Below are 72,089 nucleotides of genomic sequence, written 5' to 3' on the forward strand. Positions count from 1 at the left end.
TTCAGTATATCTGCTTCATCCCATCTTACTATTGAGCCTTCTGCTTGTGCCATTTGTGACAATACTGTGGCATTAGAACCTTTTCTAACATCATATCTGTGCTCTTTTATCCTTACCCCTAGATTTCTAGTAGTAACCCCAACATAATCTTTACTTATTCCTAACATCTGATTCTCGTATGGAATCCTATAAACGCTAGACCTATCTTCTTTCTTAATTAACCCTTTATCATTTAAAAGCAAATCGTTTAATTGCTAGATTTATTGACAAGATCAATGATAATGAAGATGGCCTAAGCTTAAAACTAGAGCAAAAAAGCTCGGTTATGATAAATTTTTTGGACATTAAGGTTATGTTTAGAGAGGGACGTATATCTACCGGGGTATTTATTAAACCAACTCATAGCCCACTTTATATTCCGGCTGGCTCTAACGATCCCTATAAATATAAATTAGCAGCGTTTAGAGCGTTAGTTAGGAGGGCTTTTTTATACTGCGAAAGTGTTATAGACAGGGATGCAGAAATAGAAAGAATCACGCAGGTAGCAGAAGCATTGGGCTACAAGAGGAATGTTTTAAAGGGGATTATCAATAAATTAGAAGTTAGTACCGATGCAGTACCTGGTCGTGGGCGTGGTCCATCTACATACACGAAATTTACGTACAACAAGCGCTTAGGAAGCATTATGAAAGAAATCGCACATATAAAGGATACAAAGATAATCTTAAAAAGAGCTCCGAATCTGTACAGAATTCTCAGAAATGATAAAGAGTTAATTAAGAAAGAAGATAGGTCCGGCGTTTATAGGATTCCATACGAGAATCAGATGTTAGGAATAAGTAAAGATTATGTTGGGGTTACTACTAGAAATCTAGGGGTAAGGATAAAAGAGCACAGATATGATGTTAGAAAAGGTTCTAATGCCACAGTATTGTCACAAATGGCACAAGCAGAAGGCTCAATAGTAAGATGGGATGAAGCAGATATACTGAAGCAAATACACTCCCCGACCTTGGCAAGAACGGCCGAAAAATTAGAAATCTATAAAAGCAAGCTTAAAGGGAATTGCATCAACGCAAGAGATGCCGAGGGGCTTCCTTCCGCATGGAAGTTTGCAGTTATAAACTTCAAATAAGAACGGTAGCTTTATTAATATGTATAGTTAAATGAAAAACTCTGTACAGCTTATTAAGCAGTGTTAATATTTAGTGTTATTAATTTGTTTATTAAGGCAGAGGTATTAATATTTTGTATACACTATTTGTTTGTTATATATTATTATTTTATTGTTAATTTTAGCAGCATTTTTACTAATTTGTTGATATTTAGAAACGTTATTGTGCTGTTAGTTACATATTGGTTAGCCGTTATATTTTTTGTATTTTGAACTTGTTGTTCTATTTTTTGCAATGTTCTAATTTTACCTGATGATGATCCATTGATTGGATTGAAAACGTTTGTGTTAAGAATAAATATCTCTCAGCGAGTGATCAGGTGCTTGTTTAGTTTTTGTATTATCTTCTGCTGAGCACGCTGTAAGTTGTTCAATTACTTACTGTACTATTTTTATATACAATTTTTCCATGAATGTAAATAAAAGATAACAGATTGATCCATAAATTGAGTTGGAAATCTTTGGGCTTGATAAAAATTGAACACAACATTCACATTATTTCTAGTTATGTTGCTGACATATATTTATAACTTATGTCATATAGAAAATAATTCACAATATAAATAAATATATTTCTACACAATAAATAAAAACACAAGATGCTAAAAATTTGCATAGAATAGACCAGCATTTCCCAAACTTTCCTACAACAGTATACTTTTCAAATCCTGAAATTTTAATGGAATACATTTCTGTGTCTATACTGTCTACTCGAACAAAGAGAGGAGCTATCAGAAACTACACCAGTATAATAAGTCCTATTAATAAACAAGGTCCAAGTAGACAGTATATACACATATGCACTACAAGGACGTAGAGGTAAAAAGTATTTAATGGAACACCTTGGCTATTTTGTAGGGTTTACATTGTAAATATAAATAATAAATAAAATTAATAAGTAAATCTAAGCATTAAGAAGAAAAACATTTATTCTCAAGTGCTAAAACAAAAAACGGAAAAATAGTAAAATAAACTAGCACGTATGTATGTATATGTATGTATGTATGTATGTATGTATGTATGTATGTATATATATATATATATATACACTAGTTTATTTTACCCAAAAAACATCAAAGCCACTAAGAATGTAATTGTAGTACATATATATTTTATGTACTATAAGAGTGCCATTAAATGATTTCTGGACAAATTTAACAGAAGAGTACCCTAGCATGTCAAAATTAGCTATTCTTGTTTTACATCCTTTTACAATAACATTATTTATGCAAAACAGGATTATCAAAGTATGGGAACAGATGTGACATTACACCAGATATGAGAATTCAACTTTCTAACTAATATTGTGCCTGATAACAAAATAACAAAAGAATTTGTAATTCACAGATGCAAAAAAAAGCATCAAAGTCATTTAAAAATGATATTCTACCATATATATATATATATAGTATATATAGGGGCACAATATTAGAAAGAAATCATTTAATGGCAATTCTTTGTATTTTTGTTTTAAATCAAAATCATTAATTATTGGGTTGTTTGGAAAGTAATTTCATTTTATCCACAGAAAAATAAATGCAATATTCTTATAATAAATAAATATTTTATTGAATTATATATTGACCATTTTGGCCAAATACCTGTTGTCATTGTTTCTGGTAGTAGCATGATTTCACATTCATAAAAATTTTGATCGTTGTTTACAAAAAACTGATCCAAGTGATTTTTGACATTGTCATTTCAAGTAAATGTCTTACAGTTAAAAAAAATTTGTATAGACCGGAACAAGTAATAATCTGAGTGTGCCCGATCTGGCAAATATGGTTGGTGTGATAACACATCCCATTTAAGCTATAACAGTTGTAAATCAACAGTTGTAAATCTAAGCTATAACAGTTGTAAATCAACACATCTAAGCTATAAAGTTACCAAACTTGTGTGAAATTTGGCATTATCATGGTAAAACACTACACTTTGTTTGTTGATCAATTCTGGCCTTTTCTGTTTGATGATATTACTCAATTTGTTTACTCGATGGCAGTACACTTTCGAATCAATTGTTAAATTGTCTGGTAAAAGCTCAAAAAAAAAAAAATTCTTTAAAATCCCACCATAGAGAGCATCTCTCGTTAATAACATGTGGAACCCATATATCGAGCTTTGAAACAAAACCAATTCATTTTAAGTAATAATTAACGGTTCAATTTAACAGATTTAATCTCTTAGTGATTTCACGTGTTGTTATATGGCAGATTGCTTCAATCAGTACCTTTTTTTGTTTTCATTGGCTTCAAATGGCCATCCAGAATGTATATCTTCGATATTAAAATTGCCAGAACGCAATTTTTTAAACCAGTTTTGGCACTGTCTTTCTCTCAACACATCATCTCCAAACATGTACCACAAGTTTTTTCTTGTTTGAACAGCATTTTGGTTTTTTAGTTATAAAGAAGCAAAATGTCAAAAATGATGCTTTCGATTTTCCAAATTTAATGGGTCACCGAAAAGAAAAAAAAAACAATTGTACAGAATCAAACAAAATTTTTTACAAATAAGCCTTAAAATGTCAGCTGTCAAATTATATAATAAAAATGTGGTTTAAAATCAAATTGGCTGATAAAAATACATCTAATTCCTCTAGTAATAAAAAAAACAAAATTACTTTCTGAACAACCCAATAAATCAATTAGATTTTCATAATCACTTGTGCTGAATCTTGAGTATTCCCCAATATTTTAAATTAGATAGAATAGAGCTGTTGAAGGAAAACAAGTTAAACATATTCTTTGAATGTTTGTTCTTATATTTCATATTATATAAAAATAAATTCCTTTTATGATTCGAGACATTTCACATCCTGTATATTTTTATCATTATAAAATAATCAGCTAGCTAATTAACTACAAATTATTCATCACCACCACTTTTTAATAAGGAAATTTCAAATATTTTTATTTCAATTAACAAACTTTACATTAAAAAAAAATAAAAATTTGGAAATTATTTAAATGTTTTTTTACATTGAATTCTGTTGTGGGATATTATAATTTTAATCAAGTAACTTTTCTTATAGCTAAGCAGTTTCAATTTAATCAAAAAATAATATAATTAGCAATATCAAACAAACAAAAGTTTTGACTAATTACAAGCTTTAGCCAGGAGGCCATCCCATTTGTCGACCTCCAAGAACATGCATATGAAGATGGTAAACAGACTGACAACCTTCTGGACCATCATTAATAACTAGACGAAAACCTTTATTAAGGTTTTGCTCCTTTGCCACTTTCTTAGCAACCAGCATCATGTGACCTAACAACTGAAATGAAACATGTAACATTGATAAAGTCTGTCAAAATAAATAATAAGGCATCTTTAATTACAATTATAATCCATAATTCAAAATATACATCCTTAAATTTATTTTCAATTTTTTTACATAAAATTACACTAAATTTAAATCAAGATATTTTTATTGAAATACTTAAATACCTTAATTATTATTTAGAATTGTTTTTATGTTCAAAACTGTATATATTTTTTTCTTTATTAACACAATGAATATAGTTAAAATTTATAACATATCTTAATAATCTGCATAATCAAATCATAATCAGTTTCTTCAGAGAAAATGTTGCATTGGCATAAAACATAAATCTAAAAATTTTCTAACTGCATAAAAACAGAGTTACAGAGCAAGAAACAAAGAAGTATAAATATTTGGCATACAGTAGAATCTCATATTAAGAGATCACAGAACACATCTGTAACTCAGAACAATAGATTTTTTTTTCTAGTCTCGACTACTGTAAACATTGCATTTTTTCAACATTTAATTAATATCCAGATGTTTCCAGGTAGTGAATTTAAAAAATATATTGCACACGGAGCAAAATATATGCATAATCATCATGGTTCACATTGGAAACTTAACTTTGCAGACATGCATCAGTGCCCTCCTGTAGTGCATTGATTAGCATTGAAAAGATACTTTCAGTTGTACTTAATGGGCAGAAAACAAACAAGACAGATGAGAATTTTCAACAAATCATGAAAGTCAAGTGAAGTGCTAATGAGCAATATATACTGTACTTTGCCTCTTTGTGCTATACAGTTTCCATCAGCTTTGTCTTACACATATATGGCATACTATACAATCTTGTAACATATGTGTTTCTACAGAATAGAGATATCACAAGACTTAATAATTTCAAGCACATGTATTTCTTATATGTAAGGGATTAAAAAAACAAATTTTTTTTGAACAACAGGTATTTTCATGGGTGTAAGGAAAATCCATTGTTCATAATGGAACAAATTCTCAGAACAACAGATGATTTGATTTTCAGCAGCCTGAACAATCCATCAAAATGACATTGTACTGTAAATATCAATCAAAAATGTTTAAAGTGTTAGTCTTTAGTACTACTGATTGATATGCACATATAATACCATATTTTGAAGTTTTATAATGATAAATGTTTTCTGATCTCCTATATACCATAAAACACTATCATAAACATATCCATCAATGAATCATATTTCTCTTCTTTGCTTATTCTTCTATTTCTTCATGAATTTGACTAATACAAAAATGTAATTCAATTTGCAATTTTCTGCTGTTAAGACAAGCTTTACATTATATAACATTAATATTTTTCTTAAATTTAATTGTTTCATTATTTATGAAACAATTGTTTAAGACTGTTAATGTTATATGCAAATTTATGATCAATAGTCAATTATTTATACTAGAAAGTCTATCATTACTGAAGTAAAATCAGTTATAAAATGATCCAAGACCAATCTTTGACCAATGATTAATCTTTCTTATTGATCCATGTGTCATCTTTACTTACAGTATTTGTATTCTAAATGTAAGAAATGTATTCATTCCATATGCTCATTCTAAAGCTCTCTACAGGAAATTATAGGAGCAGAAGTCATACACCTAACAAGATTCAATCTATTGCTATATAACTTGAGCATTATTTTGTTGCTAAACATTACCTTCTATTATAGTTATCAATGTTCTAATGAAAAACCTTATATCATCACCTAATTAAAAGCTTATTTTAAAATTTTTATGGCAGAATTTTTAGACATTACAAATATATATAGGATGTTATGAAAAGTCGTGTAACAGCAAATATTTAGTATTCAAATGAAGTGAAGGCTCCTAAAAACATCATTTGCTTTAATTTAAATTAACACAAAATAATTTATAAAACATTAGTTAAAAATTGGTTTAAAATTAAGGTTCAGAACATTCAATTGTTAATAACTTTAAGTATTTAAATCTCAATTATTAATACAAAAATTTTAATTTCTCAATTTGTTAAAAATTACCTGTTCGTCTTCCTCTTCACATTTTGATAATTGTGGTATAGCTTTTTTAGGAATCACTAAAAAATGAACGGGTGCTTGCGCATTAATATCATGAAAGGCCACACACTGAAATGTACAATTAAAATAATTAAAAAGAAGGTATAATTTTAAAAACCAAATAAGTAAATATGTAAACTAATAATTTTACTTAAATTAAAGTATACTTTGTAAAGAAATTGTAGACCAGAGCATAAAAGTCTCATTATTCCATCCATATAAAAATTCTTATTTAATAAATAATTGAAGCGTGCAATGCCATAAGGTTGTAAATGCCATTTTTCTCAAAATACGTTTTATTGAAGAAATGAATTTTAAATGCAATGTTTTTTCCTACAAAAAAATATTGTGGCGATAGTGGCACTCTAAGTGGCTATATTTTGAAGATGAATTTATGTGCAAGCCACGTGACTTTTGGCGCGTAAAATGTTACGGTTTACATTTACATCATTTTGTTATTCCAATTTGTAACACAGTGAGTTTTTTATGCAGAACCGGATAACTGAATCCCAGTTTATTAATAGTTAACCTGTATCATCGTATTATTTGATATTTAAAATGATATTCGGACTTCCATTAATCTTTCAAATTTGAAGTGTTTAAATACATTTTAACTTTTATTACACTAAATTAATACCTTATTGTCTATATTTTCCTTTATTTATCATAATTATATTACAATTGATAAAGATTACAGCCCAGTTCAAGTACCAAAACTGTGGGCCCAACATTGTTGAAGCCAGGAAGCAGTCACTAATAGATTATTGCCAGTTTTTAATGTTAAAATTGATATTGAATTTGTAAATTGTGTTTAATAATTTAAATGTAAGTTTTTGGTATTCAAAACTGTTTTTCAGCTGTAGAAACATTAATTTTATGATTGCTATTGTTTTTGGCATTTACAACTTTATGCACTTGCACAATTTTGGCATTTACAACGTTATGGCGCTAACTCTGTTTTTAAACTTTTTTGTTTCCTTACCATCATACTTAGGTGTTTGAAATTAAACCCAATGTTTTATTCCAAAGTGTAAATTGTTAAAATAATTTTTATAGCATTTGATTAAAGTTTGTTCATTACAAAAAGTGTTTTTTCTCTCTCCTGAAAAGTTTGTTTTTTGGCATTTACAACATTATGGCATTGCATGCTTCACTTATGTACTCATTCATAAAACAGAAAAAAATATATATAAATTATATTTGATGATCAAAGACAAAAAACTTTTTATTTGTAAATAAATTATAAGACAACTTTGTTTATTGTCACCTTTCCTTAAAATGTATTGTCCAAAGTATGCAAAGTGACAGATCTGCATGTTTTACAAAAAAAATAGTTAGCAAACCCAATGAGAATCAGTATAATAAACCTGATTCATTGATTCTAGTTAACTATTTTTATGTAAAATTAGTAATACAAGCAAAAAAGTCTTTAATACATAGATCTACATGTGTTTGTAATATTTTGAGTAAACATAAGACACTATACACTACATTATAATCATACCTCATGGAACAGAATTGTAAGAAGTCAAAATAAGGAAAACTTTCTATTTGTTTGGAAGACATTTATTTTTCATAGCACTCTATCAAAACATAAAACAAAGAGTATAAGAGCTGACCTCAAGCTTTTAACAAAGAAGCCATTAATTAACTGTCTAAACTTTTGGATTCTGAGAAAGCAAAATTTAATGTTACACTTTATCTTTTATTTGGAACAAATTACATATTTGAATTAATTTCAGTTCCATTTAATGCCTGTGTGTGTCATGGGCCTCCTTAAATTATCAGAATTTTTAGTGTCACAGCCAAACAAAAGAATTGAGAACTGGGATTTAAACCATTCATTGGAATGTTGATAACAGGTTTCAGTGGACAAGGCTTATGGAACTAGATATAAGCAATAAACAAAACATTGTAATAAGTGAAAACTGTACAAAACATTTCATACACTACGGCTATACAAACAAACAACTCTACTAAACCCAATACCTTGTAATACAAAAACCAATTCTGCTGCCCAGACCTCTGGTCCAAGTAGCATAATTGGCAACACATCCGCACAGTAAGCAGGAATTGCAAGTTCAAGTCCCACTCCAAGCCGATTCTTTTCTTCCAGTAGTTCTAAATTATTTAAATTATTTAATTAAAAATTATAATTATTAAATTTATTAAGAGATGGTGCTAATGTTTCCCTCTAGTGTCAAATTATTTGGTATTTGATTAATATTATAGCTGTTATTAGCCCAATAACATATGGTAGTAGTGGACGGATTTGATTTTACTGCTATGATTTTATATCATAATTGTAAAATCAAATCAAGTCAATTGTGTGAAGCTTGAAAAAGTAAGTGTATATATATATATAAGTTTCATTGGATAACATAAGTAATTCAATAGCAAGTTATAGAGTAGAGAAATTCTTGAAATAAAATAACTAACAATAGAAAAAAAACATAATAATTTATTCTCAACATAAAAGTCGAAAATAAAATAAAGCTAACAAGCAATTATTTATTGTGACATCATCACAATGTAGGCTGCAATTTTTAATCATATTTTAAATTTATTTCATTTAAAATATATGCTCTCCACCTCAAATTAGTACTGGTTTGCCCCTGTACATCATACTTTTCCTTTAACAATAAAGTCTTGCCAGTCATATATCTAAACCTCTCAAGAAAAAATTTTTGAATTGAAACATGACTTTTAATTTGCATCAGAAGTTCATATATATAGTTAATCAGGGCCACCTGCCCCTAAGGTTTCCATATCTAGTCTTGAATTTTATTTATCTAACACTGTTCTTGAGATTAAGGAAAGACAGATGAAGTGAAAATTTATAGGTCTATAATTTTTTAAAATTGCAGCCCAACAACACAAAGTGATGTTATAACAGCAACTAAAAGCCACTACAGTGGATTGATGCACTCTAGGGAAATTTTCTCAGGCCACTCAGGTGGTTTTTCACGTGTTAAAGTTACCCAAGCATCTCTCCATAAAGTTATATTATCAATCATATCTTCCAAAACCTAAGGTACTGTTGTTAACAGTGAAGATAAATGAAGTTAAAAAAATGAGTTCGTCTCTCAAGAAGCACATCCCAACTTTATTAGAGCATCAAGACTTCTCAAAAACAGGATTCAAAAATGCATAATATATAACCATCAAGATTACTAAACTGGCAACTTTCACAAACACAAACAGAGGAAACTTTGAATCAGCATCTCAAAACACAAAGGTATTATTTTTAGCTGATGCTATCTTAATGAAAGTGAAGCCATATAATCAATCAACTACAAAAGAAACATTTAGGATTACTTATTTTGTTAAATTTAAAATATTCAGATTTATTATTATGTTAATAAACCTTAAAGGTACTTATGGGTTAAGAGGATGCCAGTCGGAAATTGTGATCAAACTTGTGTTTTTTGAATGAAATTATCTAAATAACAATACACTAGTAAATTTAACTCTAAAAACAAGAAAAATTACTGTTTAAGTTGTAAAAATGAAAAAACAGCAAGAAGGATGATTATTGATATCGCTTCTCTGATTCCAGCAAACAGAAAAAACTGAGGATGCACGTTCTAACCAAACCTAACCTATTCTAATAATTTGGTTGCTAATAATTATGGTAATTTATTAGAATAGGTTAGGTTAGAACGTGCATCCCACTGTTTCCTTGCTGGAATTAGACGAGCCGCTATCTTGGATACCTAAGGTAACATTAACCAAATAAAAACTTCATTATTTGGAAAAATCGCAATTTCCGACTGGCGTTCTCTTAACCCATAAGTACCACATTAAATTTTACAAGTTTTGAGAATGTTTCGATTTTCAAATCAAACGTGTTCGAATTTCCTATTTCATTTTTCATAACCAAAAACCTTTCAAGCAAATTATGTTCTATTCAAGAATTGCCTGAAGAAGAGCGACGAATGTATTTGCAATTTAAACTTCTTGCATTAACTTTTCATTATCGCATCTCGGGTATCATCGAAAATGCGCCTTGCAAACTTTGTTACCGGTTTATTCAATTCTCCATTCAATTTATGAGAAGACAAAAGGAAAAATTACTTATTCATAAAACCTTTACCTTTTCATCCTCATAAATGAAATTACACGGTATTTCTTTCCGCAATATCTTTCCGAAGATAGTATCTCCGGACGGCACGGCTTGCTGCGCCTTGCTCACTTCCGACGCCATGTTCTTATTCCGCACGAGTAATTGCACTCTCGGTCTCAGCAAACTACAATTATTATTACTACATTACTATTTTTATTTTCTTATTCTAACTAAATAATAATTTAACTAAGTATTTGAATAAGATTATATAATTTGTAGGATGGCTTTCCTTTAGTTGTAAAATAATTTTAAAACGATAACGAGAGTAACAGCTGATCGGATCGTGTAGAAGTTGAACAGTATTTTACAATAAAATTAATAAACGAATTAACAACTTATAATAATATCACAAATAAATTTATCAGATTACATTATTAGATTTAAAAATCTTTTATGTATTACCCTAAAAACATCCATTAAATAAAATTTAACATAAACAATACCTAAATATTCGAGTAAATGCCATTCTTTAGCTGCAGTTCATTTCCACTAAATTCACATAATAATTTTTTCAAGTTAAAAGCTAAAGTTACTTTATTAATTATTAACAAATTACAATTGAATGATTTTAGAAGCAAAATTTATCAATCTAAATGAACTATTTGTTATCACGTGATATTCGATAGATAAGTTATCAACGTGCTTATTTTAATGTGTTAAAAAATTGTATTCATTGAATGAAGTACAGTATTCAATTTGAATGAATACGACTGGATGGCTGAGGTCAATTTTGCCAACTAGGGCAGTGCCCAAAATTCCTTTATTCGCGTACAATTTCTCACGTCATAAAACGTTTCAATAACACCTGGAAAATGTCTTAATAATTATATTAATGAAGTAACCTTATAATTATGTAATAGATGATTTAGTTTTCTAATTACTAAATACAGTCGAAGAAATCCAGCAATGAGTTGCTTAACTTTCCAGACTAAAAAAAATCTAAACTTGTGTGTGGCGCCATCTGTTAATGTTTTATTTTTAAAAAGCTTTTTATATTATAGTATTAATTATAACAGAGCAAAAAGCTTAATTTTGACTGTTGAGGTAAGTTGCTAACAAATTGCAAATACTAATAATGAGTGAAATCTTCAATAAGTCCAACCCCACTCAAGATATGAGAAGTGACTATCTGTAAACACCAAAATTTGATAGCATCAATCCCCTTATACACAAACCTTGGTAATGGGTTTATGAGTTAATAAGGGAGATAAAATCTGTAAACAGACAACTTGGCACTCTATGCCTACGTCTCAGTTTATATGGAGTATCAGCCTTTCTAACTTTATTTCTCCAATAGAGCAATGGTGTTAATATCCAATAATTCAGCCAAATTTTACTACTTGTCCATACACGAGGAGCAAGGAATAATGCCTTCTGGGAGGTCTTTTAGGGGTAACTGACTCTTATTCAGGTGTTGCAGATATCGAGAAAACCTGGAAAAATCCATGTGGCCAGCCCATCCTGGTGAGGCACAAACCCACAACCAGTGGCGTAGCGTGGGTGTCAGCCGCCTGGGGCGAAGGAAAATTTCGCCGCCCCCTTATTTAGGTATTTTTACAAGATATTATTTATTGTGAAATTTTGCCAACCCCTATAAGTGACGCCCGGGGCAGGCCGCCCCTGCCGCCCCCACTATGCTACGCCACTGCCCACGACCCTATCCCAGTGTTCAGGTAATGGAACCGATTGGCGTACTGAACCACGGTGGCCATCTGTTCCGGTTTCAGCATGAACATTTATATACAATGCAATCTATTGAATGATCATATATTTTTCTTCTTTCTTCTGCTACACAAAAACAATCTCATCTCATTTTCATTTTTAGTCATCCAGAAATTCTTAGTTTTGTATCTTTTAATAAAATTTATAATTTTTCAATCTAAAAAATAATTTTGTTAACAATTATAGTTGATAAAAATAGACTATTATACATATACAGTAGTATACATATAACAGTTTTAATCTATTATATCAAAATAACTTTGGATGCTTTATTAATCAGCAATACAATTAATTGGGCTGCAATTTGAAAAAATTGTAGACGTATAAATTCCCAGTGTCATCTGTCTCTCCATCCAACTTTCCTTAATCTTGACAACAGAGTTAGATGGATGAAATCAGAGACCAGATATGGAAATCTTAGGGTCAAGGGCCCCGATTAACTATATATGAACTTTTGATGCAAACCAGAAGTCATGTTATTTCAATTCAAAAACTTTTTCCCTGAAAACAGTTAATAGATGTACAGCATGAGTCTATTGTTAAAGGAAAAGTATGATGTACAGGGACAAGCCAGTACTAATTTGAGTGGAGAGAATATATTTTAAATTAAATTAATTCTGTTTATTAAAATAATCTTGAAAAACTTCAGATTATAAATTTGAATTAATAAATACCATCTACGTATTGTAAATAAAATCATAAATTTGATTTAAAAATAAACTTCATTTACCAAAAAGTACCACCATTTATTTAATAAACATTAAGTCTACAGAATTATGCAGTCCTTTGAGCAATATAAAGTAAGTACAAATATCAGTTGATAATATTTGATCCCAATTTCAAATGGAAAGTATATATATGTATATACACACGCATGCACACACATTTCATAATTATATTACATATATTAAACATTAATAAATTCTACATATTTGAAAATGACTTTCATAAGAATTGTAATACAGTAAGTATAAAAATATTTTTAATATGTATTTAATATTATTCAAAACTTAATTTTAAAATATTATTTAATTCTCTAAATTAAATAATATTCCATTAAAAGATTATTATTATTGTTGTTTCAAAAATTTTGAATATTTCTTTGTAATAAGTTGAAAAATAAAAATGAATAAATTTATATTAAAATGTAAAAAAGATATTGTACATTTCTCTTTCAATGCACGATATACAGGAAGTGATATATTTTTTTTCTATTCATTTTAAAATTTTATAATGTTACATGTTATCTCTTACAATGTGTAAAAAATATATAACAATTATAATAATCAATTTTAATCTCTGAAATTAATATAACAACAATATCTGTTTACTGTTTAAATTTATGACAAAAATAATCATTATCCTGGCATAAAACATGTTTTAAATTGCATGTAACAATAATTCACCCTTAGTTCTTTCTACAAATGAAAGATTGAGCAAATAGTAGCGAGGTTGAGGCTGAAGTTTTAAACGCAAAAACGTGTACGTCGGACGTTCAGCACCACTTTCCTGTAGTCCTAGAAGTTTGACAATGGCATTTGAAATGTCGAGTATGATTCCACTGACTTTCCAAATGCCATTGTCAAACTTCTAGGCTTACAGGAAAGCAGCACTGAACGTCCGACGTACACGTTTTCGCATTTAAAACTTCAGCCTCAACCTCGCTAGTAATAAAAATGGATAATCCTATGGATAAGAATTTAATAAACAGATGACTATAAATAATTATGAAAATATTCATTATATATTAATACAAAGAACATAAATTTAATTTTAATAATCAACAAATTATTAATAAATATAATATTAAAAACTTTTAATGTTAAAAGATTAGTTTTTTTTTATTCATTTAAAAGTTTATAAAATGAGTATGAGCATTTTTATTTAACAATTTTTATATGTAAAACTGGATATTAGATATTTTTGGAAAAATTCCAGATATCTAAATTATTTGATGTGATAACAATAACATATATACAAGTTCCATATCATTTATGAAAAATATTTTTCATAAAATTTAGCTATAAATTTCTAAAAAAATCTCATTACTATTCTAGAGTTATTTTTAATAATTAAAAGCTATATATAGAAAATGACTACAATTACTTAACAAATTGATTAAAACATTTATACATTTTGTACTTTAGTGTTATAATTGGTTAATAAAATTGATCAATTTTTACCATTGAGCACAGGTCAATATTCAAATACAGTAAAATGTCTCTAAAATTCAATAAAACTTAGGCTCCAAGGAGCTGGAAAAACTTTGAGTTACAGATGATTCGAGTTAGAGAACAATAGTGTAAAAAATGCCGATTCTGAATAGATTTATATTTATATTTTTATCTCTCTTGCATTATATAAAGAATCTTATAGGTTTTTTTTTTGTTTAAACAACCCATGTAATGCCTTTCAGTAAAATGTTCAATGTAACTAATGGAATTGAACAGTTTTGCAAGTACTTCTTGTTGAGATAAAGCAAGAGGACCTCTTGCTTTGCACTGCAAATGGGTGTTGGACAGTAGATACAACTGTCCGAAAATTTCATGGAAATCCGATAATTAAGATCACTGTGGACAGAATAAATATTAAAATTCGAGTCAGAGGAATATAACATAAATCAGTGTTGAGAAACCATGAAAAACTTTGACTTGGTGAAAATTCCAGTTGGAGACATTAAATCTCTATGCTATTCCATTGAGATCTATCAAGTGCTTCATTTTCTTTGAGTTAAAGAAATATTTGAGTTACAGAGTTAAGAGAAGTTTTACTACATTTGATAAACTGTTAACATTCCTTTGAATCAGCAATCTTTATATTCAAATAATTTCAAGTTTTATAATAAAATGATGAACATAAAATAAAAATCATAACAAATACATATGAATTTGTTATTTAAAATTTAGATGATTTTACATAATTTGTACATTTAAACTTTGAAATATACATTTTGTACTGTACCATACATCCCATTATAATTAAATTGATTTTTTAATTATACAGCATATGCAGTTTTTCGTTTTGTAACTTTTTAATTTTTAATTATTATTTTTACAATGAAAAAATAATTTTATATAAAAGAAAAAAACTACAAATATGTTTCCTTTTATATAAAAAATATAAATTATTAATACAAAATAATTGAATTTTTGTTTTTTTTTTATAGATTTTTCTTTCATATTACTCATTTCAATTTATATATTGCATTATAATCAAGTAGCTAACTAGTTAAATACACTTTGGATATTGCTTGCTTTGAAATAGATATCAGCATTAGAAATAAACAAAATACATAGACTCTGCTTATTGTAATCACTTTAGGATTTTCCTATACTGATAACATTAAACAGTAAAAGTAAATAATGCTGATTAGTGGAAATTCTGATATTAAAAAGACATGTTAAAACAATTATAGAATGTCAACTTGAAAATTTATTAATTCTAATTATTATTATTAACTTCTGAAAGTTAATAATGTTTTGACAATGCTAATACTGATAACAATGAATAACTGATAAGAATATCTGTGATTACAATAAGGGGATTCTACTATATGTAATATTTTTACACTTATTTCTCAAAGTTTACCATTATATGATTTGTTTACAATAGCTTTTCAATATTTTATATTGTGGAAGACAACAGCACATTCTAAAAAAATATGGTTCAAAATCGTATTTTAAAAAAACCACTAATTTAGCATGCAAATATAATAAATTATTGTAAAGTTACAATCCTAAGGTTTAAATGTGAAAAAAAAAAATATATATATATATACATATATACAGTAGAGCATTGATTATCCGACTTAATTGGGGACTGGGGTTGGTCGGATAACTGAAAAGTATGAAAAAATACATTATTAGTGTAAAGGTCGCCTTTGGCGGCCTGAGTCGAAGAAACCGCCCGACTGAGATAATTGCTCCCACCTGGAGCCGGGGCCATAAACGGCCGGAAGGATCAAAGGTGTAGCGTCTCCACTTAAGGGTCAATGTGTTGGCCACGTGCCGGCCAGCTTGGGAAAATAAATGTAAATAAAGCACGGACGCAAATGTAAGCTACGTCGGCGGGAAATAGGGCGGACGTCTTTGAAGGCTCTAAGAAAGGGAAGGAACTGATTGGTCGCAGGAGGTAGTAGCAGAATCCCTTAAATTGGAAGGGTGGCAGAAAAACGAGGAGAAAGGGCGAGAGACCGGATACGTGGTGGTCTCTAACACTAGGTAGGCCTTTGAGGCGTATAGAGAGAGTGTTCTCCTCTTGGAAAGTCCTCTGGAAAAAGGTTGGTGTAGAGACGGACGGCCACGCGGTTAAGCCATCTCCGGAAAAGTGACTCGTGTTCCCCGGCCAGACAAGCCGACGTGCGGCATCACAGCTTCGGTACATTAGCGTACGTAATGTTATTGCATAGTGTACATCTTTGTAAATATTTGTAAATAAACTGTATATAACTAATTATTGAGTGTGGAGGTGTGACTTTCCACGGACCATCTAACGGACAATCTCGAGGCGTAAAGAACAACTCGGGACGGAACATTTGTAAAGATCACGTGACGAGTAAGAAGGATCTTCACTATTAGTATAGTGTATTAGGCCTGGTTTAAATACTAGCCTCCCTTTCATGGTCAAGCCAGTGCTGCCAGCTAAAACATGCAAAAATTTAACAAAAATAATAATAAAGTAGCCAAGACATAACCAAATATTGTAGCACCACATCACTAGCAGACATTTGAATTTGCTGACTAGAACACGGTTGGTTAACCGATAAGTCGGTTAATCGGGGGTCGGATAATCGATGCTCTACTGTATATATTTTCACAACAGATTTTGCTAATTTTCATTCAGCAAAATTTTGGAAAATTTTCATTTATTCATTCATTAAGCAATCTAACAAATTAAAGTTGTTTTATGAATGAACAAACACACAATATTTTTCAGTCAGCATGTTAATCAGTTTGTTAAAAATCTCCAAAACATTTTTTAAAGAAATACTTTCAACAACTATGTCATAATTACATATTTTTATGATTTAATTTGCAAATCACAGAATCTCAAAATTATAGTTTTCTGGCTTTGGAGTTATCCTAAACAAAGAATATTTTTAAGCATATTTCATTCAATTTAAGTTAAAGGAGGCATCAAAGATAATATAATTATTACTCCAAAAGAGAGAATTTCTATTTAATCCAAAGATTATGTTTGTAATTCAACTTAGATGCCAAATGTTGTTAAATAAATCCCATTTCTTTGTATTAATATATAGATGGGCATATTTCTTTTTAAGGCTGATAATTAATAAAACAATGAAAATATTAAAACAATTAAAAGCATTATTAAATTTTGGACTAGGATAATTTAAAATTATATTTCAATTATCAATATTATAGTTATTATAATCAATTTATCAACAATTTAAAAATTACTAGAAATATTATACTTAAATTTTATAGATCATTTTCCCACTATACATTTCTTATATTTATTATTAATAAATTTAATTAATTAATAATAATTGAATTTTTAAGAAATTTTTATTTTTGAATAATGCATATCATCTAAGGCCAAGTAATTTAGACTGAAAAAGACTGCATCTACAGTAGAGTCGTTATCCGAATCAATTGGAGACTGAGGTTGTTCGGAAAATTGATTTTTCGGATAACTGATTATGTACAAAAAAATACATTAATATAGTATATTAGTATATCCCTTGTTGAAATTATTCTCCGTTGCATGTTGCTTCGTGTTGAATTTTCGTCAATTTTAAGCCTAATGAAAATTTTTATAATAATAATTGAAGCTATTGTATCATTAAAAATTATTTCTTTATTTTGTACAAACAAAATAAATATATTGAAAAATATAAAAAACAAAAAAATTATACTTTAGAAGTTAATCTAGTATCAAAAATGTTCGATTCAGCATGACACAGTCCAAATGAGAAGCTTTCGGTTAACTGACATTTCAGTTGATCGGCATTCGGATAACGACACTCTACTGTATTTTTAACATAGCTATATCTAAATATTATTATAACAGAGTGCATTATGAAAAATTGAAAAGTGATTATTTTTTATGGCACAGAGTAGTAAACACAAATGATATAAATTACAAAATTATAATTAAAATTATGGGGGAAAAAAATAATAAAATTTTATAAAAGTTATAATAAACTCATTTAAATCAAAACCATACAACTCAAGCAATGTAATTTATTTTAAATGTTTTCAACCATACTTAAAAGTTTAAATGGATGCTGAGAACAGAACATATATCCTACTCTATTTACACCATCTGTTTAAACCTTCAAATATGGTTGAAAACATTTGAAATAAATTACATTTCTTGAGTTATATGATTCTGATTCAATTGATTTGTCTTATCCAATTTTGGTTATTTTATATAAACATTCATTTATAAAAATACAATTCAAATAGTTATTTGGCACATCAAACCAAGACACCAGATGTCTGGATAATGGCAGGAAAAAGCAAGACTTTCCACCTGGAAAATCTAGATTATTTATAAAAGCAAATTTACTAAATAGCATTAATATATTACATATTGAATTTAATAAAACTATCACAGACTAGATAGACAATTTTCAAAAATATAAAGGATCAACAGCAGAACAAATGTTCTTCATCTTTTTCATTATCCTTTTTACAAACAGAATTAATATGTAATCCAATAGATCTGTGGCTCAAATTGGAACTGAAACTTGAATTTTCAACGAAATCACATTTTTCATAATTATTAACCAATTCTTCAGCAATGTGTATAAAAGCATCTTCAATACCTTAAAATAAAATTTAATAAATTAGTTAATAATAAATTATGATTATTCTACTTATCTTATAATTTATTTCTTATGGCATAGAGTTTGTAATATTATGAAAAATAATATAAAGAACTTTAGAATTATCCTATACAATTAATAACTTACAAAAACTTTTCATAACAAGTCATCTTAAAAGACAATATGAGATTTTTAAATTGTTACATGAAGAATACCAGATATAATTTGAACTTCTAAAACACTTCAAAAATTCTAATACTATGTTGCATTTGTAAATTTATTAGTCTATCGTTACAAGGATGGGTTGAAAAATCAAGAGTGAAAAGAAAAAAAATCTTTTTTAAATGAAATCAAATTTTTATTTCTCCACATAATCCTATTTCTTAATTTAATAGATTTGGTCAACGATGCTAGAACTTCTCAATAATCTTCTTGAAGTGGCTTTTGTCTAGGCCCTCAAAATATGCATTTACTGAAGCCTTAATCTCTTCATCTGACAGAATCTCTTTCCAGCCAAAAACATTTTTTAGCTAGGAAAGAGATGAATGTTGGAGGGTGTTAAATCTATTGAATAAGATGGGTAGCCAAATTCTTCAAACTTTAACTCTTCCAATTTTTGAGTTGCAACACCACTGGTACTGGAAGTGGCATTGTTAAAATGTAACAGACATTTTTTCATGAATTATGATCAGCAAATAGTTCAGAAGGTCAGCAGAGTATTTTTTGAAAATTATTTTATTCTTTGGAAGATAGCCAATGAGTATTATTCCTTTTGCATCCCAAAAAATAGATGCCTTGATATTCCAGGATGATGGAATGACTATTGCTTTCTTTGGAGAGAGAACACACTAATGGTTACACTGTTTTGACTGCTCCTTGGTCACAGACATGTAATGGTGAACCCATTGTTATAACGTAACACAAAAATTCCACTGGATTTTTGATAAACTTGTCCAAACCAGCCTGAAAAACTGATATTGAATGTATTTGTTCTCAACAGACAGTAATTGCAGCACCTGTCTTACAGAGAGCTTTCACATATCCAGTTCCTCTACAAAAATGAGCAATTATTTATTGTGACATCATCACAATACTGACTGCAATTTCTAGTCATATTTTTAATTTATTTAATTTGAAATATAGTAGAGCATCAATTATCCAAAATAATTTGGGACTGGGGTTGTCCAGATAACTGATCATTTACAAAAAAATATATTAAACACAAAACTGTACTGTATATATTTTCTATCTCCCATCTTACAAACACATACCTTACATAAAGTAGTACATTAAAGTAGGCCTACAGTTTAAGTTGCCAAGGAGGAGGAGAGTGCTGCAGTGCCACAGCACTAGTGGAAATTTAAATTTGCTGACTGGAACACTTTTGGTTAACCGATGTTTCGGTTGATCAATATTCGAATAATCGATGCTCTACTGTATATGCTATAATGAAGAAAATGTACTGTTTTTTGGCATTAAATTTAACTTTACCCAATTGTACTATTAACTAACACACGGAAAAATAATTCTCCTATCCTTTCTGACTTCTGGAGTTTAGCTTCCAAGTCACTAATCCATTTACTTAAAACGGATCATGGACTGGTATAAAAAAAGCAAAAGAACAAACAGGTTAATGTTGAGATAAAAACAGTTTATTATTATTTTACACCATACTTAACCCTAAATGCATTTTGCCTTTATTGGCCTCCTCAGTAGGGTTTCTTACAAAAAGAATGTAACACAGGTTATCCTGCAGCAGTAGACACATCATTAACACCAGCACCATTATGTATAATCAGCTCTTCCCAGCATTCTGCGGGTATCACACCATTATTTAAATTTATAACATTATTTTGCATAACAATTGTGAAATGTTCTTTGAATTTTCTTTTTACTACATTTTTTTCCTTATTTAAGATCTTTATATTATTAATATCAACGTGGCAATTATTCGCGTGACAATGTAAAAAACACTGGAGATGTATTAACTTTAAGCCGCACTGAAGCCAGATGTTCCGACATCTTCAGTTTCAGTTTCCTCTTCGTTTTTCCAACGTAATAATTCGGTATTCCACAAGTACACTGGAGTCTATAGATCACTCCTTCTTCCAATAGCTCTTTATCCTTGTAAGATTCTGTCCTTATTAGTCCGAATAATCTATTATTTTGGAACTGTACCAGCATATATGATACGTACAGAGAGTTAGATTACATACACGAAATAGCGCTCCAACATAGTTACAGAAGACAAACGGTGGATACCCTTATTAAGACCTTCCAGCCACACAACCGACGTATAAAGGAGAACGAGCAGAAAAAAAGGATTGTCCTTAGTTACATACCGTTTTTAAACCAAATTACTAAGAAAGTGGCCAGAAAAAGGAATATCCGTACAGTTTATAGACGTAATCCCACGGTCTATAGGCTTTTGAGAAATGATAAGGAAAGATATAGATACGATACCCTCACAGGAGTTTACTCGATACTGTTGAGAGATAATAGATTCAACTCCGACCTAGTTTACGTAGGCGCTACCATGAGGAATTTGAAAAAAGGATCAAGGAACATAAATACGTGGTCAATAAAAACATTGATAGTACGGTATTTGCTGCATTCGCCAAGGAGCAGGATGTCACGGTTTATTGGGACAAGGCGGAGATTATTAAACCTACCAGATCAGCACAAGCGGTGAAACACAGAAAAAATGGAGATACACAAGGCGCATCTCAGCAAACACTGCATCAATCATAGAGACTCTGACAGTTTATCAACTGCCTGGAAGTCTTTCTATAAAACGGATATGACGTAATTTTACATCTCCGCAGAAGCCGCTTCACTTCATTCCTGTCTAATATTGTTTTTACCGTTGGGTAATTTATATACGGAGACTAGAATTATTTTGGATGTTTAAATTTCACGTTAGTGGTGACATCATTAGAAATGCATGTACATTTTCACCGTTAGATGCACGACCAATTTTTGAAATACTCGTTCTTTTTAAATTCGAATTTTTTGTTCATTTCTTGGTAATCTTTAAATGATGAAGATCTCTGAAAGGGATCAAAAACGTTTTTATGGAAATTAACGTTATGCTGGACATGTTTAAAGGTGTGAATATATTTAATTAAGATAATGCTCAACCATACACTGTTAGGGTTTCTCAGAAATGTCCTTGATATGTTTTCAGACTTTCTTGGCCTGCCTGGTCTTCAAGTTTGTTATCCATGGGACCAGATATGAAAGCAGCTTCAGCCATTTTCAAGCATGAGAATCTAAAGCAGGGGCTGAAACTTCTATAGATAAATGTATACAGGATATGTCATCATACCCAACCATATTGCCATGGGTCCAGGTAAAAAAATGTTGTTACAAGATATAAAAGATTTCTTTAAACTGTACTGCTGCTCCAACTAAAAACTGTTCATTTGCTATGATATTGTAATCATTTATCATCATCTTCATCAAGTTTGCACTAATAAAGCTTCAATGACTCCTTTGTGCATAGCTTTTTTCTTAATAAGTGTATTTTAATTATTTCATTAATCTATAAATGATTAATAGTTGCATTCTCTAGAGACATGCCAACTTGATGTTAATTTCAATATCATTACTAAATACTTTTTTAATTATTAAATATTACAAATGATATATAATGTTTTAATTCTTAATATATTGTTACTTTACATAATATCTTACCTTCAAATGTTATTGCTGAGGTTTCAAAATAAAGTGCACCTATTGAAATAGCATATTGAGAAGCTTCTTTTTTATCAACAGTACGCTTTAACTCAAGATCGATTTTGTTACCTAAGATACACATAGTTACTGGCTCTTCAACATTTCTTTGAAGTTCTGTGAACAAAATAAATTACTATTTATACTACAAATTTATGAATTGCATGACATATTAAAAAAGTAAAATAATCAGAAAATAAAATTTTGATACAAAGCATATAATATAAAAAATTTTAAATTATAAATGTCTATTATATTAATCTGAATATAAATTATATATTTTATGTAATATTTGAGTAATTTTATTAATACAGTGGGTGATTGGTTAACGAACATAATCCATTCCAAGACTTTGTTCGCTATCTGAATTGTTCATTAACTGATTATCGATTTACCATAGGTTTTTTTTGGGAATTTGATTAATTCATTCTGGAGACCCCAAAAAATAAAAAAAAATATATACTTTCTTACTATGTTTATTTATATGTAATAATAAAAATACATATATACACAGTCTTGCATTTTTATTAGTCATGTTTGTTTGTTTGTGGGGGTTAAAGAATCTGTCTAATGTCGATTGCTTTTCTCTCTTCTTCAGGATTTTCAGAAATAATTAACAGCATTGCAATTGTAGAGATCCCCAAGCTTATTAACCTCAACCTGGTTTGTATGCAATTTTAAGACCGATGATCTGACATCCCCCACTTCTTCAAAAAATCTTTAATAGCAGATATCGGCATTAATCCTCTTTTTCAGAAGAAAACATATCTCACCGAGTTTCTTTGTGTTCTTTGTTGTCAGATCCGTTTAAGGTTTCATTATGAGCTCTACAATGTTCTTTATTTATCAGATGAGATTTTTGTTACTCTTTTAGATGCTTGAGTCTTCTTGATTATACTGTATCTTTCTCAGATAAGATTGAACTGCGCCCTATTGCAGATTTTTTCAAGCCATACTGCCCAGCAACATCAGACATATTCTGCCCACTTTCTACCTTTGCTATTATATTCTCACCTTTCGAAAATAAAAACCAATGCAAAACTTAACGAGTGCCTGCCTGACAGTCTCGCGAATACTATAAAAGAATTGTTTCTGTCAGAAAAATAAAAGGAGTTACAAGGGAGTATTTCAAAGTTCGAGGAATACTATCTGATCAGTATATATCGGATTGAGCGTCAATGTCAACATCTCTCGCACTCCAAAAAGTTTCAAACTGTTACCTGAAGACAAGGGAAAATCAATCAGTATTTGCTATTTCCATTGCTTCTTTTAATGTTTGTTCAGTAAAGTGTTTGTTATCCGAACATGTGTTCGTTGTCCAATCATAAAAATCTTTCGCAAAAATGTTTGTTATCCGATTTGTTCGTTAACCGATCACCCAGTGTATACAAATAATAAGGTCACTTATTATTCAAAAGATTAAAATAAAAATTCCAAATATAAGAGAAATTGTTTATAAATATTTAATTAATCAAAAATAGAATTAAAATTAATTTATACATTTTAATTATGTAAAAAGTAATAATGTAAAAATAATTAAAAAATATTCTACTACCTTCAACCCAAGTTTTCATAATTGTAAAGCTTTCATAGTTAGTAACATCAAAAACCAAAAATGCAGCATTAGCATTTCTATAATATAAAGGAGCCTTTAAATAAAAAAGTAAACATTACTTCTGTTTTAGATATTTGAATTTAAAACAAATTTCAAATGTAAATAAATTTTGAATTTTAAAATTGTTACCATTGATCGGAAACGTTCTTGTCCAGCAGTATCCCATATCTGAAGTGTTACATGACAATCATTTACTGACCTGAACATAAATTTTTATACAATAAAAAAAGTTTATTTGAACTGCAATTCAATTTGAAATAAGATTTTTTATGATAATTTATAAAAATAGCTTATCCTAAATTTATCTATTAAATATTTTATTTAAACTATTATTATTATATTATATCTTGTTTTCACTAATACAATGAGTCCTCATTACAACAAATATTTTATGTCAAAAGAAATAGTTTGTTTCAGTAAGACTTAATTTAGATTATCAATGAAATTTTTTTGAAAAACATCAATATCCAAACAACACTGAAGTGAAGTCAACCACGTACCTTGAACCTGTTACTGGTGTGAGTTGCAAAAAGGATAAAACGCCTTGATGGATACCGATCTTTAAATGCCAACAGCTGCTACCTACACAAATGCACATGTCCCGCAGGACATTTTCACAAGACACAGATTCAATCTAATATTCAAATCTTCGTGTTCTATTTAATCTGTGTTCCATCAGATATTCTGTGTATCACCTGAGGAAGAACTTTAAAATGTTTGTGATGTACTTTATCTTTCTTGCAACTCACACCAGGTTCAAGGTTGAAAAAACTGGATATACATGATTATGTTTGATTTTTGTCACATTTCAAGAATTTTAATATATTTTATAAAATTTTCATATTAGAATCATAAAAGTTTAATAACTTTATAGTTTCAGGTAATGTTAGACTAGTGGCAACATCATTACTAGCAGTTTCTTTGTTATCACTTGTAAGATGTTCATAATCAGAATCAATGTTTCCCTTGAATTTTTATAATTTTCAATCTGCTGTTTATCAGTTAATGTTTCAGAATAATATTTCATCTGCATTAAGAAATTCTTCATATAAACAATTAATATTAGTGGAGATGTTTCTTAGCATGTGGAATGAATTAGCAGCTTCTGTTTGATTATCATCATTAACATGAATTTCTTCACCTTCTATAATACCAGACTTTATAAAATAATTTTGAATAGTTTGAGGTTTGACTGATCTGCAACACAATAGCAACACAAATGTTGATATGTCTCTTTGTGCCATTTTCAATGTCAACCAGTATTTGTTCTACAACTTACAACAATGATGTTTAAAATTACAAATGATACTTTTATCAAAGATTGTGCAATTGACATTCTTTTGAAACAGTTTTTGTTTCTTCCAAAGTTGTAGATTATAATGAGCAGAGTAATTATTTAAAATTACCAAAAATGTTTTTTGGTTTTCATTTTTAGTTAAATTCATTTACATATTCTTCAAAAATTTCCTTTGTTATCCATCCAATTGAGATGCGAGATATTCAATTCCAAAAGCTTTATAATCCTTTGAACAACTAACTCATCGTAGACTGCATACGTTATTAAAACACCACACTCATAACACCTTATAAATTTGCAGCCGTGTTTATTCGGTACAAACGAACATTTTCGGTCGTATTTAATGACCTTCTTCAGGAAATATCCAACAAAATCAAACACAACGAAAATCTGCAGTAACGAACCATCGTTTGGAACGTTTTTAAAAATATTCTAAAGAGAATTGCATGCGCCATTTCTACATCGATGCGTATTAAATAACATGATACATGAGAATAAAATAAAAATAAATAAATAACAGACAATGAAAAGTAGTATGCTCCTTGGAGACATTAAAAATAAAATATAAACATAAAGTACGGTGCAAGCCGAACGGCGCAAAGAATATAGGGAAGGAGAGGAGCTGTGCAGAGACAATAACTACGGGTTCTGTCCTTGAGTAAGCTTCCGCTTATCCGCTTTTCTGACGTTTACATATCGCCTGAGCCGCCAGGTTGCCGATACTTTACTAGCTTCTCTGAAGTTGATAGATTGTCCTCTCTGGCTTGCTTTGCAGATATGCCAAGCATCTGTATAACGGAGGTGCTTTATGTTGCAAACTGTTTGTATTAATTTTGCTTGGGCCCATTCAGCTTGGACTTCTTGGGGATCTGCCAAGACGTAAGTCGCCAACGCTGTGCAAGGTTGTTCGCTTCTTATATTTCTCTGATGTTCCGCCAGCCTTTTCTTGGGTGATCTTCTGGTGGCTCCAATGTAAAATAGTTTATTCTGCCTCTGTGTGTCTGTAATAGAGATTCTGTAAACCCCCGGAAGGGAGTTAGCGTCCATGGCGTCTTTATCCACTCTTAACAGCTGGTATATAGTGGGATTCCGTTTATATATTATTCTTTTGTTTGTAGCGGTTCCTATACGTCTATAGATGCTGCCCAGTTCCGCCCTGTAGTCCATCAAAGTAAACTCCTCTGTATTTCGGAGGTTTCGCCCCTTATTGCGTGTCGTAATCTTGCTAGTGAAAGCTTTAGGACTGATCCCGTTCATCTTAGCTAGCTTAATGATGTAGTTCATCTCTTCGTTTTTGTCTTGGGTACTACTACAGTGTGTGTGTGTGCTCGTGCAACAAGCGCTCTGAATGCTGCGAGCTTGTACGCCGGCGGGTCGTGCGAGTTCCATGGGATAAAGATCGGGTTGTAAGTAGGCTTTCTGTATACCTTAGTACGGAAAGCTCCTTGGCTGTCGAGCTGTATAGATAAATCTAGAAAATGTATAAGCTTATCATTTTCTTGCTCGAGTTCGATCTCGAGGCCGAATTTGTTATCGTTGATGTCCGTTATGAATTGGTGTAAGTTGGGTTTGACATTCCAGAAAACAACCACATCATAACTAACTTATGCAAGGTACGTTGCAACGAAAAAGAGGTAGGAGAGCTGCAAGTGATGAATACAGGACTTCTCTTATTAAAATTCATTAAGAAATAGGACTATTGATTGGAATTATTAACAATTTATTACTACTGATAGTAATAATTACTGATATTCATTTGATGGCATAAAAAAGAATATGTAATTTTCTCTAAACGATTTATTTTCAAAAATCAAATAAAAAAAAAGTAATGAAACTTATCACATAAGTTGCAGTTTTGCTTTATAATTAGCATCACTTTTGTGGCCTCAATATTTAATTTTGACTTTAGGGAATTCATGTGTGAAAATATTCTCTCTTCAGTAGATTTTGTTATAGTTCCTGATAAACAAATGACTATTTTTATCAAATTATTAAAAACACAGGAATTCATGACTCTTTCTGTGCATTTGACCCATCTGTTGATTGTTTTCTTCATGCAATTTCTTCAAGCGTTTGTTATTGTCCTTATTAGTGCCATTGATCAAGTTGTCAAATTTCACATGTTTCTGTTTGTGTAATATGTTTCTTAAATTCATTAAAACTATTCTGTAAGCTATATTTTATATTATTTCTTCCCTGTAGAATTCATTCAAATTTTTATCACCCATATCAATGCATAATTAAACATTTTCTAACAAATTATGACTTTGGAATACAATATAAAAATGTGTTTAATACACAACAAGAAGGGCAAATTTGTTGATTTTCAAAAAAGTGAGACAAAAATGAAAATTTTAGGAAAACAATGGAATAACTGGGATGGAGCAAAATAAAATACTATCTCATTAAAAATGGTACATATGATCAGTATATTTAAAAGTATGCATTAATTGACTGGTTGAATATCCCTCATATATGGCATACACTAGCTCACAAAAGTATCTGGACACATAAAATGAAAGTTTTTTAGTTATAACTCATTTCTCACATGAGATAGGAAAAAAATGATGACAGATGTGAAATCTTCAGATTTTTTTACACTTATTAAAGGACTCATTATTAAGGAATACAAAAGGGAAAATCTATATGAAACCTTGCAGAACAGTTTAACATTCCAAAATCCACAATTCAAGATACTATTATGAAAATTTCTTATGACAAATAATGTAGATAATAAGGCTTGAACTAGACATCCTGAAATATTTACCTTGAGAAAGAAACATGTCATTGTCAGAAAAGAAAAGAAAAATCCATTAATAATTGCTCCTAAGCTGTTGAAGGTTCTGCATAATGTGGAGTGCATATATCTGCAGAAACTATCAGAAAAACTTTTAAAACCAAGTAGATATAAAGATTTTATGGCTATTAAAAAACAGTTTGTGAACAGAAAAAACCCAGCAGTAAAAGTTAAATTTTGCAAAATAGTGTTATCCAAAATCAGTAACATTTTGGAAATCAGTTTTGAGGTAAGATGATCCAAATTCAATGTGTTTGGTTCAAATAATTGCCTGAAAGTATGGAGAAAAGCTTGAGAATCTTTAAACATGAAAAATCTAATCTCTACGGTGAAATGTGAAGAAAGCTTTGTGCTATTTGGAGTTGTATGTCTGGAAATAGTGCTGGAACTCTGCAATTTGTTGATGGAATATAGAATCAATATGTGTATAAACAGATTTTAAATAAAAATGTTCAGAAATCAGTAAGAAAATTAAAGTCAGTGTTTGTTTTTCAACATGACAACAATCTACAGCACACTTTGAAAATTAATCAGTTTCTTGATCTGCACTGTATAAAAATGCTTCCTTGGCCTCCACAATCACCTGACCTCAACCCAATTGAGCATTTATAAGATCTAATTGAACAAACAATCAGAACAGAGTCAATAATAAACAAACTGATCTTAAAATCATCATCATCAGAGTTTTGAATTTAATAGACAAATTTGGATGAATCAATGCCTAGTTGTTTTCAGGGCAAAAAGAGGCCCAACTTGTTTTTAAAAGTATAAAATATTTTTTTTGATTTTAAATCAAATTTTGACCATACAAATAATTTTGGGTCAGTCCTTTTCTTGCCGACCTTTTCTTGGAGGATCTGACATCAACAACACAGCATTAAAAATTTTTCACAATATCACTCAGGTACAAATCAGTTGTATTTATACTCATCTGCAGACCTCTGGTGGAAAACTAGGAGAACATCATAATTAGCATATCTACGTGAACAACAAAGTCCCAAGGATAAATTTTTTTGATTAAATCAACTTTTAATGCTGTGTCGTTGATGTCGGATCCACCAAGAAAAGGTTGGTGTCAATTGTATATTGTATGTATTTTTTAATATCACATCATCGGTTTTAAAGTTGTTAACCATGTCTCTAGCTGAAATATTAAAAAAAAAAGGATTTTTTGGACTGACCCAAAATTATTTGTATGGTCAAAATTTGGTTTAATCAAAAAATTTATCCTTGGGGCAAATGAATAACAAATATTCATATAAAATATTTTATCATTATTTCTTCTGTCTGGATACTTTTGTGATGTAAAAATTTTCAGTTTTAAATAAAATTATATTTCTCTTTTTGATGAATGTTTTTGTACTGGTACTGTACATGTAAATACAGTAGAGCGTCGTTTATCCGAATCAATTGGGGACTGGGGTTGTTCGGATAACTGATTTTTTCGGATAACCAATTATGTACAAAAAAATATATTAACCTATCCCATGTTGAAATTTTTCTCCGTTGCATGTCGCTTCGTGTTGAATTTTCGTCGATTTTAAGTCTAACGATAATTTTTATAATAATAATCGAGACTATTGTATCATTAAAAATTATTTCTTTATTTTGTACAAATAAAATAAATATATTGAAATATATAAAAACAAAAAAATTATACTTTAGAAGTTAATTTAGTTTCAAAAACGTTCGATTCGGCATGACACAGTCCGACTGGATAGCTTTCGGATAACTGACATTTCGGTTAACCGGCTTTCGGATAAACGACGCTCTACTGTACTTTTATCTAATGTAAAAAAAGTCGATTTTACAGCTGTCATTATTTTTTTCCTATTTCATGAAAGGAATGAGTGATAACTAAAAAACTCTTCTATTCTATAGGTGCCCGGATACTTTTGTGAGCTAATGTAAAAAATTCATTAAAACTATATATACTATATTTTTATCATTTGCCATATATATAATCATACAAACACTTCTATTTTCAGTATCCACAATATAAAACTTATTAGTAATGAATTAAACTGAAAGAAATAGGCATGCAAATTCTGTAAATAATAACTACATCTATAATATTTTAAAAAATTATTTAAAGTCAAGATAAAATTAATTTTTCTGTAATTTCCACTACAAAGAGAAATAAATAATTTTACTTACATTCGACAGGTAAAGAATGATGCTCCTATAGTCGGTGAAACATGCCTACTGAAAACTTGTCCAACATATCTCAATATAATACTAGTTTTTCCTACACCTATTAATAAATTATAGTTATTAATTATCATTTTAAATATAGACCATCATAAATGTTAAATTCATTTATTCTCAGAAGTTTATATATAGGCTATCTTTTATTTTTGGAGAATATATGTTTATTTAATTAATTCATTTATTTCTAAATACACTAGAAATTGTCCTATAGAGAAAAGATTTCTTCCCTCCAATGACAATACAAAACCCTAAACAAAAAAAGATCAAGAATAATACAAAACTTCATTTACAATGACATTAAAAATAATACAAAATTTCCTTACAATTACATTACTTGTTAGCAATAGTAATCATTTTTGAATAATTTTTTAATGAATAATTCCAAATATCACATTTGATCACAATGTTTAAACAATATTTCACATGTTCTGTCATGTCTAAATTTTTGTTTTAGACTACTGAAAGAAGTTCAAAGAGAAAAAAGTCACCCCAAAAACTTCCCCAAATTTTCTGTCAGTCAATAAAAAATCCCCAATCTGGAAATGATGGGCAGCACCGGATGAAAACTTCCTTCAATTTTCAACATCACTTCCTACTTTTCTGCCCAAACTTGCTGCATGAAGTCATGAAATTGCTAAATGTGTGGTACACAGGACACCCATCTCATGGAAGCTCTACATTCTGAAACATGTTTTGTGATTCAATTTCACACTGAATGTTGAAATAAGCAGACTAGAGTTTTTATTACCACTTGTTATTGCAGTATTATTTTTACTGCCACTTTAATAAAAATATAGGCCATGTGGTGATTTTCACACTATGTAATGCAACCAGTAAGTCTGTTACATAATCAACTAAGCTTAGAATTATATAACTGAATTAAGATATCATTTATCAAATATATATGGTCCCTGAAATGAACATTTGTCATCAAGAAAAATAAAATTAAACAACAAATTGACTAATTGTATCTCTTAATGCAGTAGTAGATTCTGCTTTTTTTGCAAAAATTTCAATGTTCAGGATTTTGTAATTGTACCAAAATTATATTAACTATTGACCAATTCTAGTGTCTGTTATATGTAGTAGATGGTTCTATCCAGTGGCAGATTTAGCACTTGAGAGGCTGCAGACACAATTCAATTTTGAGGCCCCCTTTAAATATTTTCACTACCTCTACACCCTATAATGTGCATTCTATGCACATGTTTTTACTCTGGTAGGCACTATACCAGTGGTCCAAAAAAAAGTGAGACATAGGGAAATAACATTGAAAATTAACCAATATAAAATTACAACTGCCTGGCTGTATTTAAAAGCTTACTGATGTTCAGATTTTATTATGAAAATTGAAACTTATTGGTACAAGAATTATTAAGTTTCAATAGGTAAGGGTTAAAAACAAAAAAATTTAGTAATCCATGGATATAAAAAAATACCGTATTAGCCCGAATATAACGCGACCCCGAATTTAACGCAACTCCGAAATTTTCATAAAGATATTTAGAAAAAAAATAATACTCATAAAAGAATTCAAAGAAAGTAAAATTCAATCAGATAAGCATTTATTTAGGTAATTATAGCTAATAATACAGGTTACATTCATGTCAATAAAATTAAGTAATGTAAAACAAAATTAATATTACGTAAGTAACAACAAAAAACGGAAATGTTTATTCAGAATCTGAACTGTTTTCAGAATGAGAACTCATTGATGTCACATCGGTATCATCAGTATTTTCATTCATGCTTTCAGTCTCCCACAAAATGTCATCTTCCGTCCCATTTAAATCATTGGAAATGCAGCATTTCTTGAAACCTTTAACTATCGATTCAGGTTCAATCTTCTGCCAGGCAGTCGCAATCCATTCTCCTAAAAGAGAGACTGAGGGTTTTTTTATTTTTCCTGAAGGTGTCAATGGATGATTGCCCAATAATAGCCAATTGTTGTATTCTTTTCGAAAATTCCCTTTAAATGGTTTATTAACCACCACATCCAAGACTTGCAACTGAGAAGTCATACCACCTGGTATTATTACAAGATCGGAATTCAATACCTCAATTTTTTCCTTAACACTTGTCGTAAGGTGGCCTTGAAATGCATCAAGGACTAGCATGGAGCGGGAGTTTCTCAGAGAACCTGGCCGTTTCCCCCATATCACATTCAACCAGTCTAATACCAACTCCTCTGTCATCCAACCTTTTTCTTGGACCCAAAGAACGATTCCTGGACACAGCTTTTCTTTGGGCATTGTTCTACGTTTCAATATAACGTAAGGTTGAAGCTTTTGTCAGTCAGCAGTAACAGCAAGCATAACAGTAATTCTGGACTTTTCATAACCTTCAGTAGCAGTCAGTCAGCAGTAACAGCAAGCATAACAGTAATTCTGGACTTTTCATAGCTGACTTCAATAAGACTGTTTTTTCACCTTTCTTATTTACCGTAAGGTCGGAAGGCATGTCAAAATAGACTGGTGTTTGGTCTGCATTTCCCATATTTCCAAGACTGTAGTTGTGCTTTTTGCATAATGATATAACATGGTGCTGATAAGCCAACAATTTTTCATTAAAGTTGTCAGGAAGTTTTTGCGCGAGAGTTGTCCGCCGTAAGTAGGACTGTTGTAGTGATAAACCGTTCCTTTTCATCATTCTTCTACACCAATCCATACTTGCCTTAAAGTCCTTTCTAGGAATGTTTAAATTAGCAGCCTCTTCTAACACTTTAAATCTTATGACTTCATGGGATATTGGGCACCCTTCATTTTGCTTTTCTATTACGAATTTTAACACTCGCTGCTCAACTTCATTAAACCTTCCTTTTTTAGGTCCACTAAAAGATTTTCTTGAAGAATTTGCATTCTTATATTTCCTTAAATCTTTCCTCCATAGGCGGATGTTTACTTCTGGAACTCTGTATTTCCTCGAAGCTCTCAAGTTGTTCGTTCTTTCTGCCTTGTTTGCAACCATAATTTTAAAATTCATATCATAGATTCTCCTGGTACCTTTATTTATTTGACTCTTTGATGAGCCTTTTTTCTCAACACTACCTTTATTACTCACACTCATTTTTTATGGGCAATAAAGAAAAAAGTAAAGTAACTGTCACTAGTCACTAGAGCAAAAAACAAATGAAACAAAACAGTTGCGTGAGACGTTAACAAGTGGAGACATAGCCTTACTATAGTAGCGCTATGCAAACAAAAGCGCAGGCCTACTAACTAGATCACATGGTTGTTTTGAAGTGGTCGGTCAAGCTAGGAATTGGTCGGACGTTCAGTCGCGTTTCAACCTCTGTAGGAAAATGTCCTTGTTTATATTATATTCCATTACTTAAACCCTGAATTTAGCACGAGTTTAACGGAAAATAAATGGTCGAAAAATATTGCGTTATATTCGGGCTAATACAGTAATTTATTTTTAAATTTACTACTGATTTGTATTTCAAAAATCTAGGAATCTATGAATAATAAAAATTGATTTGTAAATTATTATTATAGATTTCACTATTGTTTGGTAATTAATTAAGGGTAATTTAATTTAGGGAATACTGCTGAATTATTAATTATTTTTATTATGAAAAAAAATAATTAATTAAAATAATTTTTTTTATTTTGAGAGCTGTATTTTGAGGCCCCAGGTGCACAAGGCATGCGCCTTGCAGAAATCTGCCACTGGTTGTATCACTATCATTCATTATTCTAGTTTATAACTCTTCTGTATCAGACAGAAGCTTTATTTGTTAATGATGACACTCTGATTGTCTAGTACATCTGAAGAATTAGAAATCAATTCACAAAGAAATTGCTATTTCTTTACAAGAAACTGATAATAAGTTTCATTATCCAACTGATTAAGAAAATGCAAATTTTCCTGCTCTCTCTCTTTCATTTCTTTTATTTGTAATACATTCATTCTATCCAATTTTATTGTTTATTCCTCCCTTTGTACTGTTTCACCTGTATCAAAAGCCTCTTTGCTATTACCTAAATTTCCATCAATTTTGATCTCATTTTCAGATTCATCTTCAATCCCCAATCAAATAGTAGCTACTAACAAAACATTTAAAAATGAAACTTTTCTTCTCATATTTGAATAATTCAGTTATTGAAAAAGAAAAATGAATTAAACAGTATCTACACAATATTCACATATAGATGGCCAGATAGCCAAAGAATTAAGGACCTAATCCGGGTGAGTCAAAAAACCCCCAGGAATTTTTCAGGTGGTGGTTTGTCTGGATATGTCAGGTCCCATCACTCAGCACCCAGCCACCCCATTGTGAGTCTGGCCAAATCCATAATGGGCTTGCTAAAAGAGGTCCTCTTAGTGCCCACCGGGTGGAAAGTTAAAAAATATATATATTTACATATTAAAATGTGATTAAGTGGCATATGTTCCAGCTTCTTCCCACCTCCATGATCAATAAGATCATCAGTCCAGTTACAGTTATTGCTTAATTTCTCTTTGCATTATTTAGAACATTAAATTCTATTACTAATCATCTTATGTTTTGTATCATTTTTCTAGAATTATTTATTTTTACAACAGAATGATGACAAGCACTTCTTCATTTGCATTATCATGGCATATACTCAAGGTATCATCATGGTACTCAAGTTTTTTAATACATTACAACTTGGGTATACTAACTATAAATATTGTTTTGAATAGAACAGTTCTGTTTCTTTGCTCTGTTCCTGCCATCCTACCATTTTAGTAAAATTTTCAGTTTTATTCCATTTTATGAAAATCAACCAACTTGCCAACTTCTTGTTGTGTACTAAATACATTTCTATATTGTATTCCAAAGTCATAATTTATTAGAAAATGTTTATTATGCATTGATATAGGTTTATTATGCACTGATATAGGATATAGGTATTTGAATTCTACAGGGAAGAAATAGCATTAAATATAGCTTACAAAGTAATTTTAATGAATTTAAGAAACATATTACACAAACAGATACAGATGAAATTTGACGACTTGATGAATGGCACTAATAAGAACAATAACAATCAAACACTTGAAGAAATTGAATGAAGAAAACAATGCATCTGATAGATGGGTTAAAATATTTAATGAAATGCACAGAAAGGATCTTGAATTCCGAATGTTTTTTAATAATTTGATAAAAATAGTTCTTTTGTTTATCAGGAACTACAACATCTACTGTAGAGAGAATATTTTCACACATGAACTCCCTAAAGTCAAAAGAGAAGTCAAAATTAAATATTGAGGCCACAAAAGTGATGCTAATTATAAAGCAAAACTGAAACTTAAAACATGATAAGTTTTATGATAAACTTGTGAATGACTAGAACTTAAACAAAATAAAGTGCATCTGAAAAATATGCTTGGTTTGATCTTAGGAAACCTTCTATATCAACCTAACTATTAAATCCGATTTCATATTGTAATAAAAATATTAATTTTTTATAATTAGATTTTTTGAAAATAAAATCTTTTATAGAAAATTACATATTCTTTTTTTATGCCACCGAATGATTATCAGTAATTATGTACTAACAAATTGTTAATAATGCCAATCTATATTTCTTGATGAAATTTTAATAAGAGGGATCCTATATTTATCAGCTGCAGCTTCCTTCTCCTGTTTTGGTATGAATAACCTACATTAAACCATTTTATAGTAATTATTTTCTTTAATTTGCTTTTAGAGCTTTGCAATCACCGGGTTAATTAATCATACATACAAAATTCAATCACCTTATTTATTTTATGAAAAATAAATTATAACAACAACTAAAAACTCTTTGAACTATTCTCCAATATTTGTAATTCTGTTAAAAAAATAAATAAACATATTATAAACAAAAGAACTAAACATAAAATATGGAAATTTGTTTTATTTATGTACATATTCTTATTAATAATAAAATACAGTTTCTTTATTACTTGTTAAAACACTGTTTCTTATATTGAACTTATTAATCTTTAAACCAGCAAAATAAAAACAACATGTAAGAAATGAACAAAATATTTGTAACCTTTCAAATGTTTTTGCTTATTTTAAACTTTTTTTATATATACTTCAACTATCATAAAAAAAAATGTTTAAAATAAGCAAAAACATTTGAAAGGTTACAAATATTTTGATAAATAATAAAAGAAACGATGTTTGAAATATTTCTCAATTCTATAATTTAATTTTTAAACGAAAAAACAATTTTTAAATATCTTAATACAGTCTTCAACTACAATACACAGAAAAATTTATTCATATACAAGTTATATTAACCAATGTTTTCTTCAACAGAACAAAAAATAAAGGAAATTGAAGAATTTCTTTCATCCTTTCATTTCTTTTTTTGTTATTTTAATGACTTAATTTAATACAAATTCAATAAACTTTACTTCAAAATATACAGGATTTCATTAGATTTTCTCAATCTATCAAAATATATGTTGTCCTATACATATTTATATCAATGTCTTCAATAGTAAATCATGTGAAACATTAATAATATTAATTCTTGGTTTACACTTTAATAAAGTGAAATTTTTAAACATCTAAACTGAATTTACACCAATTTTTTGAGTATAAATAATAAAATAACTAAAATATAATAAATTCTCACATAACTTATTTAGCTTTTTTTATATCTGAATTACTGAATATGAATTGAAAAAATACATTTAAAAAATTGTATTTTTTATTTATATAATTTCATAATAAACTGCTTATGCATTACTTTAACATTAATTAGATTAAATAAAAAAAAGTTAATGACGTCCTTTACTTTTGCATAAAATAAAAAGTTTGCAATTACTTTAACTGCAGATTTATTCATATATTAAACATTTAAAGTAATTAATTCATTAACAATCGATTAACACTGGTAGAAACTCACCCTGTAATCCCAGAACTACGACTTTCGCTTCGATCGACTTCTCACTCATTCTAATAATTTGCTTTGCCGAGCCAGCAATCCATAATAAAAAGAAAGATGTACATTACAAATAATATACTCGGAATATAAACAAAATAATTCAAATCAGTTAAACATGGTTGACATTTTACGTCCTTAACTGAAAGTAGATAAGTAGAAAGATTATCCATTCACGTGAACTGTTTAGAGATACACAATCCACCAATCATAAAATAAGCATTACGACATTTTGTCGCAGTATATTTTAAAAAGATAAAATAAAAAATAATATTTCACCGATTACTTAACAAAATGATATCAAAAATTCGAAATTTGCACTCCTTTCGGTTCGTCGTTATTCTTATTTGTTCAAATCTCAGTATACAGAAAGAATGATAATCCATGTTCGGCATAATACAGGTAAATTGATGAAAAGATTGAACATTAAAGTATGGCATTCGTGAGTTAAAAATGACTGTTTCGAAGCCTGTATCATTTCCATTCAGTTTTAATGATTAGAATTTTAAACTTGCGTCTAATTATTGATTATACAATACATTTTCGTTATAACAGATAGCTTTGTAAAGAAACAATGGAAACTTATTTTGTCCAATTTTCGTGAAGTGTGGTTTAGGAAAACATTATTTAACTAAAAAACTAATCGTTTTAATTTTATTTTTTGTAATAAAAAGTTTACATAAATGAAATTGCTAAATTAAGTAATAAAACGTATACTGTATTCAGGGCCGGATTTACATAAGGGCATTTGGGGCCTGTGCCCAGGGCCCCCACAAAACTAAAAAAAAATTATGTTTAAACATAATTTTTTTTTCTATTACCGCGACAGCCTAGTGTGGCCTAATCATGAGGGCAACAGGCAGAGAAAACCAAACCCGGGAAAAAATCTATGAAACGTCGGAAAATTTCGGGAAAAAATTTCACATAGGTATTTTTCAGTTAAATTAAAATAATTAGTTTTACACAATAAAATATATGTATGTTTACAATAACCTTATTTTTAAATGAAATTTACAACTTCCTAGTTCAAATCTAATTGAAAGTACAGTATTTTGTGTAAATTTTCTAAATCATCAAATTTGCCTACTCTTAAATGGGGGGACCCCCACCGAATTTGTGCCCAGGGCCCCTGGATTGGTAAATCCGGCCCTGACTGTATTTGTTACGTGCGTATATGAAATGTTAAAAGCGACTAATTCGACTATTAAAGTTTTTACTTCTTAAATTTTAAATTAAAGTTTATTTATCAAAAATAAGTAATGATATTTAAATAATTCGTTATAAATCCGAATAGGCTTCTGATAGTCTCATAATAATTTGTATTGAATGGAACGATTTCTTCTATAATTATTAATTAATCTTTTTCAAGTTATTCTTCAGTTATTTCTTCCTCCAGATTTATTTATTTTTCTTTTTTAATTAGAAACATATTTGACGATATATTCGTTTTTTTTTTTTTTTATTAAATTATAGTTCCTAATGGTCTTTGTGTAATCATGACCACTGATGAATTTATACATATATTATTTTATGACAATGCAATTAACTATTAACTGTAGGCCTATATTGACTGAAGATACTTTTTGTTTTCCTTTACTTTACTGCTCCTAAATTTCTTTAATCTGTTCTTTCTCTCAACCCATAAATCATAATTAATATTGAATTAATAAACACAAACAGAAACGCATAACATTAATTTCCTTTCGCAAATAGAACACTGTATTCGTCTTACAATTGAATTAACATAACGTTAACAAAATCAATTTTGTTATTTGGTAACAACATAAAATTTCATTTATTCATTCTGGTTTAAAATTTTGTCTTTGTATTTTATGTTTTTATTTTTCTGTACAATTATAACTTCTATATTTTTAAAAAAAAAAAAAAAATGAAAACGGTTATCAGTTTCGGCCAACAAATGAGTGAATCGATATAACTTGATGGGTTCAGCCTAGACCGCAATTTGGGAGTCAAGTGACGAAAGAGGTGGTTCGATATATTCGAAATGGACCACCCCGAAAAATTTATGCGATTTTTTGGTCTTTCCGGTTTTATTCTCGAATCCCTCAAAGCGGTAGGTTGATATCTTTTTTTTTTTTAACTCTTTCCGCCCTGTGGGCACTAAGAGGGCCTCTTTTAGTAGGCCCATTATGGGTTCGGCCAGGCCCACAATGGGGCGACCGGGTGGTGAGGGACGGGGCCCCGACATATCCGAACGGACCACCCCCTCGAAAAATTCCTGGGGATTATTCGACCCGTTCGGATTCGATCCCGGGTCCCCCAGAGCGGTAGGCTGCCACCTTTACCGCTCGGCCATCCGGCCGTCTAGGTTGATATCTTAAGCGCTCGGCCATCCTGCCGTTTTCACACATATACAGTGGTACCTTGGTATTCGAACATAATCCGTTCCAGAAAGAGGTTCGAGTACCAATATGTTCGAACTCCAAATCATTTTTTCCCATTACAAATAATGTAAAATAGATTAATGCGTTCCAATCCCCAGTTGATTCGCTAGTATGTTTTTTATTGTTTCTTTATTCTTTAAAATAGTCGATATCGTCGACTTAGCCATAGAATATTTGACAGCGAGATCCGAAACACGCACTCCATTTTCGTGTTTAGCAATGATTTCTTTTTTCAGTTCGATTGTTGTTCTCACTGTTTTCCTTTTCACTTGACCACTTTCACTTTTATTCTTCTTGGGACCCATGTTTAAGGGCTAATAAATCAAAAGAAAAGGATGCTAATTCAAAAAATATAGCACAGCGTAAGTTAATGTGCATGCCAAACAATGACTGTCTCGTAAAGACCAACAACTGCCGTATTATCGGGCTAGCAAATGGCTATAGTAATATTAATAATTTAAGATAATTTGGTACTAGAGTTAGGCGTTAAGCGCCATCTCTTGCTAAATTTAATAATTGGAATTTTAATTAAATAATTTAAATAAATTTAGGCCTAACTGGACTGTCTCGTAACTGACGCCGCCGCCGTGGCGTCGGCGTCGGCGTCGACTTGGCGGGCTTTCTCGTTCGAGTACCAAAATTTTGTTCGGGAACAGGGGCATTTTTTTTCGAAAGTTTTGGTCGAGTACCGATTTGTTCGGGCTCCGAAACGTTCGAGTACCGAGGTATGACTGTATTGAAAACTTAAATTTGAACCTTTATTTACAAATTTAACGAATGTATATTTCTACATATATTCTTAAATAACAAAACCGTAAATAAACATTTAAATATATAAAACCAACGGACGAAAACGTTCGTTACATTAACATAACGAAAACTTTTATAAACTACAGGAAAGTTTATAATATTCTAAAACAGAAGCGAAGCGACTAAAGAATTAACCAGGCATTTTGCTTTTTCAACTCTTCGAATAGCTTTATAGACTTTCGATTTTCTTTAATGGTAGCATATTCGTGAAAAATGTCTTGTAATATTTCGGTGTAAATGATAATTGAATTAGAAATGCCTTGCGTGTTATGCGAAAAATGTATATACGAATTTTGAGTCTACACTGCTGTATAAAGGATTTTATATAAGATTTTAGTACTTAAATGTAACGAATAGAGTAAGGTTTGAGAGAATTAAGTGGACGATAATCATTTCTGCATAATTTGGCCACGTAAAATGAAAAAATAGACATATTTATGACGAATAGAAAATTTAATTCAGTTTTTTATTGTCGTTAAGCAATTGTTATCATTGTTACGAAATACATTGTCGTTTGCATTGTTGAAGGCTAAATGACGATTTTTACAATAAAAATTGCGATTTTAGGGGGGTTGGAAAGGGATTACATTGTTGTGGAGCAGAAAAATTGGTTGGGAAGTGCCGGAGTGTGTGTGTGTGTGTGTGTGTGTGTGTGTGTGTGTAAGAATAAATGGAAGGACGCGCGTGCGACGGACTGGAACACGGCCCGGTGCATCATTCATATTTATATTATTTCTATTTTTGGTTTTTTGGTGGTCCGAAGGGGTTCTTCCAACGGGACAATGGGCCCCAGGGCCGCCTATAAAGCGAAAATCCCACAGGGGGCCCGGAGGGCGGCTCAAGAACGGGATACGCCGGGAGAGCGGCCCAGCTACAAAAGGAGCCTGCAGGGCGGAACCGGAATCCGTATCTTAATCCGGATGTAATCGACCAACTGCGTGTTCAGCGCAGGGCGCCGGATACGCCCAACAAGCAGGCAGTTGTCCCGGGGAACCCACTGCCGAGCGAAAGAGCTCGGATGCCTGTTGATGCCTGTTGCATTACAGATTGTAAGCAACTGGCAATAATAAGTCTATTGTTGACCTTTGGCTTTTGTTAACAATTTGCGCGCTCATTGCTAATGTTTCACAACTCTAAACTATTTATTTACAAAACGGCTTCTCAAATTTTAAAACTTTTATTTGAATTCCATCTGAAACGTCTTACTCGTATGAAAATTTCTTAAAAGTGTATCGTTTTTTCCATAAATCGTCTTAAATTCCCTTCCGAAGTTGCATTTCGTCGTTATCTCGCCATCCAGTAACGAGTGTTGGCATTCAAATTTCTATTAATATTTAAAAATTAGTTTTCAATCGGCAATTTTCTTATTTAAACAAAATTTTCTGTATCCGTGAACACCGACTTCGCTTGCGTTGCTTTCTTCTACTTTGTTCCAGTTTATATGGAGATTTTAGCCTGTTGGCCTTTTCTCCGATGTACACCGCTTAACGATTATACGAAGCGGTCCGAACGATATATAAAACGTTCTAAAGCTTCCACGTGCTGACGAGGAGGAAGGTCGACACGAGCCCAGTAAATAGAAGTGAGGGTTCGGACTACTGTTAAATCTATTGATAAAGTGCGGCTGAGGTCTTGACGGGCCTCCTTATATTTTGGACAAGTAATCCAAAAATGGCGGGAAGTTCGGGCAGTCGGGAGAGACACAAAGACCTGTGGAAAAGAGAAACTCGTTTAACGGGGCTGTAGTTGCTTTCTTCTTTGCTCTTGTTTCACTTATCATATTTGCATGCTGACCAAATGTCTGGTGTCATCGGGCTACATTTGAAAACATTGTACTGTACAACTATAAATTCCCACTGTCGCCGCCTGTCCGGCTGTCTCCCATTCATAATGCCTCAAGTTGTAGAGGCAGTTATTCTGTACGCAACTATACGTTTGTAATTTGTATTCATTGATGTTATACAATTGGCTCTCGGGTGACACACTGTAGTCTCATATTTCACACTTTCCTGTCATTCTTTTCTTTTCTTCATTCTTCTAACTTCTATAACTCTTCATATTTCTTTTTCCAAGGCTTTACCTATTGGTGGAGGCCTTCTAATCCTTTGGTAAATGTAAATGTAAATGTCTCCCATTCATCTCCAGAACGGACTTAGATAGAGGAAAGATCTTATATATGGAAACCTTAAGAACACGAGGCCCCGATTAAGTATATGTGGAGTTCCGATGCAAACCGGAACTCATGTTATTTCAATTCAAAAGTGATCGCCTGAAAGGTGTTAGATAGATGACCGGCACGACTCTATTGTTAAAAGAAAAGTATGATGTACCATACAGTGGCAAGCCACTACTAATTTATGATGGAGAGCACAGATCACAGATTTTAAATTAAAAATATAATTAAAAACACAGTTTTCGCCAATCCCTCTTCAGTCTATATATAATAAAATTGTTTTGTAACATACAGTTAATATTTTTTTTATTTTTTAAGAAAGATGTAAAATATGAAAATACCTTACAAAGATACAATCTGCGACAGAGTGTACAGCGATATTTTGGGCCTATTCGGCATCAATCGCGATCGCGTAACATTGTTCTTTTATTTTAATACGTGACATTATGTGATTTATTAACATTCCGCTATTCAAATTAAGTTATAATTATTTTTAATCGCTATATGTTCTGCAAATTTCCGTAGATATGCATGGTGTTGTAGAAATAAAATTTTAATGTTATTTTTACTGCAATGTATAAACCAAGGTGATTGGGTATTTTTTAATTTAAACTCGAACAGATCTCCGCACTTAATATTCCGTTAATTAATTAACTGCATCTGCCCGTGTTTTTCTGTAATCCGAATAGGGGCCACCGTGTAATTTCTTTTCAAGATATTCTTCTAAGTAGAATTGCGAAAATCTACTAAAGGTCTACATTTTCCCCCGGGTTTATGAGTTTTGAATGCAATTTTTAAAATAGGCGTTCTACTCTATGATAGAATTTCAGTTGTAGAATCCTCTTCTAGTTCTATGAAATCTTCATTCTTTCCCATTCGTTAGCAACTAAACTAAGTTATTCTGCTTTATCCGCTCGAAGAACAATTATATTATTTTGTTGTAGGCTTAGGGAAACATTTTTAACTCTTTCCTGTGGACCAACTGCCGAAATTTAAATTCGAAGGAACAAGCAATATTTTTTGTAATAAATAATAAATTTTGAGACTTTAATATTTGAAATATATCTAAAATAAAATCAATATAAAATAGTTTTTCTTTCGTAAATTTCCTTTTTCCGCAGGAAATTCTCCAAATTGCCGCGGGTGAGGGGTGCGAAGTCTAAATGTAGCCTGTCAAATCTTTGGCGACTTGTCGCTGATTTCTAGTGTTTACGATTAGAATAATATCCATGCGTTTTTTCTTAAGACCGCTCTCACGCAAGAAAAATCAGTACGGAAAAGTATTGCGAAAAAAGAATACAGAAAAGTAATTCTATAGTGGTTCTGTGCGAAATATACATCGTGTCCTCGTCAGATCCGGAAAAGAATTTAAGCAATCGAATGTTATTGTAATGACGTCACAGCCGATATGGCCGAAATGGAAGAAAACGCTATTGTAGCATTTAGTTGGCATGTCTGCGTGTCAATGGATGAGAATCTCTTCTATAGACGATTGCATAAAATCCTAATTGCTCTTTTACTTCAAATACTATATTCTTTCGAAACTCTTTATTATGAAGTGGTGATGACGTAAATCTCTACTTGATTGCTATCGGTGCAGGAAAATCCTTTTCCCTATTCCGTAAAGGAAAAGTTAGACACGATTTTCAGCACTGGTTTCGGGGTATTGTTAGGGAAAATTTCTCTAAATACGTTTTCCGCAATTTTTTCTGTAAGGGGCTTTACTCAAAACTATTATCCGCCTATAAAAAAATAAACAAAAATCGACACAAATCTTATGGTTGTAAGATTTAGTAGACACTCTGATAATACAGTGCGATTTAAAATTCGTCCACACTGGGCGTGGAAACGACAGGCGCTTCGAAATAATGACTTGGCGCGTCCAAAGACACAAAGCAAATTATGACGTCGGCAAATCAGCCCAGCCACTTAGGGGCGAAGACTCTTTACCATCGTACTATATAATCCACATCTAGCTACCGTGGGAGAGAGAGAGAGATTGCCCATTCAGAATACAAGTAAAATGCGAGGTTAGTAGAATCGCAATTGCCGAAACACAGTCTAAAAGAAGTAGGGGATAGAAGAATCAATATATAAGTTATATTAAATATTTTTGTTGTTTTTTTTAACTTGTTTGGTTTACTGGTGGGTTTTTAGATACCTGTTATTGAGTAGTTTAATACTGTATATCACAGCAGGGCGAAAAGAGTTTAAAAAAAAAAAAAAACTCCAAAATGATAAGACTACCAGCATCTGCATTAATTAGTTAGTACAACTGGTGGGGATAAATAATTTGAAGTGGCGAAAAAAATAAAAATTGGCAAAATGGTTGGTGATATTTGAAAATTTTTCAGAGCGATCCCTGCTGATGTATAGCCTACTGTTTTAGAAATTTAGCTTTTAGAATCTTTTGGAGCTGATATTAATGTTTGAGCTCCATCAATGCAACCAATTACATCAGGGAAGCTTATGCCTCTTAAGGTCTCGAAGTTGCGTATGACACTTCTGGCTGCTTTGCTTTTAGGCCAAATATTAACTTTAGATCTAACAAGAAGACAGTTTTAATAAAATATGCAAATTCTCTATAAGCATTCTTCTTCTTGCTTAGTTTGAACCTATCTGCAACACCGCGAAATGATTTTTGAATTCTTAATAACCACAGTTTAACAAACCAGCAGAACTTTTTGTAGAGATATTTCTTTGAATCCAGTTCGACCAGGATCAATCATTTCTTCAGGCAATTATTCCATTAACTTCTAAAATAAAAGATCTCATTTCAATGAAACCTTTTATTTTAGATCTCTTATAACATAACTTACCACCTCCCACTGGGTCCTGGCCGTATTGGCCATCGGGGGACTCTTGTGTTGTGTTATATTCCCCCTGTTTTCTGGCCGAGTTGGCCATCTGGAGTTCTTCGCGTTGTTGCTTCCCATTGTAATCTGGCCGAGTTGGCTGTCAGGGGACTTTTTGTGTTTATTTTTAGTTATTTGTTTTTATTATTATTATTTTCCCCCTCGCGTTTAACTTTGTGTTTTTGTACTCCAACCCATTCCGGGTTGGTATTTTCAGCAGCTTTTTGGCCATTGTGTCGGTTGCCCATGTGCATAGTTGTCAATTGCTCGCGTTCCCTTTCTCCCTAGAGACAATACCATGTGCGGACTTATTCTTTGTATATATTTTGACCATACTGTTATCTGTGGGCCCCATGTGTTGTAATTAATGTATACTCAATAAATGGAACGCGACGGCACCATGGTTCCCATTTCACACTTTCCTATCATTCCTTACTTTTCTTCCCTCTTCTCACTTCCTCTAAAACTCTTCATCCTTCCTTTTCAAAGGCTATGCCGTAAGGTTCGACCTTCTAACACTTTTAATCATATCATATCATATAACATAACGAAGTTATTTATTTATATACAGGGTGTATCAGTACAGCGGTTAAACTTTCAGGAGAGATAGTACACCTAGACGATGGGAAATCACATAGCAATGCATGGTCGAACGCTTTCCTGGCGCAGTAGTGACGACACAAAACACAAGAAAGGAAGGACACGAACAGGGTGAGAAAACATGTTTATTATTCTTACAAGTTAGTACAGAAAAAATGCTGGATCGTCTTTGGCTGGAGATGTGAGGCCTGCATCACGGCCCAGGGTCGTAATTTCGAACACCTTTGATTTTTGCTGTACTAAGAATAATAAACATGTTTTTTCACCCTGTTCGTGTCCTTCCTTTCTTGTGTTTTGTGTCGTCACTACTGCACCAGAAAAGCGTTTCCGACCATGCATTGCTATGTGATTTTCCATCATCTAAATGTACTCTATCTCTCCTGATAGTTTGTAATCACTGTACTGATACACCCTGTACATTAATAACTAGCAATTATTTATTGTGATATTTTTACAAAGCCGGGCTGCAATTTTTAATTATATTTTTAAATTATATAATTTAAAATATATGCTCTCCGCCTCAATTAATAGTGGCTTACACCTGTACAGTACATCATACTTTTTATTCAATAATAGAGTCGTGCCGATCATCTGTTAACTGCTTTCAGACGAAAATTTTTGAATTGAAATAATATGACTTCCGGTTTGCATTAGGAATTCATATACAGTTAATCGGGGCCTCTTACCCCTATCGTTTCCATATCTGGTCTCGGATTGCATCCATCTAACTCTGTTCTCGAGATTGAGGAATGACGAACGGATGACAGTGGGAATTTATAAGTTTACAGTTTTTCAAATTGCAGCCCAATCAAAACCTGAAACTAGTTCGTGTGTACCGCTTGGTGCTGAGAAGATTTACCCGCAAGATTTTTATTATTGTTTCCTACATTTCGTTTTGAAGTGCCAGCTTATCTTTACCAAAGAAAAACTAAGAAAAAATTTGACTGCCAGCCGAATTGTCGTAATTATTCACTTGGCGCAATTTATACATCTCAGATGTTTTCATTTGGATATCAATTGCCTTTTGGTTAATAATTGTGTTATTACATCAAGACCTAAGACGATGAGGTACAGTTCGGAGACGGCCGCCTACCGAACGCTTTCAATACGCCGTTTAGTAAAATCGTTATAAAATGTTTTAATTGGCATAAATTTGAGCTTTTGTTATTCTGGATAAAATTTTGAATAACTCATTTGTTTCCGTACAATTTTATCCTTATAAGCATAAGATTAAGCGATAAAAGTAAAATAGTTCCCGAGAACTTTGATCTATCCCCGGAAGTTTCTCCAACACCTCACTGACAACGACAGAAGCTTAAGTTTAAAATTTGAACTTCCTAGACTTAGTAGTTTTTTTCTAGGAGTCAAGCAGAGCCGGATGAAGAAAAGGAGAAAAATAGTTTTTTTTTTTTTCTTTTTGATATTTTTGCACTTTTCGGTTGCTTATATTTCGGCAACTCCTTTATAAAAAAACTGAAATTTTGCACTTTACCTGAGACAATTATCACATTAAAAAAAACACACAATTATCACAATTATCTTTCGAATGAGATATTCTGTATTACTTTAGGCGTTTGGGAGACAGAGAAATCGACCCCCGAAAATCGGAAAATCTGATTCCTGTATATATTCAGTCAGTGTCTTATAAATAAATAATTCTGTATTTACAACAATATTTTTGCTGTTTTTACATTAGTCTAGGAGGAGACTTCGTTCACATGTTCGTATATTTATGAGTTGTAATCAGTGGTGTTGGAACCGGTTCGAATGAGCGGGTTGTTAAAATTCTCAATGACTGGATAAATGATAAAGGCTAAACAGTGTTTTATATGTTAAAAGCGATGACTTTTATTTATGTTTTTGAAAGCAATAAAAATACAATCTCTGTTTTTTTTAGTTAGAACTTTATGAAACAGCCACACATTTAATATTTTTGTGAAATTACATTTAAATAAATTTTTCTTGGCTTTTTCCTCTTGAATGAAAAAAATATATATTTAAAAATTTTAGTGTAAGTTAACTCACCATTGATTAGTTGAACTAGTTGATTTATTAGATGAATCCACTTGGCCCTATGAAGAATTAACTTCCCCTTGGATGGAAAGTGGAAAAAATTGAATTGATTAAATGAAGTTTTGAAATTCAATTAGTTTCTGAAACGATAGAAAAAGCTAGAAAAATAATTAATGCCATAGCAATTAGTTGGGCAGAAGCTGAGAGGTTTTAGTTTAATGAATATAACATGTACAAAAATAAGAAATGCTTTAACTGTTGAGCATGCATCTGAATTTGTGACAATAAATATACTGGAAAGAGTTTTTAAAAAAACTCTTTTCCCATTGGGACCAATTGGGACGCTATCCACAAGTTTCCACAGATGGTTCATGTATTTTCCCGTACTGTAGCGCCACCGTCACGCCGCCATTAATTAAGATACTGCAAGAACTACGAAACTGCAAAACTGTAGGATTGAGAATATAATTGATTTTGAAATGACTAATAGAAATTCGTTCATAGCACTCACTTTCTTAGTAAGAGTTTTATATATTAAATTATAAAGAGAGTATTTTAAATCATTTTTACACAAGTTTAAATTTTTTTCAACGTAAAAAAAAAACAAGCATACTACGTGCATGGTGGGGAAATATCTTTAAAATTGATAAAAATTTAAAGTAAAATTTAAAAAATTTAAATTCAACTTTTTTCTTAGAACAAAATTGGCTTTTAAAATTGTACTAGTAATTCAGTGTTATTATATATCAGGAACTATTTATATCGCTGTTTAATTCATAAAGTAGTCCAAAATATTCACAGAAAATCATAGAATTAAGTCTAATGCAAATTTTTTCGGATTTTTGCATAGTTATTTCTACAGACTTGTATTTTCTAATTTATTTTCATCAATTAGTACTATAAAATCGTTGAATAATGACATGAGAGAATGACCACCTTTGGAATATCTTATAGTAAAGTCTATGATTACCAAGAAATGGTTAATTATATGAGTCTTGACTCTTATAATTATTTTTCAAATGATAAAGTAGTGAAATTTTAATTAATAAATTGTCACAAAACATTTGTGTCCTTAAAAGAAATGCATCTTCAAGTTATCATTCGGTATGGACTTGTATGTCTAATGTTGGAAAAGTTATTTATCTAGCTGGAAGTACAAGCATAGTTGGTTACCCTTTCTCTTAAATTTTCATCACGTTTAAATGAATGTAACTGAAAAGGTTGAATACATGGACTTTCTATGCATCATGTTTTCGTGTACATCGCATACAGCTTCAAACCACTTATAAAGAACTCTGGCTATTATAGTAGCCAACTACTGCACGATATCCACCTGAACTGGTTTTATAAGACATGTCGTCAATGAAAAACTAAAAATTGCAAATCTACACTAAGAACTAGCAGTATCTTAATCGCTGCCAAGACATGCATCTTCATGTGGCAGAATTCAAAAACACGTTCTGGAAACTTGTGGATACCTTTTGTAAAATCGTAGCTAAATATAAATCATATATAGGCTACAGACACTATAATACACCATAAATAGGAAAAGACTTCTAGTGCGAACCAAATTGCTGTTTGGAATTTGTTATAATTTTTTTTTATTATTATTATTAAACTTTAAAGTTAGAAGTTAAAGATGTTTGTGAAATTTAATTATAATTTTATTTTACTTGAAAATACACAGTATGTCAAATAAAAAATAATAATTTGCTTATTCTGAAACCGTGTCTTCGTTAATTTGTTTATTTCTGTCACAACTAGGTGCATAGATAGACACTTGGCATCTTTGACATCAATCTTTATTCAGGAATATCTCGTGGGCCGATACGCGTTTCGGGCATACGCCCCTCTTCTGTCGGCTACATAATAAAACATGGACATGAATTTTTCATATCATGTTTTATATTATGATATGTTACAACGTACCTTTTCTTTACTTTTGAGATATCTTGTAAGGAGGTGCTAACAAATATGCATCTTACCTAAAAACAACATTAGTTACAGTTAAAATTTCTTGGCTTATCCTCAACAGCACTTAGCTCATACTTCTGATGGCCGCGTTTACCAGGTTTTCCTTAATCTCGTTGGCAATGTAAAAAAATTTTTATAAAACATTTATATAATAAAACAATCTATTTTTATTATAATATTTTTAACCAATTTTAGTGAATCTTCATACTTAATTTTTTATTGATATTATTTTTTGGCTTTTTATAATTTCAAAACTCTTTAAATTTTCTGTTGTACCAATTTTTTTTGTGTAAAATCTTTACTTTTTCTTTGTTAATATTGCAATTATTTATTGTGCAATGTTTGTAAAAAAACCTGAATTTACTGTTCTATATTTCAAATCGGCGATATGTTCTTTAAGTCTTACACCAACTTTCCTTTTTGTTTCTCCTATGTAATTTTTCGGGTTTTCACAAGTGCGTGGTATGGAATAAACTGCATTCGCTGTGCTATATGTATCCTCTATCTTATTACTTTGTTCATGCTTCATTTTTTGTTTTCTCTTTTTGTAAAGATGACATCAAAGATGCCCAGTGTTTATCTATGCACCTAGTTGTGACAGAAAAAAACAAAAAAAATAATTGTTGAAATTTTTGTTTTCTTATTATAAAAATTTATTTTAAAAAGGAATCCAAAACATTTTAAACTTATAGCTAAGTATGTTGAAAAAAAAAGGATTTCTGGAAATTCTACATCCGTTAATCTTTCTTCCTCTCACATCTCCCTAGCGAGCTTGTTGTTAAAAATTTACCAACACATCACTGGCTGTAATAGCTTATTTTCGAACAATTATTTTAAATGTTTATAACGCTTTTAATCTGAAGTTTTGAGAAAAAATTATAAATTTATTATTGATAAATCTGAGAATTTGTGAATAATAATAGTATTTGCAGATAAGCGACCCAACCCTCGTTCTCTTCCTACACGCTTCAGCTGAATAGCCAGTGCTAATGTTAAGAAATAAAAATATAGGTGTATGGGTCCTGCATTTAATGTTAACTTGAAACTGTTATATTCGTAATAGGGTCATCATGCTAGCCGGTGTAATAAAAGGTCTAAGAGAATTAGAAAAATAGTTTTGATTTACAAAAAGATAATGAAGAGTCTATTAACTCTGAGATAAGTACTGTTTACCAGTGTAATAAATGGTTTGTTAGTGAGGTTATTGATACAACTAAGCCAGACTTTTTTCAGTGAGTGCGAGTGAGTGAAGAGCTTCTGGGACGGGCTTGGTCTGATGAGTATTTCATGAAAAACTCATCAACCATCATCACTGGGGATGAGACAGGGGTCGATGGGCACGACGTGGAAACAAAACGTCAGTCATCAGAGAAGATGAGAAAATCTTCACCGCGACCTGCAAAAACGCGTGACAAATTCGGTCGAATGTAAAAGTCACATGTGTTTGCCCACTGTTTCGTTCGGTTCTGAAGGTGTCTTTCATCATAAATAATATCTGGAGGTAATGAAACGCCATGCTTTCTTCCTCACTGCTTAATGAAGCAGTGAGGAAGAAAGCATGACGTTTCATTACCTCCAGCTACCTACCGCATGGCGTTTCATTCTCGTCTAAAATCATTCCATAATGCCTATACTCCAATGATTGGTAAAATAGTTGCAATCTGTAAAGTAAGTAATAAGCAAGTGAAAATTTTTGTTGTTGTTAAAGGACAGACACTATAATTGCATCTTAGGACGAAGTACTTGTGAGACATTTGGTTAATAAGCCATAGTAATAGGCCTACTGTTGTAGTTGACAGTTGTGAAAAGATCAAAAATATTTAAATGTATTGATTATATAAAAAATGTTAACTATGATTGTTGAATATATTAAATGATATAGAAGTTCATCCAGAAGTAAAACTCAGGCTTCATTCACTTGTAATTAAATATATTAATTCAATATGTAATTCGATACAAAGTCAAAAAGAAAATTTACTGAATGGTCAAATTGAACATTCTTAAACCAGTGGCATGTTCGCTCTAGTTTTTAGCCCTTTGAGATTGCTAGTAAAGGAAATAAAGTTAGATCTAGATCCTTCGTATTTAAATAAAGCTATCCAGAAAAAAATAGAAGTCATTGATAAGTTAAGGTTGTTTAAAGTAAGTCAGCAATTTTCTTTCTTTTTTTTGGCGTAGTAAATTATTTAGCTAAATTTATATCAAATTTTTCAAATGCCACTGAACCTCTCCGCTGTTTCACAGTTTTGCCAAAATTTGGTGCTTTAGTCATCAGACATTTAGACCTATCTGCAACCTTTCTGACCTCACGGACCACTAAACTCACAGTTTTGAATTCCGCGGACCACTATCATGAATTTTTTTAAACGAGACAAAATCTGTAGAATAATGATCATAAAAGTTTCATTTTACTTTATTAAATATGAAATTCATTTGTTTAATTATAAAAAAATTAGTGTGAAGTTTGTTGCTGCTTGTTTGAAATAAGTTTATGGATTCGTAGCGCTTTTCTACGAAGGACGACAATCGCACTCACAATATTGTTTATTTTTCATTATTTATTAGTCACTTCGTATTTGGTTTTAGATTCAAATAAAAAACTCCCAATGAGTGAAAAGAAAGCAACTAAACATTTTGCATTTCTTTCGTAAAATTTCGCGTAACCTTCAGTTGATCCTTCAATGTCCAAATTTTTCCACGGACCACCCAAATTTTCTCGCGGATCATCAATGGTCCACGGATCACTGATCAGCGGTTGCCGATCGCTGATCTAGACCACATTATCCTAAGTCTAACGAACCAGCGAAAAGATGTCCAGACAGTGAAATCACTGCCAAAACATTGTGCTGAAGATAGTATTGATGTTTATCCGGATATATTGAATTGCGTAATACATCACGCTAGAGATTAAAATCATCAGCATGTCATCTGTTAGGTTGGCCAAAACGTTCACTAATTTCATTGCATCCTTCTATTCGTAGTATTCATTACGGGCTTCCTGGTTATCTCTTCATTTAGTACTTTACTTCGATTAGAACCTAAAATACGTTTCAAGTGCCAAATACATAGTGACGATTTATCGGTCTCCGGTGCCGCCCTGTTTCTTCCTTTCTTTTTTGTGATGATAAAAGTGGTGACGATTTTAAGCTAAGCATTTTATACAGAGTAGATAAAAGCTTGTTTGGCTGCAATTTGAAAAAAAAAAAAAAATGTAGACCTATGAATTCCCACTGTCGTCCGTCCGTCATTCCTTAATTTAGAGAACGGTGTTAGAGATGAAAGTTGAGATCAGATATAGAAAACTTTTGAGGAAGTTTCTATATAGTTATATAGTTACATAGCTATATAGAAACTTCCGGTTTGCATAGCAAGTCAGGTTATTTCAATTCGAAAATTTTTTCCTGAGAGGAGTTAGCCTAGATGACTGGCACGAGTCTATTGTTAGCAGGAAAAGTATGATGTACAGGGGCAAGACATTACTAATTTCAGGTGGAAAGCATATACAGTAGAGCGTCGATAAGTGGAATGGCCGGAAAGTGGAACGATTTTCAGTCGGACTGTGTCGTGCTGAATCGAATGTTTTTGATACTAAATTTACTTCTAAAGTATAATTTTCATGTTTTTTTTATATTCTTTAATATATTTATTTTGTTTGTACAAAATGCAGAAATAATTTTTAACGATACGATAGCCTGGATGATTATTATAAAAATTTTCGTTAGGCTTAAAATCGACGAAAATTCAACACGAAGCGACACGCAACGGAGAAAAATTCAACAGGAAGCGATACGCAACGGAGAAAAATTTGAACATCGGACAGGTTAATGTATTTTTTCGTACAAAGTCGGAAACTGGAACAAATCATTAACTGGAAGGACCCCAGTCCCCAATTGGTTCCACTTATCGACGCTCTACTGTATTTTAAATAAATTAAAAATATGATTAAAAATTGCAGCCCGGCATTGGGACAATGTTCCAATAAATAATTTTTCGTGTTTTTAATTTCTAACAAATATATAAATTTTTGTGCAACTTCATAATATATTAACTATATGAACAAACAAGAAAAACTTTAAATTACACAACTTATTACATAATGAAAAGTAATATCATAACTATTTTTAAAAACCAATAATTATAAATATATGACAGCATTAAGAAGCAAGTTTTTTCATTGACTGGACTGTGTGATATAATGACTTCATTGGCATCATAAGAGCTTGTTTTTTCTATGTCATTCTCTTCAAAATCTAATTCACACACCTAGATAAATATTTGAAATATAAATTTCAAATTAAATGGATATTGTGGATAAAGCTGTGCAGAATAAAACAATACAAAACGGGTAGTAACCTAAAACGACCAATCAATAAAGAATTATAAAAACATTTTAGTAATAAAATACCAATATCATTTTAAAATAAAGGTTACAGTTTGTTGTAAATTAATCAGCAATTAGCCTTGTTACAACGGCGGATTTAGGAGCTGTACCTTCTTCTAGGGTTGGTAATTTATTTTAGTATTATTTTTCGATCCTTCATAAAAGTTTAAATAAGAAATATAGTATTTGGGCTAATTAATTAATTATTTGAACCAAAAAGTCATTTGTCCGAATCGGTAACATATATAGAAAATACTTTATTTTTTACTGTAATATAATTATGTAATTACATAGATAATTTTATACATAATAAGAATTTATACCATCGTAACGATTGTTGTGATTGGTGGATAACTAGACTTAGTTTAATTGGTAAGATTTCAACTGTTAATAGACGTATGTAAGGAAAAAAAATGCCAATTATATAGCACTTACTCAGCAGATGGCGCTAGCAGAAAACTATATTCTAAGTTCTATAGTAAACTGTATGTAAATAAATGGTGTTTCTATTTATTAGTTCCTTACTTTACAATTACGTTAGTGATTCATATCCTTTTAATTACCGTAATAATAATCAATCGATTATTTTGAAAATTAAGTTTAAGAGAACTAAACTTTAAGTTGTAAGTTTAAGTACTGGAAGTACTGAAAAATGTTCTAACGGAGCAGTGGCGTATCCAGATGAAGGGCCTTGGCATCCTCCAAAGATAAAGGAAAACAATCCTACAAAATTTTCCAAAAGTCTTTTCTCAAAATTTTATTATTATTATATTATGTCGTATCTTCTATTTCTATACTCTTTATGATTTTGCGGTCACATAAGGTGGGAATTTTATTGACTTCGCATTTAAATTTTTTTATCCGTTCAACCCTGCTTTTTCCAAAATTAAATCCTGAGTGCGCCACTGTAATAGTGTATAAAAACATATAAGCATACAGTACTTTTAAAAATAAAAGTTTAAAAGAATATGTCTAAAAGTAGGATTCGTAGTATTCTGACTGAAAATTTATTCTTAATATTTATTACAATAAGAGGGTTACAAACAGTGGTGATATTCGAAATATTTAACAAAGGGTTCGCTAGCAGAAAATTTTTCCCTGACCATCACCGACAAACTACTTGGAAGTTTTGGCTACAAAAAATATAATACCTTTTCTTGCGATATATCTAATAATCAGTGGCGTATTTGGAACGTAAGGGGCCCTGGGCGAAGACCAGGTAACAATAGTATATTAGTGCTGTCGCCTTTTTTTTTAGGCAGAGAAATTTTTCACCCCGAATCGCACTACTCATAGTAGACAGATGTCATCATCTCTCGTAATACAATATCCTTTTTATTTCGCTGTCCATAGCCCGACACGTCTTCCACGGCCATCTTGTATTATCTCGCGCGTGAGATTGTGGGATCTCTCTTATGACTGGATCTAGTTTCAAGAACTCTCTTGAATCGATCGCGATTAAACCTCGTTTCGGTCGACATTGAAACGGTCGAGAGAGATCGCACCAAGACATAGTCCCGGACCTTGCTCACAATCTAGATTGAAATGCTCGGTGCGAACGGGGTATAAGGCTCTAGTTTAGTAGTGTTACAGAGTATAATACGTATATTTTAATATATTTTTTAAAAGAAACAAAACCACTGAGAAATGTTACGTGTGTTTAACAAGGTTCGGAAAACTGAAAATTTTACCAACGGGTTCGGCCGAACCTGTGCGAACCCGCAGAATATCACCACTGGTTAGAAATATAAAATTTTAATACTTTTAGAGAAAGTTTACAATAAGTTAGCTTTAAAACTATTTATGCAATTATTAATTAATTAATTCTAATTAAATCTGTTTAAGTTAATTGATTATTTTTTCCTACTTTTCTTATTAATGTTTTTACTCCCGGGCATCTTAATGTTTAAACTAGGAAATATTTGTTATACAAATTGTAAAAATGAAGTAATAGATCTCAATACATCATATTTTTTCATCTAATTACAGTAATTTAGAATGATTGTTAATCCTTCTATGTATTCCATTTTAATTTAATTTTTTTTAATTTAGATAAACAGTGGAAATTCTACATATATCATATAAGCTCGACTTAGTTTTGCAATTTATCATTATTATTTAAAAAAACGACCTGTCAAATATAAATATTATGTGCAATTACTCATATCACAAATGCAATAAATCGGGGAAAATTGTAATTTTATTGAATTTATAATTTTCTTTCTGTACATTTCATTTTTATAACTTTTATATTCTTTTTATAAATTTAATATTGTAGTATTTCTATTTTTAATAAATAATTAATCTTTAATTGAGAACAAATAAGCCTTTGTCGATCTATAACCGTCATTTAACGTTGTCTTGTCTCTAGCATCTAAAAAAATGTCTTAAGCATCAATCAAACTAATTATTCATCATAACCATGAGAGCACATTTCTTTACATGATACATAATAAATTAAATCAGTACAAATTATTAAGGCATTCCTTCAACTCTAACAAGACTAGAATCGTGCTCTCAATACTATTACTTATCTTATTGCCGGACATTGCCCGGGATTGTTAGCTGTTATCTTCATTCATTATCACATTCGCTTTCTATATTAATAGCGTAATTGGAAACATTAAGAATTTGTATCAAATTATAAATGTCAAAATTATCGTAATCATAAGATGACTCTTTTTTCAACTTTAAGAATCTTAATACGTCTAAGAACTTCCTCCATGTACAGTTGAAATTATCGGCCAATCTTAGTCCTTTTGTTTCGTAAAGCCACTTCGTAACAGCCATGTTCTTTAATTTCTCAATTTCATCATAAGTTGTAATGAAAATAGTCAGAGATTACAATATTTTTTTCTAAAGAGTTTCCTCGACTTTGATTCCTAGATTCACCCAACAAGAATAATCGGTCATTAAATGTTATAGAATAGTTAGCGACAGGTTAATTATTTTTATCTCATTTTTTAAGTTTCAACTCTGAATTGAGTTGATAATTTATTTTCAAAAATGATCAATTGCCTAACATTGCAGTGTTCTTTTAATGATCCTACTATTCCACACTTGTATGAATTTTTCATCTTCCAATTGCATATGAAACTGTAAGAGTTTCTCTTATAAAGTATCTTAATTAATATTACTTTTTTGTATAAAAACAAAAAAGAAATGTTTCACTCACCTTCTCCATAGATTTTTTTTATTTTTAATCCACTACTTGATTTTGACAATTAACATATACCATATAATGATATTTAAGACGATGAAGCAATGCAGAATGAAGAAACTTGTTCGTTATTCTTGACAAAAAAGTTTGCTCAAACTCGATTTACATTCTATCTCTAGTATTTTATTGTTTCTTCCTATCTATTTACTAAATAAATATTTCTGAATAAAACAGAACTACTTACTTTTTAAATGATATATTTTTTAATTATTTCTCTCCTGTGAGTTTAAAAGTGCTGTAGCATTGCAAAGGCACCATCGGGATATGCTTTCTAATACGCCGCAATAGTAGGAAGAAATGTAACTGAATAGAAGTTTCGTATATCCAAGAAATTAAACTTCTAATAACGCCTTCGTCGTTTCTTCCTTCTTCCTGTCAAACACAGCTCTTCTGATCATGTGTCTGTATCATTTTTATTTATTACATTATTATTCTAAACTCAATAGATAAATACACATCTGCCGTGTAGTACTTATATTTGTAAGTACTACTGTATAGTACATTTCCTTTGTATACTATCTTCGCTTCATGCCATAGTATTCTTACTGTTCTTTTGTACTTCCTATGTTAAAATTGTGTTTAATTTATCTTTTATTAATATCGTTAATGATTATCGTTAATGATTATAGTCAGGATATTTTTCTCCCAAATTTCTTACAGTAAATTGCACATAAAACTTCTTTAACACCTTTATTGCTTTTCATTTTTATTACATATACTCCGGACTGTTGTATGTTCATAAAACAATCTTTCTCATTTCTCATAATGCCAAATACTATATTATTCTTCTTGAAATCTAGACTTCCTTCATACTTCTTCACATACCTGTTTAACATTTTATAAATAGTCATATCTTCAACTATAGCAGTCATTTGTTTTTCCGTATTTCTCTTTCTACCATCCTCCGTGTTTTCTTCATCTCTTCCCTATTTCTCTTGTTATCCCGTTCTGCTTTCAATCCTTTCAATTACTCTATTCAGTATCATTGATTTTATAAACTGTCTTTTCAATCTATTTATTTTTACAACTACAATGTTTTATCTTGTTTCTAATTCTTTTTGTTTTTTTTAACTCATTAATATCTGTATTTATAATCAAGGATCAGGAGTTAGGTGTTAACTAATAAGCCTTTACCTAATACGAGGAAAGTTAATAGTAATTAGTTAACTCCTAACTGTAACTCTCCATCTTCAGTCGTGAATACGGCCGTAAGTCGCTGTTTCATTTCTAACATTCATTCTAATAAAAACGTTTAATTTTAAATTCATTTTCTAGTTTATAATTTTAGATAATTATATAAAGCTTTCAGTTTACATAATTCATTAAATATTCAAGTATATGTTTACTGTTTAATATGAAATTATAGGGTTGTTTACTTTGAGAATACGAAACTGACTACAGCGCTGTTATATAGTCATAAATACTGGTACAAAAGAGCCACCCTTTCATTCTGCAAAATTTTGAAAATTACATATAGGTCTATTGTTTGTCTTCCAAAATTTTGCTCAAAGTCAAAAATATAACTGTATTATCGTTCGGCAATCTCAATTTAATATTATAGTCAAAAAAATTTTACGTTTATATTTACGTTTATAGCGCTTATTTTATTTTATTTTTTTCATTTAACACACCATTCTGTAAATCCTCTACTAATATGCTGACATTCTTTTAATGATGACAATATTACATAAAATTGTTGGAGCAATTAATCACATTTGTATTTTCCGAGCTAACAAATTTTAAAAATATTTTTTCAGTTCATGATGGCTGTCTTAAATTTGTCTTCTAAACTTCCAAACTTCGATACAATAAACAAACTTCATTTTCGGAAAATATTTAGTAAGACCGGGATACTTTACAAAGAGAGCCCCTGTGTCCTCTTGTGAATGAGATTGATTTATTTTGTACTAAAAAAAAATTGTAAAAGCTGAAAGCCTGAGCAACAACAGCTAACCTAAAACAGAAATTGCTAAACTTTTTAACAAGGCTATTTTAATCAGCTTTATCAACGCATTCTCCGAAGGTAATTGAAATTATTTTCTACCTTCTGGAAACAGAAAAAATAACAGTAATTCCTATCGGTTACTATCTATCTGATCAGTTTGGAAAATTTAAAATTATCAATATGACAATTTATTTTTATAAATGCTAAGCAAAAACGACAAACTATATACCGCATCGAATAGAGTATCATTTCTGTTCGCAGTTCTCGCCACCTCTCTTGTTTATAACTTACCCGTAATTGAACGATATAGCAATGCATCAGCTTTTGAAACGAATTTATCGAACTTATGAAATGTTTGGTTTAATTGTTTCTGTGATTTGTTTATTTATTCAAAAGGTACTGTTTTGTGTGGCGGTTAGTCTAAAATAATTAAGTTTAAATTAATTAAACAAATAGTAAATATACGACGGAAATGTTAAGATCTTTGTAAACATTTGTTAAATGTTGTATTAATAGAATAATGCAAATTATGAGTTTACTTTCGGAAGTAAAACAAACAAATCAAATAACTTTTATAAAATTTAATATTAAAAATACAGAGTTTATTCTATACTACATTAAAAATAGAGCGTGAATGAACCCTTTTCGGTTTCACTACTGGCTGGAAAGATTATCCATTCCAATCAGTTTACTGTTTCTATGTTTAGTTTCTTGAAATTTCTGTGGGAATCGTTTAATACGAGAACGAGATCTTTCTCGTGTAGTATTTTAATCATCCAATAACGTTTTATATGTTATCACTGTATTTATCAACATGAAGCGTATGTTGCAGTGTGCTCAAATGTTTCGAGAATCGCACTTAAGGAATTGACTCCATCGATAAGACCCGATATTGTAGTAACAATATAATACTGATGTTAATCGTGTCATGACAATACTACGTCTTGGTAATTGTCAATCAGATTAAGTTTCTAAAATTGAGTTTATTTAGTGCGTGGACGTTGATGTAATATGAATTTACCCTTCTAACAAAATATTTTTATCATTTTTTTAAAGAGTATAGTGATATTATCTGAGCTTTTCAGTCAAATATATTGCATGAGCTGCACCGCTAACGTTCGAGAGTATTACGCGACTCACGAACCGTGTGTCGGCCACAGTTGGTATATTATGTTATTATCCAGCCATAATAAAATTTATCTCATTACAGAATCTTTATTACATTTTCCCAGATAACACCGGATGCTTAAGCAATTTATATATAAATTTATATTAAGTTGTTTTCAATTAGTTTAAACTTAAAACTAATAATCTGAATAGCTTCTATTCCTACTGTAGTTAACAAATTGTATAATTGATAAAAATACAATTGAATAGAAACTAAAATTTATTTATTAATAATTGCTATACAAAGCCATGCTTCTGTCAACGATTAGAATATATCTATATAAAATTAAATAAACATTAACTTCAAATATAATGATGTAACCAAATTACAAAAGATGGATTCAGGCAAATACAAGATAAATAATGCAGAAATCAAAGGAAGTAATTGTAATCGAAAAATATCTGTAAGCATTAATTGTCAAATATAAGATAGAACTTAATAAGATTATCCAAATTACTAGGGTATAAGAATATGTAAAAGTCAAATTATAATTAATAGATATGATTACTGTAATAATTATAATTAAGAAAAGAAAAATGGCAATAAATTAATTATAAATTAATGTTTATTTCTTTTCAACATTAAGAAATTCTATTTTATTTTATTTATTTCCTATATTTATTTTCTTTCGTGACAACATATTATTAAAATAGATTAACAAAAATGTACTTACAGTTTATGGAAGTTTTATATATTATACAACATTCTAAACGAATATATAAAACTTCCATAAACTGTAAGTACATTTTTGTTCGGAGATTGCTTTAGAGAGAAGTATGTAAGTGTAGAAATTTGTTTGGAAGAATAGAGGAATATCTATATCTTTCCTCTATTCTTCCAAACAAATTTCTACACTTCTATCTAATTAAATATCTAATTAGACAGGTAGATAGATAAAAAGAACAGTGTTTCCAAATCTGGATAAGCGTACGCCTGGGTTAGACAAAGCACTTTTGTTGTACGCGAAAAAATTTGTAATCGCTGCCAAATGTAATTTTAAGTTAACAAATTTTCAGCTTTTTGTTTTTTTAAATTAAATTATCCAATTTCTGAAAACCATTCTACTACATTCTTTAATTAATTTCAATGTATAGACGTTTAGTGGTAATTTACATAAAATTTTTCATTTTTATGAAAAGGAAGAGGTTAAGAACCACTGATACAAAAAGACAATATACCAGGTGATCGTATTTAAAGTACCACTATTCAACGCTGACTAGAGTGATAACAGTGCATGCAACTAACTATGATATGGCTACATTTCAGAGCATTCATAAAAAATGAGTACCAGACTCACCAACATCGCATTTTTGACATTGTAAGCAACAAACATTTTATTTGTTCAAGACACTCAAAATGTTATATAGAAATCGTAGAGATATAGGCAATAATATTCAATGAGGTCCGTAAAGATGCAAAACTTGAAGGCGATGAACAGTGTGATCAGCGATCGACCATAAGTGATCTTATGTGATGCTTCTCAAAGACAGTAATACACTAAGAAGCAGTGTGTTACTGTCTTTGAGTGTGTTACTGTTACAAATTTGTCAGGTTTAAAAGACAGTAATACACTAAGAAGCAGTGTGTTACTGTCTTTGAGTGTGTTACTGTTACAAATTTGTCAGGTTTAAAAGACAGTAATACACTAAGAAGCAGTGTGTTACTGTCTTTGAGTGTGTTACTGTTACAAATTTGTCAGGTTTAAAAGACAGTAATACACTAAGAAGCAGTGTGTTACTGTCTTTCAAGCTTGACAAATTTGTAACATGTTCTCGATAAACTGCGCTACGAATGCCTGCGGCACCAAAAATAACGAATTACGTTCCTGAGAACGAGGTGGCCAGACTGTAAGAATCACACTGTTATAAATGAAATGTCGCTAAAAACTGCTGTAAGCCATATAACTACGATATGTGGAGATGCTCCATCTTGCTTAAAAGTAGTTTATTCAAGGATTTGTCACTGTTGCAATCGGGTACGCCAAAAGGGGTGTTGAGCAACTCTCGATGTCTTTGAGATGTCACTTACGAAGTCACGGATCCATTAGGACTAAAAAAAATCCCTTCGTAGAAGAATGGTCCAAAGATAAATGTAGCTGTAAATCCATACTGAATTGTAACTTTAGGCAAGTGCATTGGAATCTGTTTGAAAAATTAAAGTTTTCCCATAGCTCAAATGCGACAGTTAAGGATACTTACTATTCTACTAAGGTAAAAATGTGCCTCATCACTTCACAGGAATCTCCACGACATAACCACTTCCATTTTTGCAAGGAAGTTCAATACAAAAATCGGGTTTCCATGTCGGCGGCAGCAACTGTTTACTGTGGATGGTCTTCTTCCAATAACAATGCGCCAACTTTCTCAATAATTTCCATATTATAAGATAAAGCCGAATGCTTTGACACTGCGCTTGCATTATTAGAACCTGAAATATTTTTCATTGTTCAACAACCGTGATAACCGTGATAACATCTTCAATACTTGCGAAATGATAGGTTTACATCCTCTACTGGGTTGAATTCCCAGATGTTCAGTTTCCTCAAATAGAGTGATCATTCTAGAATTTGATAATTTGCTGTAATCGCAACATTACCGCTGTTTTCCTAACACAGCTTTACAAGAAATGTGCGTTCAGTCAAGGTACTCTGTTTGTTGTTGAATTGCTATTGTCAGTAAACTGGGCAGAAATTTTGAAATTACAGACCTATAAATTCTCGTTGATGTCCGTCTTTTTTGTCTGTCTGCGTGTCCTTCCTTAACCTTGAGATACATGAAAGTCGAGACTAGATATGGAAAGCTTAGGGATAGGAGTCTCCGATTAATTATATATACGTAAACTTTCGATTTAAACCTTAGAAAGACATCTTACTTTAACTCAAAAATTTTCTCCAGAATGAAGAGTTAGATAGATGGCCGGCCTAACTCTACTGTTATCACGAAAAGTGTAATGTACAGCGGCAAGGCACTACTAAAATAAAGAGCATGTATTTCAAAGTAAATAAATTAAAAATTGCAGCCCAGCATTGTTAGTACTGTATATTTTCTTTTCTTACCAAACAAAAGCCCGAGTCGCCAGGCTATGGTATAATCATTTTAAAAAAGCTAAAAAGAAAAGTGAAAGGTCACGAATAACTTATTCTGTACTTTAGTTTACTCACTTAAATTTATCGCAAAAAATACACTCGCTTGTATTTCAATGGTTGTAGCTTAAGTCCCAGCAAACGCTTTTTTCTTCTTTAGTTGTCTTCTCCTGTCAGGAGGTTGATCTATCTTGTGCTTCTCTTGAGCACTCTCCGTACGTTAAGTATGTCCAATTCCTGATGTTGTTGAACCAATTCATTCTTGTCCTACCCCTGCCTCTTTGCCCTTCAATCATTCCCTCCAGTAATAGTTTTTGTAGCCTTTGGTGTCGCAGTACATGCCCCAAATAACTCCCTTTTCTTTTCCTTACTACTACTAGTAAGGTGCTTTTCTGATTTGCAGTTGCCTGGATATCTTCATTTGTTCTTCTTGACCTCCAAGGAACTCTCAACATTCTTCGAATCATCCACATTTCAAACGCCTTTAATTTATTTTCATTATTTGCATTCATTGTCCAACTCTCTGCTCCGTAAAGCAGGGTCAACCAAACATTATATTTTGCCAATCTAATTTTTGTCTGTATACTAATTTCTCTTGATGTCAACACTTGTTTCATGTTTGTAAATGCAATTCTTGCAATTCCAATCCTTCTTCCTTCCATCATCTGTAATATGTCCCAGATAGACATAACTTTTGACTTGCTCCAGTTTACTGTTTCTGATTTTAATTAATATTTACTTTGGAGTTTCTTTCTCATTGGAAATAATCAAAGTTTTAGTCTTTTTGCAGTTTAGTGTTAGTCCGAATTGATTGTTCAATTTTGATATTTCCTCTATCAGCATCAATAGATCTCATTCATTTTCTGCTAATGGCACAGTGTCATCGGCATACCTTAGATTATTGAAATTGCTGCCCTTTTGTTTACTCCTTTTAGATCTTTGACCTGACTGGAAATTCTTTCTGTATAAAGATTGAGCCAAATCGGAGACAGCACACAACCCTGCCTTACTCCTTTTTGTATTGGGAAGCTTTGCAAAAATTCTTTGCCAATCCTTATTGCAGCACTCTGTTTCCAGTATAAATTGGTAAGTAATCTGACATCCTTTCCATCCATACCGTTTTCTAATAGACATTTAATAAGATAATCATGTTTCACATTATCAAACGCCTTTGTATAGTCTATAAAACATAGATAAATATTTTTCTGCAAACGGTTTACGTAATAGAAAACTTTTTCGTATATTTTTCTTATAGTGTAAGTGAACAAACGACACAAATATTTTTGGAAAAGGGATGCAATTGGGAGTGCTATTATGTAAAACTACCCAAAATTTGGATGGGCTACAACTACTTTTGAAGGGCGGGCAAACGAAACTTTTTGTTGGACAAGCGTGAGCAAACGAATGGTATCAATTACCTTGAAATTACTGTGAATAATGACTGGAAAATCCTTGGATGAAATGGTAAGCGTCAATCTTCAGAATCTAATTGGGCTGCAATTTGAAAAAAAATGTAAGCCTATAAATTCCTACTGTTGTCTGTCCTTACTTAATCTCGAGAATGGAATTAGATAGATGGAATCTGAGATCAGATGTGGAATGCTTAAAGGCAGGAGTCCCCGATCAACTATATGCGAATTTCCAACGTAAATCGAAAGTCACGTTATTTCAATTCAAAACTTTCCCTGAAAGGAGTTAGATAGATGACCGGCACGACTCGATTGCTAAATGACAAGTATGATATACAGGGACTAATTTGAAAGTGGATAATATATATTTTAAATTAAATCTATGTCACAATAAGATAATTGCTCGTTAGGCTTATGATTTTAAAATTAAATTTCCTAAAAATGGGAAAGAAATAATCTAATAAAATTAGTTATAAGGATTTTACATAATTTTCAGTGCAGTTAAATAGTCAAAGTGTAGTAAGATTACTTGAATAAGTAATCGAAAAAACAGGCATAATCTGACTACATCAAAAATAAATATCTTTTCATTTTTGTGACGTTCACAGGCTATTAATTCTTTACAATAAAAGTAAGAGAAAAAGTGAAATTGCATTTTAAAAAATCTTAAAAAATTGAATATTTCAGACAAACTCATAAAATATAATGTATATGTATGTATATATACAGAATATAGAATCTCATCTAATAATTTTGATATATAAACGAATAAACTTGAATATATGCTTCTGTGAAAATATTCTTTCATGATTATAATTAAAATTCTAATTTTTTTTAACTCTTCAAACAATTTGAAAAATTATAGTAGATGTATTACAAATTCTATATTATCTGTTAGTATCTAACATATAATTCTGATTGATTTTAAAAAAAAGAAAACTTTACCTCTAATACAACAGAATATCGGTCGTAAAAGTTTTTTAAACGAGATGATAGAGACCAGCTGTTGAACGGTTAGTCGAAAATCAAAACAAAATATTATTAAAATCTATATATAATGCATTAAATCATTAATTTTCAAAAAACATATATATTATTTATCCATTACAAGTACATAAAATAGTTTTTTTTTTCATTTTGTAATATCTATAATTCCTGATATCATTTTCCGGCAAGTACCATCTTGATATCGATTAGCAGAAAGATTGTTTTTGTTTGTTGATATATCATTAATATTATATTTGTCTGTCGTCTCAGACATCTTGTCTCTATCTCCAGAACCTATAGAGATCGGTTATTCTGCTGAATCTGTTAAGAAGTGTCTGTTAAAATATTTTCTATTGTATCATAATTTGTTTCGATTTCATCGACTCCATATAAATGTATTAGAATTTCTAAATTAATATATTTTTTATAATAGATACAAGAAAGTTAAACTTTCTTTTTTTGTTTTTATTTGTCATTATAATTAAAATGAAATTTTTTAAATCATTCTTTCATTCAAAATTCTCTTTAAAACGTTTTATTTAAGAGAAACATCGCAATTTACATGCATTTAACATTAAGATATTAACTTATTTGTAATTAGTCTGTAAAAGTGTAAAAATATCTATAACTTACAGTACTTGTATAGTACATCCGTATATACAGGGAGTATATAATATATGTAGAAATAACAGCTGTTCTGTTATTTTTAAGAAATCGTACATACATGAAACATGTTTTATCATTTAGGAAATGTAAAATGCTATAGCTTACTATTTTTCATATTAATAATAGTCAGAAAATACTCTATAAATTTCATATTTTTCATTTGATGAAGTAATAATTACATAAATAATTTTTGATACATGTTATGCACAAATAAATATTTTTACTGATATTTTGTTGTTGTTGTTGTTTAAATTTCCTTTATTTTGAATGTTAAAAACACTTTTAAAGATTAAAAAATCCGAGTATTAGATCTCTTTCAGTGCCATAAAATGGAGGACTGACTATCTTCTTAATAAAAAATGAAAAGGAAAAAACATTTTTGCAAGTAAAATCTCGTTACTGTAGATTTCGAAAGGAAAATTTTAGCGTCAACAATAGCTCATTACTTTTTTTGAACCTACTTTTATATTAAAAAAAATATATTATTTTTTCACATAAAAGTCATATATTTTCTCTTTTCTTGAGAAGGGTTCGGTGGATATTAACATCAAATCTTTGTTTATTTATTACAGATAAAAACTTGCATCATTATTGATGACAACTTTGAAAAATCGCAAAAGAGAATGTAAAATTAAGGTATACTCTTCAGGATATTCGATTTCATCACCTTTAACAATCATTTATTTTTTCCTTTATAAAAACTTGTTTAACCCTTAAAGACTGTAACTTCAAGCTTTGACAACTTCAAACTTTCGTGTTGATGATTGAAGGTAATCGAGAAAACAAAAACAAAAATTCGTCCTTGAACTCATTTGAGGGTCGTTCTTCTCAGCGAAAGTAAATTTTACAACGTTTTTTGATCCGTTCGGTTTATCCTTAATGGTATTTCAGTTGCTATTTTCTTTATATTACTATACATTAACTTATAAATATTAACCTTTTTAATAAAATATTGAAACTTGAATTTTTGTTTTTTAAACAAAAATTCAAGTGGATTACGGATTTTATGCTGTACGTGAATATAACTGGAATTATAATTTATTTGGTTGTGTTTTTTCTCTTATGTCCGTAGAATAGTTTACAATCTAGAGATATGGGATATGGATTCATTCTTAAACTATTCCACTGTATTATTTTTAATTGTTTTATTAAAAATACGTTTGAAGTCTTTGAACTTCCCACCTAAACATTATAGAAAATAATATTAAGAGTGAAACCATTGTTGCACAAAGTTATAATTAGACTATTCTATTACCACTTGCTATATAATTACAGCGAAAGCACTTTCTACATTTCGGTAAGTTTAGCCCGAAGGAGTTTTGATGAAAGAATAGTACGAGCACGTAGATAAAATGACAATATTTCGAATTATTTTTGTTTCTTTCGTCTAATTATTTAGATGTAAATTGAAAATGTATATATTTTTTCAATCTGCATCCAAAAATAATTCTTAATCTCTTCTCAAAAACGATATATAATTTCATTAATAATTAATGTCATAATTATCATAATATTAAAAAAAACAATTTTTTATAAAGGGAACAATAAATAAATAAATTCTAAATGTTATTTTTAAAAAAAGCATTCGTCTAATAAGATTTTTATTGTAATTATGATCTTATTCGATCGATGATTTTTATGATCTTATTTGCAGATTCAGCGATAAGGACGAGCTCTTATTAGATAAATAAAACTGTATGAAAATAACTTCTATGACACTCACTCTTACTTCTAAATCTTCTCAACTTGTATAAGTAACTATTTTTTAAAAAAAAATTGTATATTAGATACATTTTTAATGTCATAAATAACTAGTCTACTATAGATTTATTATTCTAAAATTATAATTTAAGTATAATTATTATATAATTTATCTTTGCTTTTCTTAAAATAAAATATACAGAAATCATAAATATTGTTTTTAACATAATAAAGACTGCATTGTATAACGCTTTACAATATTTAAGTTTAATTATTATTAGAGCCAATTTCCAGTTAAAATAACTTTATTTTTAGGATTGTTAATTTGACGAATAGAATTTTTTTTATACATAACTTTATTATTCAACAGTATGGAAGTGCATTTAGAGTTCTTTTTCTTCACCATGAAGTATCATGATTCTAATCGATCCTCATCCTCACGATTTTTAATGGATTAAAGTTTCGTTCTTTATCTCTCATTTAGGCTGAACGACAATCAAATATAATTAATTTTAATTATTTTTTAATTTAGATTCAGATCAGTCAGGAAATTTGTATATTGTTGCATAAGCTAAGAAGCAGTTTCTGAGGAAATGAAACCATTCTCATAAACTTGTTAGTATGATTAAATTTAATTTTTTAATTTACTTTGAAAAGTTTATATAATATTTTAAATAAGAGTATTATTCTATAAATAAACATATCTTTAATACGTGTTAATTATGTTTTGTACAGTGTGCTGCTTCTTATCTTCATTTCGATTTATAGTAAACACGTGATATGTTGTAATATAGACTGAAGTTAATAGTAACGATACTGTAATATTTTATAATTTAAAAAAGATGGATTAAAATTAATAAAAATTATGATATATTATTTTTAAAAAAATGTATTTTCAGAAATGACTCTAAGATATACAGAGTGTTTTAAAAATGGTTATTTTGATAGTCATTAAATTAGCACTATATAGTATGCATTTAGGAGAGATGGGATGGAGGAGAGAGAACGCCCTGAACAGAGAGAAATGGAGAAGACAGATTAAAGGTGAAAATGCTGATCACGTATAAACCTGGGAAAAGGCGAAGACAAGGAAGCATTTAAACAAAATACATACTATATGGGCTTAATCTAATGATTAGTTTTTAGGTGGTTATCATCAATATCTCTAGAGAACTCAAAACGATTAGCTGTTTTGCGAAGCATACGTTCAAGCATTTTATCTTTTAAATAGCTACGTCTACGGCGGACATATGAGGAATGATGTGAATATTGGATCCCTAAAAGGCTTTAAGAATAAAATTTAAATTTAAAAAAGTTTATTAAAAAATAAATAAATAATTTTTTAAAAATAAAAGCTATTGTGTATAAATAAACGGTACTTTATGGTACGCTTAATTTTTCTTTGTTCTGATTGTACTTTACATCAGAACAAAGAAAACATCATCCTCCCAGATCACTCTCAGAGCAAAATCTTAGTTACGCCATCGGCTACAGTAAAACGATTTCGAAGATCAACAAGATCTCTAATACTTCTGCGGTATACCTCAGACTTAATGAATTGCTAGGTAAAAATTCAATGTTGTTAAATCGGGTATTCAAGACGATCTGGTGATATCAAGAACAGATCCGGTCCTCAAAAATTTGTTTACTAATTCACGAATAGTTTCAGTATACTCTTATTCAAGATTTGTTTAATAATACTTTTCTCGAGTTTTATTGTTTTTCGTGTCTTTTATCTTGTGTGTTACTACAAAAACTCGTTTCCGTACATTCATTGTCACTGATATGGGTTTGAAAAAAATAAAAATAAGAACAAATTGAACATTTGAAAAGACATGAATTCGTATAACAATGTGCATACTATTATAGCAGTACAAAAATTTTTTAGAATATCGCGAAATATCCTGTATTAATCTACAAATTTAAACAATAAGAGATACTGAAATGTGAAGTTTCAATATAGCTTTGTTAATTATGTGTAACTTATAAATCATAATAGTTATAGTACTTATATAATAATCTATTATTATTTACAAAATTTACAACGGTACATTCATTCCTTATTCATCATCATTTCTTCCAAATTAAATCTTCAGCATTTCTATATTTTAAAATTTGCATTTTTAAATAAACAGAAAAAAATTTTATCGGAAAAATCAACTTGTTATTCGAACATTTGAATCGAATATTTTGAAAAAAAATTAATGTTTTAAACAAAGAATTTATACTTAATTCCTTAAGAAAAATAATTATATACAGATATAAATTAAAATTTGTACATCATAATAATTATGTTACTTAATTTGATTTTAACTTGAAGGTTTAGAATTCTCCGAAATTGTAATCTAGTACATCAAGCCACGTATTATAGTAATGAAAAAAAAGAGAGAGGTTCTTTCCATCTATCAATTGTAGTTTCTCTCGCATACAAAATAAGGGTTACCCTTTCTCACCACCATTTGTTGAAGGGAGCCAAGTTTTCAGTTTTCATCCAGATAGTGATAACATCGCCCATTAAATCAGTCAGTATGCCGAATTTTTTGGTTTGCTTCTTGAGATAAACCGAGATAATCTCAGCCTTGTAATTGCTAACTTGAATTCAAGGCTATTATTTTCACACTTGGTTCTTTTTTTTCAAATTTTTTAGAACTTGCAGCGTTACTATTATTTTTCAAACGCAAAATGCTCAGAGGATGCTGTTGTTCAGAAGGCCACAGGGCCAGGGGTCATTGTCATCACGATTTAACAAGCCACACCGCATGTAATGGTCGAAAAAGAAATCATTCCTTTAAACAAAAAGCTATTTAACAATAGAACACCGAAGATAACCATGTTTAGGATGACAGCTGCTATGTTTTTGTTTTTACATAGATAACGCGTGAGTCACTTCACGCATCACGAATCGTCACGCAATTGTTATTCGACAAGTTGGCCCATTAAAGTAAGCTTTTATGGATGTCGCATCTTTTTAAGTAG

At 30.5% G+C, this 72,089-nt stretch overlaps 3 protein-coding genes across 4 annotated transcripts; 1 reads left to right on the forward strand and 2 right to left on the reverse strand.

Moving 5' to 3' along the window:
• Nucleotides 1–352: 352 nt before the first annotated feature.
• Nucleotides 353–1,135, forward strand: LOC136988796 (uncharacterized). Its single transcript, XM_067286759.1, has one exon. The coding sequence runs from the start codon at nucleotides 353–355 to the stop codon at nucleotides 1,133–1,135; it is 783 nt and encodes a 260-aa protein (XP_067142860.1).
• A 2,924-nt stretch (nucleotides 1,136–4,059) lies between these two features.
• On the reverse strand, nucleotides 4,060–11,225 carry HINT1 (histidine triad nucleotide binding protein 1). The gene is made up of 4 exons (XM_067286922.1): nucleotides 11,087–11,225; nucleotides 10,614–10,767; nucleotides 6,482–6,586; nucleotides 4,060–4,451 (listed from the first exon to the last, which is right to left on the reverse strand). The coding sequence occupies exons 1-4, from the start codon at nucleotides 11,107–11,109 to the stop codon at nucleotides 4,287–4,289; spliced, it is 447 nt and encodes a 148-aa protein (XP_067143023.1). The 5' UTR covers nucleotides 11,110–11,225; the 3' UTR covers nucleotides 4,060–4,286.
• A 7,214-nt stretch (nucleotides 11,226–18,439) lies between these two features.
• LOC136988903 (uncharacterized) lies at nucleotides 18,440–38,293 on the reverse strand. Of its 2 annotated transcripts, XM_067286917.1 has the most exons (7): nucleotides 37,689–38,293; nucleotides 30,760–30,856; nucleotides 24,638–24,707; nucleotides 24,449–24,542; nucleotides 22,966–23,010; nucleotides 22,855–22,893; nucleotides 18,440–19,158 (listed from the first exon to the last, which is right to left on the reverse strand). In XM_067286917.1, the coding sequence occupies exons 1-7, from the start codon at nucleotides 37,735–37,737 to the stop codon at nucleotides 18,980–18,982; spliced, it is 573 nt and encodes a 190-aa protein (XP_067143018.1). In that variant the 5' UTR covers nucleotides 37,738–38,293; the 3' UTR covers nucleotides 18,440–18,979. The 2 variants fall into 2 exon arrangements, with proteins under 2 accessions (XP_067143018.1, XP_067143017.1); XM_067286916.1 differs by having other exon boundaries at nucleotides 18,450–19,158; nucleotides 22,855–23,010; nucleotides 37,689–38,040.
• Between the last annotated feature and the right edge of the window lie 33,796 nt (nucleotides 38,294–72,089).

Source organism: Centruroides vittatus, unplaced genomic scaffold (genome assembly GCF_030686945.1).
Source record: "Centruroides vittatus isolate TY-2023 unplaced genomic scaffold, ASM3068694v2 scaffold_386, whole genome shotgun sequence".
In the NCBI taxonomy this organism is placed as follows: domain Eukaryota; kingdom Metazoa; phylum Arthropoda; class Arachnida; order Scorpiones; family Buthidae; genus Centruroides; species Centruroides vittatus.

Coding starts and splice junctions, on each gene's coding strand:
- LOC136988796 (XM_067286759.1), top strand. CDS start 353: ATGTTTAGAGAGGGACGTATATCTACCGGGGTATTTATTAAACCAACT.
- LOC136988903 (XM_067286916.1), bottom strand. CDS start 37,737: ATGAGTGAGAAGTCGATCGAAGCGAAAGTCGTAGTTCTGGGATTACAG. Junction 30,857..37,688: donor CGTAGTTCTGGGATTACAGG/GTGAGTTTCTAC, acceptor ATTTATTAATAG/GTGTAGGAAAAACTAGTATT. Junction 23,011..24,448: donor TATGAAAACTTGGGTTGAAG/GTAGTAGAATAT, acceptor TTTTGTTCACAG/AACTTCAAAGAAATGTTGAA.
- HINT1 (XM_067286922.1), bottom strand. CDS start 11,109: ATGGCATTTACTCGAATATTTAG. Junction 10,768..11,086: donor GCATTTACTCGAATATTTAG/GTATTGTTTATG, acceptor TAATAATTGTAG/TTTGCTGAGACCGAGAGTGC. Junction 4,452..6,481: donor GTGAAGAGGAAGACGAACAG/GTAATTTTTAAC, acceptor GTTTCATTTCAG/TTGTTAGGTCACATGATGCT.